This window comes from Electrophorus electricus, chromosome 12 (genome assembly GCF_013358815.1).
Source record: "Electrophorus electricus isolate fEleEle1 chromosome 12, fEleEle1.pri, whole genome shotgun sequence".
Classification (NCBI taxonomy): Eukaryota; Metazoa; Chordata; class Actinopteri; order Gymnotiformes; family Gymnotidae; genus Electrophorus; species Electrophorus electricus.
Window position 1 is genome coordinate 12,581,494 of NC_049546.1, and position 60,948 is coordinate 12,642,441.

The following is a 60,948-nucleotide window of genomic DNA, read 5'->3' on the forward strand; positions in this document are numbered from 1 at the left end:
AACTGACGCTAGTCACACAGCTAAGGAAATGCAACACAGCACAAATACATAACCTGTTTTCACTGTTTAAACACTGTCTGCTTGATGTTCCAGCTTTGAGGAATCAGGCCCAGTTCTTTCCCCCCAGTGTTGCATAGGTTCCAGAGTCTGGGATGGGTTGGGATGTTTCCGGGCCCTTTGTCCCCCTAACTAAGAGGGAAGATTAATAGCTAGTTTAAACTGTCTAATTAAGGGGAATGAAAACTTATAAATATTTGTCTATATTTGCCTTGTAAAGACAACTTAGTATTTGTAAACATACAAAATGTATATATTTTTTGCTTTTACAAAAAATGCATCAGCAAAGCAGTGATATTTTTTGGCAATCTAAATCCAAAAGTTAATCTTAGTGTGAATTAACTGGCACGTGAATAAATATTTGTAGTTCCAATCAAAAATAAGGAACAAATGAATTGGAAAAAAAGAATCAACTCTCTCTCTCTCTCTCTCTCTCTATATATATATATATATATAATTTTTTTTTTATTTTTTTTTTACATGTGCCTTCCCTTATCCATTTCTTGCTGCCAGTGTTTTTCTAGTGTCTTCCCATTATAGTATTCCCTCAAGGGCCCCAGTCCCTATCCGACCACTGTTTTCTGAGCCTGGGGTGACACTGTTAATACTGCACAATTGATAATTCCATCCTCAGTTTGTCCTGACCCAAGGCCCAATGCACAGCTAAACAGAGTAAGCAACTGGTTGCAGTCAAGATCCTTCTCTCTAGGATGGAAGAATTTGGTAATCTTTAAAAAAAAAAAAAAAAAAGGATCTCTTTAGATAAAGGAAGTCGATCATGATTCACAGTTTCTTCTTTTTCTTCAGCTTTTTAAAATTGTTTTATACTGAGATGGGTTACTCTGTGTGCAGTGTTTCACAACACAAAATAACAGAAAAGGGGTTAAATCTGAGTGTGACATCAAAATTCTGCCCGTCTCATCTGCTCCTGTTTGGGACCTCCTAGCTTCGGTTCTACCCAGGCCATGCCCTGATTTGGGGGACTATAATCTTGTATTGTCATCCCTGTGTTCTGTCTGTGAAGTCTTGCTTAGGTTTTGCAAACAAGGGAATTGTGCTGGCCGTTTTTGTTTCCTAGCATCCAAGTGTTCTGTTGTTACTTGGTTTTTAATACTTTTAGAATTTTACTTAGTCCTTTAAAATTTGTTTGAAACAAAGTTACACAACGTTACACTATTTTTACATCCTATACCCTCAGATTCCCATTCATTACAAAATATTAAAATTTTCTTGTATAGTCATAAATCAAATCTAAACATTTTGGGTCAGTTGAGGACAGGCTCTCTAATGGCTGAATATACATTTGTTAATGGCTATAATTGGTTTAATTTTTTCAGAAGCTACAGCTTCTTAATGATGGAATTGATGTTTTTCCATTTGAGATTCCTCAAGATTATTGATCCAAGAAATCTGAAATATAATTCACCCCAGGAAGCTCTGGTGGAACTGTTCTTCATAAATTCACCACAATTGCTATTAGAGCATTAGCTCAAGATTGTTGAAACTGCATCAGGACACCAAAAGTTCCACTTCATGTATATATGCATTGCTGATAAGTTCAAACACCATAGAAGAGCATGCAACCATTAGAAGATCCAGGTCTCCAGGCTCCGAAAGTCTGAGGTGGACACACCTAGCCTCACATGCTGTTTCCTGTCTGTCAGGAAATCAGGGATCCTCCAACAGATGGAGTCTAGCACAGAGAGCTGGCACAACTTAGTTTGTAACAGCTGTAGAATTTTTGTATTAAATACAAAGATGAAATTAACAGATTGCTGAGGCAGAAAACACGTCCCCCTGTCGACAAGCTGTCCATTATCTTTCCACAGTCCATCCACAATCTACCAACAATCTGTAGATTATAATGTAGGCCCACGTTCATAGCATTGTGTACATACCTGTTATCTGGGTACACAAACTGCCTGGTTTAGCTTTTTGGAGGTAGTAGCACTTTGAGAGATAGAAGCACTTTGAGACATCTTCAGAGATTGGCTTCAAGAGTCTGTTTTCAGACATGGACTTAAGAGACTGGAGTCAAGAGCAAAGTGCTTCTAGCCGATTTGTACAGTGTTTTCCACAATGTCAGCCTTCTTTGCTTCTTCTTTAAAACTCCATGGAAACCTGAGGCATGTGTCCTAGTCAGTCAAGATAGCAATAAGCAAATAGCCTTGCCTATTTATGTGCTGCCTATCCATGATCACAGTTGACAGGCTAGGAGGCTATGAGGACCTATCCGTAAATACGACCACACCATATATAAAAGTTTGGTTGACCCAGGCATTCACAGACACAATTTTAATCTATGTTTCTATTTTAGAGATTGCTCTCAGGATATGAAGACAATTTAGCCAAAGTGCTATATAAAAAAAGTGCTTACATCAGCTTTAGGTAGCTACATAATGCATCGTTGAGCTCATGCTCTAAAAAGAAGGGTCAAGTAGGACACACAGGTGGTGGTCGACTGTTGCTTTTTCGGTTCGCTGTTTCCTCTACTGTTCTGGTCTGCATGACTAGGCTATAGTGCGTATTTTTAACCAGCGCCAGCCACTGCCCATCCCTTGTGTTCCCTATTGCTGAGGGTGGCTTCTCTTCCTTCCTGTCATTCAGACGGACTCTCTGGTCTGCCTAAAGAGGCCTGACATTATGGAAACAATTCACAATCCTGCAAAATACAAAGAGATTGCACCTGACCCCTGGATCACACTGGGTGAGGCCTCATATTACCTGATGCTCTTATGCAACTGTGCTATTTTGCTAACAGGTTCTTAGGTCTAACGGTTCTATCTGCACGCTCCACTCTACTGAACATATGCCTGAGTGTGTATATATAGACCCCTCTAAAAATGCTTTGACATGACACAGCTCCATTGCGTCTAGTCATAACAGTGGAGCCATATTTAGCGAAAAGGATATGAGTAACACGAGGACCCCCAACCCCCCACATGAATTCTGTTTTCCTTCTCCCTTTATGTGCACTAGCTCTCTATCTACCCCCACTCTTTATAGCAGGAATTGAGCACAGCTGTTTTGGGGACAACTGTGTTTTTGCAGTTCTAGTTTACTTTATGGAAATTCATATACTATTGTGATCTAAGGCTCACTGCTCCTAAAACCAAAAACACTTTCCCTGAATCCCCCAATTAAAACCTTGTGTAATGGCAATCATATATAATCATGTTACATATGTTTGTGTTTTTTTATTTAGAAACTACAGAAAAATCAGGAAATCAGTATATATAGCAGGTTAAGCATGTTATTGGAATGTTAGAAGACAGCACAGGAGTTCAGGATATATAGCTGGTAAAGCAATCCGAACCCAAAACTACTTAAACTTCCATTGTCATGCACTGTGGATGCATAAAGGGAAAGTAGCTGTTCCAATCAACCCTCCTCCTTCCCTCCCCCCCAAGCCTTCGCTTTAATTGATTTGTTCCGGGAACTGCTGAACAATTCCTGCTCTGTGGTGGCCAAGCTATGGCCAGGCCATGTTGAGAATACCGTTGTTCTCATAAGATTTACTTTACACATTCAATAAATGGAGACTCGTGAAAAATAACATTCTAATGGTAATGGCACTGCAAACCAAGCAAGATATTCTACGTTTGGTTTGTGTCTGTTCACGCCCATCTAAAATTCATCTGTGTGAAATGGAGCCCCCCCCGTCTTGTGTGTTTGTCCCAAAATCCTCATATTTTCCTTCGATCTTTATTTGTCTATTCCTTTCCCAGTTCATCTGAAGCAACTTCCTCACTCTTCCTGTTTTTCTGTCATCTCTGATCTCTCCATTTCCTCTTGACATCCATTCTTTGCAGGATCCCTGAAGAACCCCATCTAAATGGGGTTTAATGGGGAGGTGTGGGCTTTGTGAGAAGGGCGGGGGTTTGAATCTGGCTGACATGTGCTAGGTCATCCGGGCCACAATGAAGCACAGCATTTTTTCATCCTTTTAATTCCTTACTTTGCTGTTCATCATGGCAGAGGCAACTGGGCTCAAGATCTGATATGGGGCTGATTTATTTCTGTATTCTAAACAGGCAAGATAGACTTAAGATTATGTGGGCAGTCGGTTTGATACAATGTTCCCTCTGTTGTCCAGCAGAGGGCAGAGCAAGCGTGGAGTTTAAAGAATTCATAGACACTCTTCAAGTTACTCAATACCTAGTAAGCTAAGGCTTCAGGCAGGAAGTTCGTTTTTTGATGGTTTTTTTTTTTTTATTAGCTTTTGACAGTAGGGAGACATTTGCTTTAGGTGTGTACTCACAGGCAAATGAGAAATCCTACGTCAATATTTAATGACTATTGGTCCATAACATTGCATGGTAAAAAGTAGCAAAAGCTAAAATCAACATTAAAGGCATGTATAACTTGAATATTCTGGCACTGCTAACATGGGACATTATTAGGTGTGGCGGCATTTTTTCGTTTAATTCTCAACACTGAGTACATGAGCAAGTTGACAGAATAACCTGTACACCTTATAATAATGTTAATACTGGACTACGAAGTTAAAAAGTCTCCAGGTTTAGATACAAGTATCACCCTAACATCTTAATGTACCATGACATTCTAGTTTTTTACTTCCTATTTTACTGTTACATAACACTTAAACTTTAAAATCTCAAGGATACCTAGCTTACTAACAAAGCACTAAAAACATTTCGGTCCAGTGAAGCAGCACAGCTCTTAATTACTGCCATAACGGTGCTTTCCCATTTCACAAAAATCTTTCTACAGTTCTTTTCAAGTATCACTTCTCACCCACCCCCCACCTTTTTTTTTTACTTTAGCTTGTGCCATTCTCTCTGAATAAATGTTCAGTTTAAAGTTATTTCTTTTCTTATTTCTGATTTTCATATAAAATTGCCATCGTGCAGTTTCTAACATTCACTGCAATCAGGAACATTAGCTATTATGGCGATTTAAATAGCTTTAAGAATTTAAATTCACATGCACATGATAAGGTTAGGTTCAATTTGGTGATTTGTTGCTTAACATTTCTTTCACATTTATAACTAAATTGACTTAATACTATTAACAATATATTATTTTTGTTGCTTACCTTATAAACTTGTTAGCAGTTAACCGTTAACGCTAGCTAGTGGCTAATCTCCATTAGATTGGCCTGTTGCTATAATTTATCTTTTTGCATATTTTTGTGCATTTTCCATTTAATAAACATATATCGATAAGAAAACTTATAATGCATCATTTCCTGATTTTAAACAATTTACTTTGCCAATGCCAGTTCGGCTGCCAACCTCGGTGTCACGACAGACTAGTTTCTGCTAGCCGTGCTCTTTTCCCACACATAACACGAAGCAGCTGCAGCTCGTGGCTTGAACTACTCCTCGCCCTCGCAAGAAGTTGTGAAACTTTTCCCAGGCGCACTTTTAGCCACACCGTATGTTTAAGGCTTAAATGGTATGCATTTGAGGACACATGCACGTTTAAATTTTTATTTCTTTAACTCATCTTTTGATGTAAACCAGTATCTTTAGCTCTGCTGTCATTTACCATCAGGGTCACTGCCTTAGCCACACTTTTAGCAATATCTCACTAAATTATATAACTGCACATTGATGATGCAGCTGAACGTGTAACGTTTTGTATTAGCCCCTTTCTACCTTCTGTTTAATTAAATATTAATACAATCCCTTAAGATTATATGAGCAGATTTTCAGTTTTATTAACTCAAGCATCTTTCACCGGTCAACGCTGAATACTGTTTTTTTTTCTTTTTGACGAAAGTCCACAGATCTTGATGTATTTCTAGTGATAACCAAGGCAGATGCATGATCCGCCAAACCATTGATTGCGTTACCACTGAAAAGAGAAAGCTCCACCGAACCACCATGATGAACATGATGAATTCCTGATATGCTGAAGCCAACTTTGTGTGTAAATCGCACATATGGTTAGAGTGAAAATACTGATTACAAACACTTTAAATAATCCAAAGGGAGAGGGGTGGTTGTTCCCGTGGTTCTTTGCAGTTGGGTAATTAGCATCTCCTTGCATCCTTCATCAAATCAAGCCCTGAATATAGTTCTGGCTCCACCATCACCCAACAAAAGCAGTTTAGAACCAGCACATCTGAAACTAATAAGAGAATGTTGATAATGCATTCATTTTAATGCAATTTCTGAATTAGCCAATTAATTAAATAGTTTGGTTCCCATCTCTGCAAGTCTTTCTCAGAAGTTTGGAGTAAAGGAGCATGGTTTATATTACACTATTGAGCAACATCATTAGATATTCACAAGTCTAGATAAATAAACTTAAAAATGCTCCAAGAAAAGGGTTTTTTTTTTTTTTTTTTGCGGCAGAGTTGAGAGCTATAATTACAGTCTTTCTCAAGTTTACTTTATAAACGGATATAGAACCTATGCAGGTAAAATATAGCAGCATATAATTAACACAGCATGCAATTAAATATTTGGATTGATAAACTGTAAAGCCATAAACAGAGGGAAGAAATCCAATAACTATCAGCAACTGCTCGAATACAAAGGCAAATAAAAGACCCTTGCAGCCTCGTCTTGTGACCCACATTAAGGCAAGTTGTATGGTTATTTCATCATTAGTTTAGACCTCTGCTCTGGGGTTGTGATAATTAATCTCGTTAAAATACTTTAATTTTGTATTAGGATTCATTCTTTGAAGGACCATGAGTAAATAGAACCATTTGACATGGCCAAAGGTTATTTCATTCTAAAGCTATAGTGACTGCTATTAATTGGATATGTTTGGCAAGGTGTATATAACATTCAAACCTCTGTAAATATTATCAAAGGAAGACGAGATCTGAATAAAGCCTGTTTAGTCCATATATACTAGTTGTGAAGTCTTGAGGCAATGATTCTTACAGAGTGTAACACTACAGAAATCAGTCACACTTCCAGTAAAGTTTATTTGTAATGGGGAATTCCAAAAGTTAGGTCACAATGCAGGCACAGATCAGCAACATGATGAGCCACAAATGGTACATAAGGGAAAGACAAAAATGTAGTTGTGTTACCAGTCCAAGTGCAGAAATTAAAACATAATCCAAGCAGCGAACAATATGCAACATGGTAGTTGGGGGTCTCCCCATGGCAAGAGTCCACTTCGGTCATGTGTCACTGCTGGATCCTCTTGTTGCTCTGAGGGCTGGTAACCTAGGGTGCACTCAAAGGTATTTTAGACCCTTAGCTGAGCTAGTTAGGGGTTTGGGGTTATTCTGGCCTAGAGAAGGAAATGGGACAAATCAGACTCATTACAGAAAACGTGCAGGAATTTTCTCAGTCCATGGTTAGCCTGTTCATATTGTGGATCCTAGCAAACAACAGATGCCCCTGGGACATTCCCTAATGTCTGTAATTGGGTATTTTTAGAACATTTGCTGTAGAACATTCCTAGGCCGTTGTTGACATTAGCAACAGGTCCATTTGTAGTCCTGTTGAGAAATTCCAAAACATATGTTCATGATGTACTTGGTAATGTCCCAGTAAGGTCCCCAACATAACATAAATTGTTCACCTTTAGAACATTTGAGAATATCCAGCTATGTTCCCACAGCAGACATTTATCTCATAGCCTTCAGAATCATTCAACTGGTACTTTAAAATGACGTTAAAGTTTAAAAGTAAAATATGGCTGAGTGGGTATTTGTGCATAGACATTATTTAACATTGTTTAACCTTTAATTCTAAATAGCTGTAACAGTATTTAGGCTTGAATGGGCAAAATAATTTTTAACACTGATTTCAAAATCCCACTTCTGAAGTAAGCTACCTTCGTATTGAACAGTTATGGGTTTCCCTTTATTGGCATACCTCGATGGATCCATGTAAAAAGAAAACCAGCATACAGGTTTATATTCAAACTCGGATGTCATATATCAAAATACATGAAAGCATACATTAGGTATAATGAAAAGCAGCATATTATTAACCTTGGTGTCAAGGCTTTCTACAGAGGTAGATATGATTTGAGGTGGATCTCCTCCCATATGAGGATCAGTGATTTCCTTGGGTGGTCGTAATTGACAGCGTAATTGACCACAGAATCTCCAGACTCTTCCACATCTGTCAGATGTGCTTGTTATGAACCTGAACTGAACGGGGTGACAATGGTGAACCTGACAATTCAGCTGTTCTTTGGCAAATGCAAATCAAGATGCATGGTGCTGGGCTGTGAGCACAGGTCCCACTAAAGGACATCGGGCCCCCATGCCATGCTCATGGAGTCTATTTCTGACAGTTTGGTCAGAAACATGCACACCAGTAGCCTGCTGGAGGTCATTTTGTAAGGTTCTGACAGTGCTCCTCCTGTTCTCCCTCACACAAAGGAGCAGATACCAGTGCTACTGGTGGGTTGATGCCTTTCTATGGCCATGTCCAGCTTTCCTCGTGTAATGGCCCATGTCTTAGTATCTCATCCATGTTCTTGAGACTATGCTAGGAGACACATCAAACCTTGCAATGACACATATGGATGTGACTTCCTGGAGGAGCTGGACCCCCCTTGGTGTTGCTTTTCCAGTGCACCTGTTGTCACTTTCATTTGCACCAAAGCAGTGAAAATGATTCACAATCACTTGTGCTTCCTAACTGGATAGATTAAACCTGGAGGCTATACTGGGATGATTGAGTGTTCCCTTAATTTTCTGAACGGTTTAATAAAAAGCAAACAAGATTTTAAAGGTCTGATTTTATATGTATATAGGAATTCCAAAGTGATCATATTTCTACTTCTAAAGTACAGTTAAAAAAAACATGGAATGTACAGTCCAACAATGATTTGTGAAACTTCACAAATTTTACTTTAAATGCAATATATTTGAAAACTGCTGGGGTGGTTTTAGTACATACATTGCTAAAAAAAAAAAAAAAATTCTTTATTGGCATAACTGGGCCACGCAAGACATACGTTGCCTTTTTTCCTGCCATCTCCTTAGAGACCTGTGGTGTATGCAGCTGATGTCATGTAATAGAGCTCCTGTTCTGATGGTTGACTGACATTTTCCAGTGAGCTAGTTAAGCATTCTTCAGTGCTGCGTATTGATCTCAACATTTTCCCAGTACACCGCAAAGTGAGAACTAGTCTCCACCACTGGCAAGCTTTTACATTAGTGTAAAAGCTATTGGTATAATCCAGAAATTGCTATGCTGTAATTCATTTTTCTCATGAAGTAGCAAGCCAATTATTGGTGGTCTCTATTCACCATGCACCTGATGGCACAATGCATCCATGCCCTGACAGGCACGGTCTCCATTGATTTTGTTTTCCTTCCCCCTCTATCTCTCCCTTGGCTCACTTGGGTGGGTGGCATTACTTGGGGTTACACGCGGCAGCGGTTCTGCATGTAGCTTTGTTTGTTGTTTGAATGTTCTTAGCTTTTGCCATGCCTCCCTCAGGTGGTGTTTGTTCTATGTCATTGGCCTCCCTACCTGTAAATTATGTCATTATGTTTACCCTTGTTTAAGCCCTGTTTAGTTTCATGACCACTGACAATCACTTTTATGTTCGGTTTTGTTTCCATTTATTTTCATTAAACTTCAGTTGGAGACTTGAGATTGCTTCCTTCCTTTTGTTCTGCATCACTTCACCTGTAACAGTGCAGATAAATTGATATACATATCTCTTCAAATAAAGATCACAAAAACAACAACAATAATATTTGCTGCATATTTTAAATGTTTCTGAGCCATTTCATTATATACATTTACGTTTACGGCATTTAGCAGATGCTTTTGAGTGACAGTACAGTAGGTTAGAGTTTAATATACCAATCTAGAATACTGTAGAAATACAGGGATCACTGCTGATGCCTAGAAGTACAAAATACATAAGATCTATCTTAAAAAATAAGTGTAATAAACAATAAGTTCTAGAATTTGTTTTACAATATTAGTGTAATAAACCTATAGACCCGAAGCACAGTATTTCAAGCCGAGCCGTACTTGAGGTTCGAAATACTCAAGGTACAGATCGGGCTTTGACTACTAACCTCATGTATGAAGGGGCTGGTCCATTTTTGGCTTTGTAGGCAAGCATCAAGGTTTTAAATCTGATGCTTGCAGCTACTGGAAGCCAGTGAAGGGAGTACAGCAGCAAAGTAATGTGTGAACTTCGGATGATTGAAGACCAGTCATGTTGCTGCATTCTGGACAAGTTGTAGAGGTTTGATGACTCTTAGAGGAAGACCAGCAAGTAGCGAGTTGTAATAGTCTAGCTTTGAGATCACAAGAGACTGCACAAGCACCTGGGTAGCTTCCTGCGAGAGAAAGGGCCGAATCCTTTGTATGTTACAAAGGAGAAATCTGCAAGACCGGGTTAGATTTGAAACATGAGTTGAGAACGACAACAAAGTTATACCCAAGCCACGGGCAGCTACGGATGGTGATTCCAGGGAGTTATTGAGGTCATGGGAAGGGTTGGGAGTACCTGGGATGTACAGAAGCTCAGTTTTACTGGGGTTGAGCTTCAAATGGTGGGCTGTCATCCATGACACCATGTCAGTAAAGCATGCTGAGATATGTCGGGGACCTGCGTGTCAGAGGGTGGGAAAAAAATAAATAAATGAGTGTTATCGGCATAGCAGCGGTAGGAGAAACCATGAGAAGATATTGTATCACAAAGAGAACGAGTATACAAAGAGAAGAGAAGGGGGCCTAATACTGAGCCCTTGTGGAACACCAGTAGAGACTCTACATGGCTTGGATGTGGATCCTCTCCATTTCACCTGATAGGACCGTCCCTCCAGATAGGATTGAAACCATTTCCATGCAGAGCCAGTTACACCAAGCCTAGAGAGAACACAGAGAAGAATGTTGTGGTTCACTGTGTCAAACACTGCCAAAAGGTCTATAAGTATCAAAGCAGATGATAGTTTGGCAGCTTTAGCAACATAACATTTTTCCATCACTGCTATGAGGGCTGTTTCTATAGAATATGCTAGTTTGTAGAAAGACTGATTGGGATCATGCAGCTGGTTCTGGGTGAGGAAAAGAGACAATTGATTGTAAACTGCTCATTCGAGGGCTTTTGAGAGGAAAGAGAGAAGTGATACTGGTCTGTAGTTGGTAACGTTGGAGCCGTCGAGTGTGGCTTCTTGAGAATTGGTACCACCCTGGCGGGTTTGAATGCAGTTGGCACGTATCCAGAAGATAATGAGTTGTTTATGACGACAGAGATAAAAGGAAGCAGATATCTTGAGATTGTCTGGAACAGAGACAATGTAGTCGGATTGCTGGAAGTCAGGATTTGAAGAATTTTGTCTGAGGAGATAGGAGAAAAAGAAGTCAGAGACTTGGATGTTGGGGAATGCACATGGGTTGGAAGAGTGGGAACAGAGTAAAAGGACTAGTGGATTGCTGCAACCTTCTCCTAAAAGAAGGTGATAAAATCCTCTGGAGTAAGAGATGAGGAAGGAGTGGGAGGGAAGGAGAGAAGAGCTTGCGTGGATCAAATGCTGATTATTCGAATTTTCCTCTGTAGTAGGATGACTTTGCAGATGTTACTTGCAGTGAGAACTTGGAAAGGAGAGACTGGTATGAGCTGAGGTCTGAATCTAGGTGAGATTTCCTCCACCGCCCCTCTGCAGTCCTTAGTTCTCTCCTGTGGCAGCGGAGTGTTTCTGTTAGCCAGCAGGCAGGTGGGGAGGATTTTGCAGGTCTAGAGGAGAGAAGGTACAGAAGATTCATTGATGAGGAGAGTGTAGAAATGAAGGAATTTGTAACTGTATCCAAAGAGAGAGAAGACAGAGTCAGGGTGAGGAAGGGTGCCCAAAACAGTAGAAGTAAGGGAAGAGGGAGTTATGGAGTGCAGATTGCGATGGAAGAAGGAGGAACACGTTGGGAGGACTGGATGGAAAGAGAAAGAAGGCAGAGTGAGAAGGATAGAAAGTGATGGTCTGAGAGGTGGAGGGGGCTGACTGCAATGTCCGATGTTGTGGTGGTACGGTTGAAGATCAGGTCTAGAACATTGACTGCTTTGTGAGTAGTAGGAGAGTGGTAGAGGGTGAGGTCAAATGTTGTCAACAGTAGAAGGATGCAGGAGGAATGCAGCTTGTCTGATGGACGATTGAAGTCTCCAAGGAGAATGAGTGGATTACCTTCAATGGGGAATTGACTCAGGAGGCTGTCAAGATCATCAATGAAGTTATCTAGGGAACCTGGAGGGCAGTAGATATGATATGAGGTTTGGTGGGGAAAGACACTGTAATGGCATGAAACACCACTCTTGAGACAATAGTAAACCTGTGCCACCACCTCTGCTGAGATTCCTTTGAGAATGTGTGAATGAAAAGGCAGAGGACAGGGCAGCCGGAGTCGCCGAGTTCTCAGGGGTGATCCAGGTTTCTGTTAGAGCCAGTGTAGGGAAGTGTAGGAAATGCAAGGAATGGAGGAATGCTAGTGCTAAGATGAAGTCAGCCTTCTGGACAGCAGTTTGGCAATTCCAGAGCCCTCCTGCCACCAGGATCTGTGATATATAGCTTCATAAAATCCTGTACTCAGTTCTGGGAAATGCCTATGCGAGTACTACATTGTGAAAACTGCTCTTGTGAGGAGGTAGAATAATTTGAACACCATATGAAATGTGTTACCAGGGAGACAAATATGCTAATTAAGGTTTACTCCAACATTATAATAGGTTTTTGGACAACAATGCCACCACACTTAGGCCAGTTAGATCACTGATCCGTACTCTTGACATAAACATACACTCAAGAACAGGAAAAAGCTTAACCCACTACAAAGACTGTTTAGACGTGACCTGAAGGACCTTCTCTGTAGCTGCAGAACTGTTTTGAAAGGCTTAACTGGAAAATGTTTGAGGATCTGAACTTGGAAAATGTCACCAGTGACCAACATATCAGGATATACCCCAGCCAGAAGCCCTGGATAACAAAGGAATATGTAACTCTATTCAAGGTCTGTACCACCTCCTTCAGGTCCAATGCCTTATACAGCACTACTATAGTCAATGCATCAGGTTTGTTAACAAGGCCTAAAGAGGAAGACTGAGGATCACCAACAACCGCCCATGGTGGGTATGGAAGGGCATCCAACACATCCAACCCAAAGTTCAGGGGTTACAAGGCCACCAAACACATTGTTGTAGACAAAGATGTCTCACTGATAGAATAACTTCTTTGGAATTGTTTCTTTGCTTGCTATGAGGTGGAAGCTGCAGAAGCAAATATGACATCCCAACCAGCCTCCAACAGCCACATCCTCACAGTGCAGGTGCATGATGCAAGGCAGATGTGCCCGCCCTTATTGTGTGAGAGGAAAGGTGCTGGAAGAATGTGAAGACCAGACCTTCAACCTGTCCCTGTTTAGATCTATAATTCCAACATATCTGAATTCTGCCACAGTCATTCTACTGCCATAAAAAAGACATCAGCAATCTCAATGACTACCATCCAGTGACACTTACAGTGGATATTATGAAATGTTTAGAGAGGCTAATCCTGCAGTACATTAAAGCCAGTCTCCCATCCACCTTTACCTACAGAGTGAATAGGTCTACATAAGATGTTATCTACACTGCTCTTCACATAGCAATAACCCACCTTGAGCACTAAGGAGCTATCTGAAAATGTTTTTATAGACTTCAGCTCTACCTTCAATATGGTCATCCCAGACAGACTGGCTTAGGACTTTTCCAACTCAACTGTTACTGAATCAAAGACTTTCTGACTAACTCCCCTCAGACTGGTAGACTAAGCCTCCACCTCTCCTCCACCCTTAAAATCAGCACTGGTGCCCCACAGCACTGCTTTCATGTGTTGAGTCCACTTTTTATGCCCTATACACTCATGACTCTCATCCATCTCACCAACACCAACATTAAGTTAATGGATTACACCACTGTGGTTGGACTCATTTCAGGAGGAAACAAGACAGCTTAGAGGGATGAAGTCCAAAGACTGACACCAAGGTGTTCTAAGAACAATCTCATCCTGACCTCCTCAAAAACAAAATAACTCAGATTTCCAGAAGAACAGGACAGAGCCAATCCACTATAATCGACTACATTCAATAGTGAATGTGTGTAAAAGGTTCCTGCTTTCAGTTTCCTGGGTATGTACATCGCTGAAGACATTGCAGTGACTCCACTTGCTGAAGATACTCAGGAATACTCACTGCTCAATCAACAGTGTGCTGATGTATCTCTGTGTAGTATGCCAGCTGTTTAGTAGCATACTGGAGAGCCTTTCAGAGGGTCATCAATACTGTTCAGATCATGGGCTGCTCACTTCCACCTGTGGAAGACTTATTCAGCTCCCACTGCCTCAGCTGATTCAAGACTTATTCAGATGCCTTGCTGATCCTAATATATGTCTAAAAATCATGGACTAAGACTATAAGTACTATAAACAAGATATAGTTCAGACAAGAGTCTACTCGTTTTCAGCAGATTTGTGCTTGTGTTACAGTGTCAGCTGATGAATCATAAATAGAATTTTAATATAATTTATGTGATCTAGAAGCAAACTGTCACAATGCCATCCCACTGCTGAAAGCTACTGGCGGTGAACACGTGGACTTTGTTTGTTTCTCTTCTGTGTTAGCACGTCAATGATCCATTTGTCCAGGCTTCCCTCAGGTGGTGGGTGTTGCCTACTGCCAAACCACCAGGGGGATATTATGCCTGGACAAACTGTCACAATGCCATCCCACTGCCGAAAGCTACTGGCGGTGAACACGTGGACTTTGTTTGTTTCTCTTTTGTGTTAGCACGTCAATTATCCATTTGTCCAGGCTTCCCTCAGGTGGTGGGTGTTGCCTACTGCCAAACCACCAGGGGGATATTATGCTACAGTATTATGTTGTCATATTTAAGCCTGTTTTGTGTTCATGAGAATTGTCAGTCATTGTATTTTATGTTGGTTCCATTTGTTGTAGTTAGTGCACTTTCATGTTTGGTTTTGTTTTCGTTCATTTCACATTAAATGCTTTAGTTGGAAACTCACATTCCTTTCCTTCCTTTTTTTCTGAATGTTCTTGCAAAAAATGATTATTAGATAAAACCAGGTTAACTGCCAACACCTCAGATGTCATTTATTCAGAGGCTCACAATGAACTGAGATGACAGAATCTAACTGAACTGATAGAACTCTGAGCACACAGAAACACACACAAGTCTTATAATCTTTAGTCACATTCCCAGCTCAGTTATTTGAATATTTTATCTTTTGTGACAGAATCAGTAAACTTAGTAAAAACTAAGGGGAGATAAAGGGGGAAAGTGATCTTGTGGTGGTTGAAAAGCAATATTTACAGTATTTACATACATTTTCATATTATCTGAACCATTTTTTGACATTTGACCAAGACCAACAAATTTAAAAAATCTAAAGCTACTTACAATTGCAATTCATACTGCAGGGTCTAGCATGTCGTATTTACTTCCATGGTTCCATTGCGGCTCTTCTAGTCACCCTTGCCTGGATATAACTCAGGCTTCAGTTTGGATTTAATGCATGTATTCTTGTTCAGATGGGGTAGTAAGGAGTGAATGGGGAATTAAATGAGAAAAAACATGCTCCCCTCTCTGTTTATGGTCTATGGCTATGACTGTCACCACTGCTTGTGGTCTGACACTGCCAGGGGAGTCCAGGAATATTGCTGCTTCCAGCTCACGCCTGCTCTTGCTCCCTCAGGCCACATACATTTCCATGCACCACTGAGTGTAACTGAAGAGGACAGTGTTCTTTGTTTTAGTGTTTCTGTGCCTCTGTGTGTTTTGAGTGCATGCATATGTGTGTATGTGTGTTGTAGCACACTTCCAATTCCTTTTGTTTGAGTTGGAAACCTGAAATGGCAGATGTCACCATTGTGGATGGGGACAACATTTTTCACTCCCTTCTTATCAGATAGGGATCAGTTAGCAGTTTTTAAGTCTCAAACAAGGAGCATGATAATCGGGTATTAATCTACACTTTTTCTTTTTTCTTTTTCTTTTTTACTTTTGACCATTTGCACAGTGCAAGCAAATCAAATTTAATTTGCTTAGAATTTATCACAATGCAAAATGAAAAATGTTTTTCCTGGGCATATGTTTTAGCTTGCATGTTTTTGCTCTTGTTCTATACACCTGCAGCATAGAACCTTCACTGTATTTGCTGTGAAAAGGTTAATAAAACTGTAGTCTTTGAATTACAAAATGGCAGATGGTATCAAGCAACTAGTCTCTGGTAGGCTTCCTCTGTTGATGGCATCCACTGCAGTCTCCCTCTGGTCTGCCCTTTAAGAAGACTTGTCAGGGGTGAGACGATGTTCCTAATAAATCTTCTATTAAAATTTGCAAATCCTAGGAATCTTTACAATTCTTTGATGGAAACTGGCATGGGCCAGTCCACTACAGCCGTAACTTTCTCAGGGTCCATGGAGATCATGCCAGGGGATATAGCGCTATCTACGAATGTCAGGGATGCATGATGGAACTCAGACTTCTCAGCCTTGACGTATAAATGGTATTGCCAAAGCTTGGCCAAAACAGCTGTGACATGTAGGATGTGCTCTGATGGAGAGTGGGAGTAGATCAAAATATCAGCAATATATACTATAAGGAACCTGTCTATCATATCTCAAAATATCTCATCCATAAATGCTTGGAATACTGAGGGACTGTTAGCCAGGCCATAGGGCATAACTAGATACTTGTAATGCCCCTGAGCCATCACAAATGCAGTTTTCCACTCATCTCCCTCTCTAATGTGTATCAAGTTGTACACACTTCTTAAGTTCAACTTTGTGAAAATGGATGCCCCTGCAATCTCTCGTGGGTGACGAAGATCAACAGTAAAGGGTAAGTATATATACCTCTTTCAGAGACCTATAGTCTATGCAAGGCTGCAACCCACCCCTTTTCTTCTCCACGAAAAAGAATCCTGCTGTGGGGGTGGAGTAGAGGGATATATAAACCCCTGCTTAAGAGCCTCCTGCACATAGTCTTCCATAGCCTTGTCCTCTGGATGAAAGAGGGGGTATGGTTTAGCACACCTAGGGAGTGGAGCACCGGGAAGGAGGTCTATAGCGCAGTCCCACCATCTGTGAGGAGGTAAGGTAGAGGCACGTGCTTTACTAAATACATCCCTGTAGACTCTATAGGGAAGGGGTATGGTCTTTAGCTTTGGTACGGAGGGACTCTACTGAGGTGGAGCCCAGAGGAAGACAGTGACATAAGCAGTCACTGTAACAAGAGCCCCACAACATCAGATCAGCTCGAGACCGGGATATGTGTGGGTCATGTTTAGCCAACCAGGGGTAGCCTAGGATGATATTGTCATGTGAAAAGGGCATGGGATAGGGGCATGGTTTCAGAATAAAAAAACCTGATCTGGAATACCACAGGAACTGTCTGAAGGGGAATTAAACCCTTCCCAGTGGGTTGGCCATTTAGGGAATGTACACACAATGGTGGGTCCAAGGCTATGGTGGGTATATGCAACTATCAACTATTCGTGAGTCTATGAAGTTTCTGGCAGCACCAGAGTCAATGAGGGCAGTAAAGGCTTCTGAACTCCCTCCACGTGATACTAGCAAAGGTAAGGTAATCTGGTTATGTCTAGAAAATATTGTTGAGGAAATCCTTACTGGTGTCAGAGTTATGGCTTCCCTCATTTTGGGTCATCTTGGACACTGCATGCAAAAATGGCCCTCGTCGCCACAGTAAAGGCAGAGACCAAGGGTGATATGTCGTCTTCATTCGATAGGCTAGAGTAGTCCACCTGTATGTGCGTTGCCTCCTCTGCATGTGTGTTGTGCGTCGGTAAGTCTCTTTCATGTACTAATCAAATGTCATGGCCAGGACAGTGGGTGCGTTGCAGATTATTGATGGTAATGGCCAACTGAATGAAACTCAAAAGGTTTGTAAATTCTCCTTTGCAGGCAAGATCGGCTTGTAAATCCCTCCGTAAACCCTTCCTAAACACAGTTCGCAAAGCTGTCTCGCTCCAACCACTGCCTGTGGCAATGGCACAGAATTCTCTAGCATAATCCGCTGTGGAATGCCTCCCTTGGCGTAGTTCTATCAGCTGAGTACCACCGAGAAGCAGGGTGGTCAAAAACAGCTTTAAACAAAGAATAAAAGCCCCCTCCAATTGTAGGGAGGGATCTTGACTCTCCCACAAAGCTGTACCCCAGGCACATGCCTCCCAAGTAATCAGAGACAGAACAAAATGAATGTGTTGGGTTTTAGTAGTGAACTGTGCAGCATGATAAGTAAAGTACATGGAGCACTGCATAAGGAAATTCTGACACAGATCAGGTGAGCCGTCATATCGTTCAGGGAAGGCGACAGGCACTACTCCTGGGTTGAACACAGCTACTCCTGAAAAACCTGCCTTGGCAGAAACAAACGATTGAACTCCTGTAAGCCTCTGAAGGATTCTCCCCAAGTCTGTGATAATGCCTTCTTGCTTGGTGTACTTGGCCTGTAACTCCGCTGGAGCCATGAGAAATAGTGAAGTATTCGGTAATGAATAATTGGGACACAGGTAAGTATGGATACAAATGCAAGAGTTTATTTTGACAACAGGTAGGAAGGAGTGGATAGGTGAATTGGAAATATACTTGGGAGGAATCTGGCGAAGAGGAGGGTCAAGGTCAGAGTCCTAGGTCCAAACCAGTAGGCAGAATCCGAGGTCGTCTAAAGGGCTAAGAAGAAGGCGTAGTCTGGGGAAAAAACAGAGGTCAATATCCTGGAGAGACAACAGAAACAAGTATGCTCGGTATGCATGGGAATACAATACTTCGCAAATATTCTATGGGAACGTGGAGGGAACGTGGAGTCTGAGGGAAAAACAGAGGTCGATATCCAGGAGAGACAACAGAAACAAGGTATGCTTGGTATGCATGGGAATACAATACTTCACGAGTATTCTATGGGAACGTGTAGGCTATAAAAGAAACTGAAATGAGAGACAGGTGAAATTAGTGTTCAGTCGAAGGTGATCTAGGACTGACACTGTTACACTGATCTGACATCAGTCCTACCATCTCTTTTTGAAAGATTAAAATGTACATGTGTACATGTGAGTGAAAGAAGATCTTATCCCCTGGAGCTGTCTATGCAGGTTGAAGACATGAATCATGTCAATGTAAAATCGACCATGAGACACCAGAAGCTGACCTATTTCAGGTCAAACATTCTGTTATGAACAACACACTAATCTCACTTTGACCAAAGGTCTGATTGAATTAGTACATGTAAATAATGTCAGTATTGTAAAAACAAAAATTATTTTCATATATGTTTTTCATTCAGTTACATCTTTTAATACCAGTCAATACAAATGACTAATTGATCTCTGTTTAGGTAACAGGCAGCCCAAGGTTATGCCCCATGTAGTGACACATGCCCCATGTAGTGAAAATTGAACATCATCATACGTACACACGCAAACACATACACATGTTGAACAGACACGAAAATAGCCTGCTGTATTAAGATGTAAGCTGACATAAGCAGCTAGTTTTGGTCCAAATCCAGGCTACCTTAAAAGTCATTAGGCACCTCAGTAACCCATGAATCAAACTCCACAGAGTACTGTTGTTAACTTTTTTGTACTCAGAGCAGTTTTTTTCCTCACCTGATGTGACAAGTCAGCATGGGTAACTTTCAAATTGCAGCAGCAGTGGCTTCTAAATTGATTCATTAGCAATTTTTCATTGGCTTTTGTAACAGCATGGCTTTGAAGAAGAGCTTGGGTCACTTGCTAATTTCACTAACTCTACCATCACAGTCTTGATTGCGGGTGGCTCTGGAACTTTGTACATGTCTGTAAGGGCTGTCAAATATTATCCCTGCAATGACTATAAACTGTAGATCACGCTATAGTGGAGCATGCTGATGGGATGGACAAGAACATCTTTAATCTCCCTGCCAAAACAAACACTGTGCCAAGTCCTGATGCAGATCTTCCAACACTACAGATCATCATCCTGTCACCAGTTATGGAAACAACCTTTGTCAAGGGAATATAAGCCCATATCTTCTTATAACGCCAGCCAGTGTTTCTTTAGATCATGTAACCTCTGGAAGGTCACCACTGTTACTTCATTGAAACTGTCTCACAGGTATCTTTATACAATGTGTGACCTGATAATTTATTTACATTTACATTTACGACATTTAACTGACACTTTTATCCAGCTGACACTTTTATTTATACATGAACTGCATTATGTAACTGCCAAATACATGTCTGATCTTGGGTTATGAAACATCAAACAAATCCTCACTATAAAGCACATTATAATTGTTACTTTTATTCCCCAGCTGCCATGTACAGACTATTTTTGTTTATGGCCCCTGCCCAGTATATTGAATACACCTGAGGGGAATGATGTGCAGTGAGTGTCTCTGCTCTGATAAGCACCAGGAGCTCCTCCTTTGTGACACCTTACATATCATATATACAGCTCTTTGCTCTCACTCCTGGCTTTGTGTGGACCCCAGCCAATTCAACATAATACCGCTTCAGATTTTCATATGGTTTCTACTAACAGTTGTATTGAACTAAAATCATCTTGGTGCCCACTCCCCCTACCCCACATAGCTACTGCAGAAAACCAAGAAAGGATGCTGTTAATGAAAGTGAGACAGCAAAGACACTGCTAATATGTGGAAGGCCAACTAGCTATCTAACTAAAGCTAGGTATCTTGGGTTAAGCTCCCATGCTAAAACATAGTTTATATTTGTTCCAGAGATGAAAGGTGCTGTTAAGAACTGGAAGTGGGATGCAAATAAGCAATGGCAAACTTTGTCTTGACACTGGGCCACAGTACTCTTTTATTATGGCACCATGTATGACACATTAACAGCAATCCCCCCAAAAATACACTGAGTTAATTAATTAATGTGGAGTTTGGAGAATGATGGTTGAGTATACAAATTACTGTGTCAACTGTGTAAGAATAATATTTAAATGAATGAATTTAGCTATAGATGCAGTAACTCTGGTTTTTATATGAGTGATAAAGCTTAAGAAAGTTTGTCTTGATGAAAGTGTAAATTCTTCTTTGCTTACACCAAGACAAGCCTTTGAAATAAAATGTAGATCACATCCCCTGCTGAACATTCAAGAGAAGTAAAAACATCAATCACCAAAGTTCTCTCACATAGTGAGGCCTATTTTGTAAAAAAAGAAAAAAAAGAAAAATGTTATCAGCATGTAGTGTTTCATTTTATTTTTGTTTTTTTTCTGTTCTGCACCAATTTCCCTGAAAGCAAGACTGTAGCTTGTGTGCACATGTGTAGGAATGACCTTCACACTGTCAGAGCAAAGTATGAAGATGAAGAACAAAAAAGAAAAGAAAAAAACCTTACAGCATATCTTCAACCATATCTCTCACATTCTGTAACATGAGGCTTCATCTTTCTCAATGCTCTTGATATTTTCGAATGTGACCCAGTTGATCTTATCTAAGCTAGATCTCAACAAAAACATTTCAACTAAATACAGCACATGCATCACCACATGACACTTAAGCTATTCTGCTGCTCTGACACTAGTGAGGTCTAAATAGAAAACTGAAATAGTAGAAATAGCAGTTATTTATAAGTAACATCAGTACTTCTTTATACTTCAGTAAATCTTTTGTATGGCTACAAAGTAATATTTCTTCCACCTTTAATGTACTTATTTTGGGCCAGGTTCCAATAGCATGACCTTGCTGCTGTGACATAAAGTCCCTAACAGTATGAGAAGGTGGAATCTATCTCAGAACTCCATAACCAATTTATAACTGTTTGTCTTCTAAGGCTGGCCCTGCCTTAAAATCAGATCTACTGGCTTCCTCATTTCATTGTTGTTCCACACACAGGTGATGCAACTTACTTTTCAACAAAATAATCACCCTTTCTGTTTTGGAGTTAACTTTAAGATGTGGAATTAACTTTGAGTCTTCAAAATCAAACTTGATTATCGCATACATTTTTTTTCTGATCGTTACATAAATTCTGTGTTTTAAAATCCTGAACTCTCATGCCAAAGCACTCACTAATGGATTTTTTCCTAGAATGGTTAGCTTGTACTGAAAGTCATAGGGAAGTGAATGGGTGTGACACTAATGACTGTTCCAAGTTGTAATAGGACCCATTATGAAAGCGTACTTACAAACAAGTCATATGTCACAATGTTTAGAGAAGATCATGAAGGTCATAATCAGATCATAGTTAATTTCCCAAGTTTTTCCAACGATATCGCTATAAATGTACGGATGTTTTGGACACTTGAATATGCTGGTGGTTTCTCTGCCTTTTTGTCATCATATTATCTCTCCTTCTAGAAATGTTCAAGTAGATGATGGAAACCCATTGCAGTACAGTTTCTATAAGCATGTCATGAATCTCAGAAAGGCCTTTTCTTTCCATGTAAGCCTATAGTGATGGGGAAACAGTGGTGTAATGAACGCTGAGAAAAGTGTCTAACATAGAGCATATTAAAAAATCATAAGAAATCATAAATTAAAAATCATAAACACTACTACACATGGTCTACAGGTTAATTTTTGCTTTGCCATGAACCATGTTCCAAAGAATAATTTCAGTAAGTCAAGGAACTTAAACAATCATATCATATAACAAGCAATTATATAATTTCACACCCCCACAACCAGGGAAAAATGCTGGTACTGATTTGATTAGTACATATCACTTTGCAGAGAGTTCGTCCAAAGTGCACACAGGTTAATGCAGCATTTCCTCTCAATCATTTATACAGTCAGAGCACTTTGTCTGGCTCAGTACTATTGGGACTTGCACTTGCTATCAGATCTCCAAATGCTGCTTGCATATTTATCTCATTGAACTTGAGCTTTGTCTGTTCACAATCATTTGCTCACAAAACTCAGAGCACCCAATGCAATTAGCTAAATACCCTGCATATTACAGGAAACATGAAATAATTAACTAAGCAGCTTTTTTATTTCTTTTTCTTTGAGTGGACTGCCACCCACATTAAAAATGCTTACTTTAAGTCAAAACCAGCAGTATTAGCAAAGCATAACATCTACTCTAACAAATAAAGCCAATACATAAAAATAAATATTAAAATATTGGCAGTAAATGAAAGCCACAAGTAAATGAAGTAAATAAGTAAAGTAAAAGTAATGCGTTTTTATATTGATATTAAAGCATAAACATTTATTGTTGAAGACAGTTTCTTAATTTCTAGTAATCTTGATATTACTTGATATATATGTACCAATATAAACAAAGCAATAATCACAGCTTGCTGTGAGAGTGGGGGCATAACCGAGCATCTTCTGCGCAGCAGCCCATCTGAACCAGCAGTTACTTAAGATTGGTTAGACCTGTAGCTTGTTGATGGTAGCCAAGATTTGTTGCTGAAATGCACAGAGAAAAGGAGCTAGGAAACCAGAGAGAAACAGTCATTAGCATTTCTTCATTTTATTTATTTATTTTGTTGTTCTTTTTGTTTAAAGAAACAAAAGGAGGTCCATGCCATGAAAATTGCCTCCCTTGTTCTCCCTCACTCCCTGACCCAGGGTGTTTGATACTTACCAACTGCTTGTCATTTCATTAAAAGGTTCTGCTGGGAAGTTCTTCTGAGTGGCCAACAAACCACTTCCAACTGAAAACTTTACTAACACTACAAAACACACAAACACAACTTAGCATGTTTCTTACAGCAGAGGTTCAGTATGTCATATCTCGCTCTGTGTGCCATGGGTGCAGTATTTCATGAAGCTTTGTGTAATTTATTTCTGTAATTTATCCTTTTGACTACTGTTGGTCATTTACAGTTATAGGCCTACTTAAGATGCAGAATGTAAATGTAGGAGGCATGTAATGTGCCATCATATTTAAAATGATAGCCACAGGTAATGAATATTTAAAGTGATGATGGCTACAGGTTAGCAAATTATGGTTGACAATTAAATGGCAGTAATTTTAGTGTGGGTTGATCACAGTGGTAAAAATAATATACAGAATAAAACAAACCTTCATTCACAGATCCATGTAAATACTCCACTCATACGGTGAACACCTGAGACTGTATATTTATTCAGCATGGATGACCAGTACCACAGAGGTTCTGAGAAATCACAATATATATACTGTTTTATAGCAGAAGCTGTTTCCATTTCTGCTGTGCATACCATGTGGAGGTAAGGGATACTGATCATATAGAATCTGACTGAAACACAAGACCAAATAATGATAGCAGAGAATGTATGTCAACTAGACATGCACCACAGATGGAAAAAAAATACTGCTTTAACTAAAGTTCCTTGGCTCCTAAAATATCAAAATTCCAGTGGGCCTGTCCATATCTGGAGAAAAGTATAACTCTGAAATGCATTTTGCAACCCTTGACAATTCACAATAACTATGGAGTGCTAAGCCTGCATTTTCTAAGGTGTAGAGCAAAAATGTGCACTGTCTTGCGGTCCCTGAGGAATAGGTTGGAAAACACTGTGGTAATCTTTACTTCTAAGCTTCAGTTTTTACGTGGGCAGTCAGTACTGTCATATCAGTTCTTCCTTAGAAGTCAGTTTATGAGCTAATCCCTACCTAATAATAGTTTTTTTTTTAATTTAATTTACTTATGCTATTGTAGCAGGCATTAAGGAAATAATTTGACAGATTAAAATAACATTGTGTAATTTAGATTGAATTGCAACATTGTTAAAGGAAGCATGTTTGCCAGAGATTAGTCCAATCATTGTCTCTATTGTAAACCTTACCTTTTAATCTTGCAGTGTTCTATCTGGACCTCTTATTCTCAAAAAGGTAAAAATGATCATGAAGTACTGAATAGCTATAAGCCTGGATTAATCCTTCTAAGGTTTTTGAATAAGCAGTTGTAATACAACTGCAAGAGCAACTTAACTTGCATTTCACACAGGTTTCTAAGATGACTATAGTACAGCAACTGCATTTCGAATGGTTACTTTAAAGGGATCTCTGGTAAGAAACATTAGAAAGAGAAATGTTTTCTAAAAACTGTAGTGCTAAGATTTTGAAAGTGAAAAGCAAAGTCACATCCCACCTGTGCATTCAGCATTATGCCGGCTCTCTTAATAGTTACCGAAATGATTTTAAAATTCTTATGTGGTCTTTTAAATGACTCCATGCTTCAGGATAGAGGACCTAATATGCTTTATAGCCCCTATTCATAATGTTCTGTACAGCAGCACATCTCCGACTCACAGCCCATAGGTAAACTAAGCGTGATGTCGAACCAGGCTTTCTGTTGCACTAGGTCTTTGGAATCATATATATTCGGAAATATTTGATACAGAAACCATGATGGTTGTGTACTCGAGTTTTATAAAAATAAGGAGGAAGGGGATTTTGGATCCAGACAGGCAGGTTTCATTCTCAGATAGTGGTATAGAGTTACATTTCAATTGGAGGATTGTAAGCAGATGTAATAAACAGAATCTAAAGCAAGTGAGGAAAAAATAAATGATCTTTTGCTGTGGCTAAACTCAACAAAGGCCACATTCCATAAAGAAACCACAAGTTGAAACTTGACTTGAAGACTCTGGAGAAGACTGGAATGACCATATCAATGGTGACTGGCCTCAGGCTGAACTGACCTGCATTAGTGAAGAGAAAATGTAAAATTTGCTGCATGAATAGACAGGTGTATGTACTCATTATTTAATATAACACATTTGTCAATATATTGTGGTGTCGCCACGGACTGGAGAGAGCAGGGAGGAGCATGGCGTCTCCTCGCAGACTGTAATTTAGTTAATTAGATGTATGTTGGTCTCTTTGTAAAGTGTGTGTGTGTTGCTTTTCCCTCATTCACCCAATCTTTCCATGTTCAATTTAAAATTGAAGATGGCGTATTCTGGATTGTCTTCTACGCCGACACTACAATACTTCCATCCTATATTTAAGTATTGTGTGACAACTACTCTAGTATGGATCATGACAGCGAGCTGCCCCTGACCGTTTGAATGACATTATACTCTAAAAATATAAAGTATGAAATCAGTTTACTATATTTAAATTAAGTTGGCGCCTTTATCTTAGTGACGGTCTTTAGCCACTTTAGTCACTGTTTGTTAAACAGCTTGTATTCACACAGGTAAACTGTGAATGAGCTATGGATTAACCTATGCTTGATGTGGTGTATTTCATCGGTCGTCAGGAAGTCTTGCAAAAATGGACACTCACCAACCGCAAGCAAATGTAGCTGGTGGAGCACGCGCCTATCAGAGTTAACTAGCTTCTTTAATCTGACGCGATCACACACAAACCTCATTCATGTTAGAGAAAGGAAGGAAGTCTTCTTGCTACTTCGCACTTTCTCACCCGCTGTTTCGGCTACGCTCAGACTATTGGATAAATATCGAGACAACGGTGTATAATTTTGGTAAGTATTTCTGAAACATTAGCGTACACTTATTGCCAAATACAAAAGTCTATCACATACAGTGTTTCTTAGTAATGTGACATTTACCTTTTAACTTTTGCTGAATTATATTGCTGTAGACACAATGGCATTGAGTCTGCAAAACTCACTACCACATCTTAAATTCCTCTGAAATTGCTATGCAAAAACAAGTCCTTACTTGGCTGTGTAAAGTTGGTAGGGCATTTCCTTGGACATACTATTTTAACTGTCATGAATTGTACACTGTTTAGAAAATGGAAACGAGCCTTATCAGCCTAATAAGCATGACAAAACCAGAATAAAATCAATCATCTGTCTTCCTCTACGCAATTGCTTAAACAGTGTTTTGATGGTAGCCTATTATATAAATTGATATTAGTAATCTATTTTACATAAAATCAGTACTGTAAGGCATTTTGTGTGTCCTGTGGGTGGGTTTAAAAATTATTTCCTAAGCAGTCATTTTGTTTATCATTTGTGCTGGATACACGGAGATGAATGATAAGAACATGATAAGGTTTCTAACTTTTAAACTGAAGAATCTGAAGAATAACTGAGCCTAGCATACAGGTACAATAAGACTGTTCTTTTCATTTTAAAATGTGTCCATGTTGTATTTTCTTTCTTAAAGAAACCCAGAGATGGCCCAGGCAAATAACTCGATACATAACTGCTCCTCAATTGATGACTTTCGCAACCAAGTCTATTCCACCACCTACTCCATCATCACAGTTTTTGGGCTGGTGGGCAACGGCTTCGCCCTGTATGTGCTAATCCGGACCTATCGGCAGTCCTCGGCCTTCCATGTTTATATGCTCAATTTGGCTATCTCGGACTTGCTGTGTGTCAGTACGTTGCCCCTGCGAGTGCTCTACTATGTCAAGAAGGGTCAGTGGGACCTGGGTGACTTCCTGTGCCGGATTAGTTCCTATACTTTCTACGTCAACCTCTATTGCAGCATCTTCTTCATGATGGCCATGAGCTTCACGCGCTTCCTGGCTATCGTCTTCCCTGTGCAAAACCTGAGCATGGCCACCGAGAGGAGAGCACGTGCCGTCAGTGCCTTCATCTGGGTGTTCATCTGCGCCAGCAGCTCACCCTTCCTGCTCTACGGCCAGCACAAGGACATGAACACACAGAAGATGAAATGCTTCGAGCCACCGGAGGAGGTGGGAAGGGTGCATAAGCTGGTGATGCTCAACTACATCTCGTTGGTGGTGGGCTTTGGGCTGCCCTTCCTGGTCATCCTGGTATGCTATGCCGGCATTGTGCGGGTGCTGCTACGCAATACGAACGGCCTGAATAAGCAGCGCAACACCCGCAAACGTGCCATCCGCATGATCATCGTGGTCATGCTGGCCTTCCTGATCAGCTTCATGCCCTACCATGTGCAGCGCACCATGCACCTGCACTTCAAACAGCACCAGGGTGCCTCATGCGAAGACATCAACTACATGCAGAAGTCGGTGGTGGTCACATTGTGCCTGGCTGCTGCCAACTCCTGCTTTGATCCCATGCTGTACTTCTTCTCCGGCGAGAACTTCCGTAGCCGTCTCTCCACCTTCCGGAAGACGTCAGTGAGCATAGAGAACGCTCAGTGTTCCTCACGCCCACGTCGCTTGAGGCTGAGCATCCAGGAGCAGGAGGAACATGAACTGCAGAACTGTTGCCCTTAGGGTATGAAGGTAAAATGGTAGTTGGTCATAATGGAAGCTTAGGACAAATTTGAAGGACAGTGTGTCTGCAGTGCAAAAAGAGAAGGAAGATATAGATAAACAGACGTGAAAGTCTGATATAAACATCCAGAAAGGGAAGGAAGCAAAAGGATCATGCAGAATTTATACAACATGTTATATATGGGTTAGCAGTGCTTTTTACGCCAGTTGTCTGTTTTCAGCAGCCTATTTTTTTTATATTTTCACCACTGCTAGGTGAATTATAATTTCAAGTTTCAAATAAGTGATAATGTACATAGTGTATATTTTTGATGGTGTATGTTTGAAGTGTTGTGTGAAACAATTTGAAAAATAATACAAATTATTAAATAATAATAATTTTGTGATGTGAAAATAAACCAGTTATGTTAATTCTGCAGGTTTTTTTCCAGGCGTGTGTGTCGGTTCCGGCTAGTCCAGGGCTTAATCGGTCCTTCAATTCTGGTGGTATTGTTGCGTCATCTAGTGACCAATCATTGTAATTGCATAAAATGGTAATGATTATTCTGAGCGTTGATATAGTTTCTAACCAAACTATATTATTGAGTATTGTTGACCCAGTCCTAAAGCTGATATCATGCAATGTTTATAGGACACTTTTGAAGTCATTAGATACACTTATTTCGTAGGCCCAAAAATAACTTAAAGTAATAGCTAAATTCTTCCTTAGGTTAAAAATTGGCCCTCAAATTGGCTGGTATGTTATAGAAAATGCATTGTAGTGCACTATACTGTTTATTCGCTGAACAGCATTATAAATAAAACAACCACACTTTCTATCCAAATTTACTTTCTTCGACGACGGGAAGATTGGCCAATCCTAAGGAATTTAGCGGACACTGCGCATGTTCCTGGATAGCTTGATGGCGATGTAGCGCTGTGAGATCGGAATTCACTTCAGATGTAGGCTATTTCAGGCAAGGAGGTTGCAGAATGAACCAAAAAGAGAAATTGACGGAATAAAGAGTCTATCAGAGGTGGATTAAAATTGGTTCTAGTTCTCATACTGCTTATAATCACATGCGAGGTCCGTTGTGCCCATCGTCTCCGCGCCGGCAGTATTGCGGTAGGCTATGAATATTTCCTAATAGTCATCTAAACAGCGACGTGTTTTGGATCCGTTTAATTTCTACAATCCCTCCGTATAGTGACTGATTTAGCCGACGCCATAAATATGGCCTTTTCCTTATAATTTTCTTAACTTTTGTTTCTACCCACCACACATATAGATAGATAGATAGATAGATAGATAGATAGATAGATAGATAGATAGATAGATAGATAGATAGATAGATAGATAGATAGATAGATCTGTGCAAGTAAGATCGAAAGTCTTAATAATTCCCTGACGCGTGAAGGTTCTTCGTGAAACCGGTTGCGGTTTGGTTAACTTACAACACATAGAAAGGGTACCTGTATTTATACGAGTTTATAAGGTGCGGCGCAAAACAGTACGCGTTAGTTTTAATGCGTTGCGAGCAGCTGAATTGCACCAGGATGTTGTAGTCCATAAGAGCAGAATGAAATGGGAGTACGTGGCACTACTGTATTATATGAGACCGTCGAAATCTTTGCTATTTGCAGTCTGAAAACGTTCTTTAATTGGCTTTGTCACGTAAGCACTCATAATGTAGACTCTAGTGTCGTTCGAGTAGTTAACATCTGCGGTACAAAAACTTAAAAGCTTGCTTGAAGTACTTTGTCTTGCCGGTGGGCCACATGATCTGATCTACGTGGTCTTTTGCATGCTAGCGCATTAGCTTTTTTGGTGCCTGTTTTTCAAAATATCATAATACAGAAATACTATTCTAGGATATTTAAATAGGCTACTCAGGTCTATTTAATAGTTAAGAAATCGTTCCTCAGACATAAATGAAGGTTATATTGGTCAAACACTGCCACCCAACCTGCTGTGCAACACAGCCATAGTCAGTCATATTGTTAGGGATTAGTACATTATGACAATGTTTTGTCATATCTCCAAGGTAAGGTTTTGCTATGTTGTTAGGGATTAGTAGCCCCACATGTGACAACTAGGCCATTCACAGATTTAATAAAAGGATGGAGGTTTATGTGTGCTGGAGAAGGCCCAAAGTATGTGCCAAAAACGAACTAACAGCACTTGAGGGATGCTAAGAACTATTTCTGTTCTGTCTTAGACTTGTCTTGTTAGATAATACTTTGGTTCTGGGCGTGATGAAGGTTTTATCACCGATGAGAGACAAGGGAGGAAAGGGAGTGGTCACATCGAGATTCCCAATTTCAGCATCTTTTGTCTGGGAAGGGTTCAGTTTCCTCTGTGCCCCACACCCCATCACCTTTTCAAAAGCTGGCCTGATGCAGGACACCCCAAGGGGCTTTTCCCACTCAGTATCTCATTGAGATATGCTGGCTTCATTTTTTCCGAGGCTTTTTTGTACCGCAGATGTATCGCAACACAGAGTTTCTCAGGCAAGGTAACCCAGGGCAGTAGGTGCTGTGCATGTGACGCCTCCTGTTGGTAGAACATGGCCCCAGAAACCACCAGTGAATGCTGTGGACTGGGAGGGATCGTGGGGCCCGGGCCTGTCAGGGCCTCAGCTCAGAAAGCAGGGACAGGTGACCAGGGCTGGAGGAGCCAGGTGGGTGGGGTGGGGGGTTATGTGGGACAGGCGAGCAGGGCTTAGGGGTTGGGGAGTGAGTTTGGGGGGGGGGGGGGTTGCTCCATGCAGGAACAGCTGCTGAACATAGGGGAGTGGAAGGAGTCAGCAGCCACACATGTCAAAGAGTCATTGTGCGGCACAGGGGCCCTTAGCCAAGGGGTGCCTGGCACTGACAGGGCTCTTCACCCTCAGTCCCAGAGCAGGATCTGTCCACTTATCATCGCTTATTAGAGAGAGAGGAGAGAGAGAGAGAGAGAGAGAGAGAGAGTCACATGATTGAATAAGTGTAAAAATATAAAGCACCAGTTGATGAATGATCGGTATGTTAATGAGCCTTATAACAAATCACACACCTTTTTTTATGTGCTTTGATCATCCTGACCGGTGACTGTGTTTTTTCTTTGATGAATGATTGACCAAACGTAAATCATTTTGGTCAAAATAATTCGTCACATTAAGGTTTCACCAAGGTATTTTACTGTATCACAAAATACACTGCAATCGCACTATGTAGCAGTTTAGTAATAATACAATATTATCTTCACATCCTGCAAGGCTTTTGAAATTCTAGTTTTTATAATAAAGAATAATTAAAATTGGCTTCATGGTCACCTCAATGTTAATTAGGCTATATTCAATAAAGGAAAAGGCCATTTTTTAAAAATGAAAATGCAAAACAGTTAATGTGGCATATGATATGGAAAATGGTATCGATATGTAATTGACATGTTTTCCTTATTAAATGGTAAATAAAATATAGGTCAATAACATTATTAACTCATAGTAGAGAGAGAGAAAACCATCTTCAGTCAGTGATGCTATTTTGTGAGTTTTTCCTCTCTCTTTCAGAAATTACTCTCTCTCTCTCTCTGTCTTTCTCTCATCTGACATAATGGAGGCCAGTTCTCATAGCATGATACCATGTAGGGGAAATATTTGTGGTCTGAAGACCTCTCCCTGCAGCTCCCTATGAAGGGGCAGGTTGTTCCATGCCGTCTTTCTGGCATAGCGCTGCACTTTGTGTTGCATGCCTTCCTCATGTTTCCTGTTTACAGCCAGGGCTGCATTTGTGCGGAGGAGTACAGGGTTGTTGACCCCAGATGGGAAAAGCAAGTGCAGAGAGAGCACCATGCCATGCATGATCCATCTACTCATTTTAGGCCAGAGGCCTGAGTGCCTTTGGCTTGACCAGTTGATGCACAGAGATTGTGCAGAGGTAAAAGAAAATGTCCAGATATGACGGGAAGAAGTCATCTTTGTTTTCCAAGTTTTCTCAGTCTCAGTTTCATGGTTGGATTTGGTTCAGTTCCTTTTTAAGATATGCAACATTGTGCTGGAAGGACCTCACTGGTAGTAAATTGCTCATTTTGAAATCATTGTCAGAGGAACCACAAATATGTTAGGCATTCAGTAAAATAAATCTTCCCTTGTAAAACAATTTTCATACCAATATGCTTTCTAACAGGAATTTTAAATAGTACTTCTAGGTATCAGCATTCATCCCTGTATTCTAGTTCATTGGTATGTTTGATTCTAACCTACTGTACTGTAATAGGATATATTCTATGAGTAAATGACAAAGCACTTTTGTAAGTCGCTCTGGATAAGAGCGTCTGCTACATGCCGTAAATGTAAACTTACCAATCTTTAGTTCAGTGGATGGCTCTGCTCCTTCAACACAACCAAGTTGCAACATTAATGTTTTTTTTTAAGGCATCTTATTTATTTTCAACATTGTTCCATAGGAGTTGCTGTCAATGAAAGCTCTCTTCAGCTATGATGACAGATCAGCACCTCCCACTTCTGGAGGCCACACCCATGTTGGCTGAGGTGCCCTTCCTCCCTCACATGCTCAGTGGGGACTGCATGCAGCAGGTGAGCGTTCCACATTAGAATGAAAGCACCATGTCTTAACAACTGAATTCCCAACGAGGGAGCTGTATTTTATTTTTAAACAATGACTTGCTTGAAATACAGACTCAAAGAAACAGTTGCTTACTGTTAGGTCAATCACTATCGCTGATCCAAGCTTAAGGAATTTTAGCCTTAGAATTGCAAAACTTGGAAGTTTTACAAAAAAAGAAAAACGTTGTCCCAAAATGCTTAGGTATTTTTGCAGCTAAAACAAGGTAAACAAGACACTGACAGGTAAGAAAGTCCCATGAAAGGCCTCGCAACCACTAACATCAAAGCAGCCCTGAAACACTAGACATTGGGATTTGCCAGAGTGATGGCAGGTGCTAAAATGGCTGTATCAGTGGGTGTTATTGGTATGGGGAAGCGTAGTTACTATGCAATGCATAAATCTGCAGATTTGTTCAGTGTGTGTGAGTTCATGCAGTGAGTTTGCATTTTTAGTCATGCTAGAGGAGCCGGATGGATGGTTGGCTGTGTGGTGTAATGCATTTGTCACACATTTCCTGTTACACCTTTGGCGTCATTGCTCACCAAGTTTGCTGCTCCAACTTGAAATTGCACTTTTATCCCATTTTACTATATCTAATTTTCCAGAATTTTTCTATCAGTGGTTCTTAAGTAGTAAACAGCAACAATTTAGAGCTTTAAATGAGGCTATTTGCTGTTAGGTTTTCTTTAAAACCACTGGGAGTCCATTTGTGGTAGCACTCTTTCATAGTGAAGTACCTTACCTTATCATGGCCACTTTTTTATTGAATGCAGACAAGGAGATATGGATATTACAAACAAGTCAAGTTTATTTACATTCAGAGATATAAGTGAGATATGAGAGAATAGTGACATTACTTTTAGAACTATGAAGTTTAGCCACTCGTGTCTATTAAATAGCTAATATGGATGCCAGAGGTATGCATGGTATTGTTTGTGAGTTTTTTAACTTGCACTGAAATGTAGTAAAGGTTGTAGCGTGGTGCTAATATAAGGTATTCTGTTATTCTGAGGTGGGCTGTTCACTCAACTGATAATGAATTTTCCATAGGTAATATTAATTGCTAACTGCTCATTTGAAAGTACAGCCTAGACTTAGGAATGGTAAGGATGCAGTGGTAAGGAAAAAATTTACATGATAATAAGTATCAGGCAGCCCTGATTGAGGAGCATATATTTGTTGTTTATAGGCTCTTGGTTGTTAGCAAAAAACGTTTGCAAATCTGAGGGCACTTATTTGGAAAGTGTCCATTCAAAAAAGTATATTGTGTTGCATTGGCTAACACCTGGATGCTCTATTGTTTTACTCTATTCTACACTTGGCTTCTAACAGTAATACTCTTCCATCCCACTGGACATTAGGCAACTTAACACTAGGAAGGACAATATGGCAATTAATTTACTAGTGCTTGACCTCTGTCTTTTAAGATAAACATTAACATGTGTCTGCTAATTATTAAAACAACATTAGTTCTGTCATTCACTGGCAGGACTCACTAAAAGCCTAAAGGTTGGAATGTTAGGATAGTGTGTAGACTCTTGGGTGAGTGATTTTTTTTACATTACCTGAGGGCCATCTGTGTGTGTGCGGGGAAGAGGGTTCGGGCCCCGTGAGGAGGATGAACGCTGGGGCAGAACTCTTTGAACAAGGCTCTGGGTTTTGGAGTTAGCCAAGCCCCAAGGAGAGGAGAGACACGTCTGCATTCCTGATGGCCACACTCTGCCAGCAACATTTCCAGTAAGAGGAGGCAAAGAGAACGGGGGAGGGGCAGGAGGCATACACATCCGGAACTCAATCCTGATAGTTTTCGTGTGTGTGTGTGTGTGTGTGTGTGTGTGTGTGTGTGTGTGTGTGTGTGTGTGTGTGTGTGAGACATGCATGCTTGTCCCTGATTGTGTTTTTCACATTAACATTTGAATGTAAAGCATTAAGGAGATGTCCGGTTATTTTGCCATGTATAACATAGCTGCGTAATTGCATTTTGTTTCTATAGAACTTTGGGAAGGGGTATTATCAGTTTACAGAAAGAAATATATGCCTATGTAAAATAAGATAAAGGTTACAATTTTTAAAAGGAAGTTCTTTGTTGACATTTTGTTGATTCTTTGTTCAGCCCAGCACAAATTCAGTATCATAACACATTGGGATATGTTGTAATGTTAAAGTTTCTACACTATGTATGTTTGCCCAGTTGGTTCTCTCAGTGTAGAAGACTGCTCTCTTACATAGCAACAAAAAGTGAGTCTGCTTTGTTCTTGTATTCATTCACGTCTCCCCCTTAGGAAGAAAGCCACATTCCAAACCTTTTTTCCTGTCGTTTGGCTGGTGGATCAAAGCCTGGTGGGCACTTCCAGGCCACACAAAGAGCAGGAATGAGAGCTTGAGTTAGGCGCACTGCTTTTGAGCAACTTTATCTCCTTGAGAGCCAATGTCAGATTACCCTTGAACAACCTAGGTCACTGCGCCCCATTGCCTTCTGTCACTTGTGAAGGGGGCGGGGGGTTGGTGCGGTCCTGTCACCCCTTTAGATGTAAGACACTGGATTTAACCCTAACACCATGCTAGATACCTTTCTACTGCTGAACCCTTTGGTTAAGTGCATGACTCTTTCTAAATTGTTTTAGAGCAACAACATTGTCATTCCTGTGTGATAATCTGACTCAATACAGACAGTGACCGGACATCCTAGCTCTCATGCATTTTACCAGAGGTTGTTCCTGGGACCAGTCAGTTTTTGGAATTGTGCCAATGTTTGGACATTAGAGGAGGATTTATTTGGAACAACACAGAACTGCAGTGTTGTAGATGAAAAAACAGTGCTGTGGTCGGTGCATACCTACCGACTCATCCTGTTTAAATGTCTGCTGTGCCATGAATTACTGGGTTCTACACCCATGTGGCTGACCTGTCGCAATCGACTTGTCCCCTGTCACTCCCTCCAGTTGATGTTGAAGGAGTGAAAATATTTACTCAGCACTCTCAAGACTGCTTCCTCAGCCTAATCATATTGTGACATTGCTTCTTTTTTTTTTTGTTAGGCCACACATGAGCATGAGGCTTGTAGTTTATGTTTTTGCGTTTTGATTGGACAGCACTCTTCCCAATTCCTGTGTATGATGCATCCTATTGGTTTGAACTCTGAAATTGCAGGTTCCTTGCTTGACTTGTTCTTTAGTTTCTGAGGGAGCTCACACATTTGGGCTTTGTTTTCAGTGTGATTTCTGGTGCACTGGACACGTTCGAATCAAGTTATGTTAATAAAGCCTGCTCTGGCAAACCATGGCATACTCTTGTCAATATTGCTAAGATGGCATGGAACCAATTATTTATTTTTAAGGAGGCAGTGAATTATACAAATCTAGATAGACACAAATAATTATTTCTGCTTCTGCATCTATACCTGCTGATGCTACTTCTGCATGTATACCTGCTCATGCTAATGCCAGTGTTGACTGGTTTAGATGTTAGTTAACTACAGACTAAGATATGTTAAACCAGATTTCTGGAGATTTCAAAAGAGCTAATGTCACTGTCATAAAATCCAAAAACATCCCAATAAAGATGTTGGCCAGCGTTTGTGCACTGTAGTCCTTTCAGAGTCTAGGTATGTAGTTCATTTCTGGTGTCCCACTCTCAGACTTTCTCAAGGCTCATATGGAGTGTTGGAGCAGTATACAGAAGCAGGCTTTTTACAGAAGAATTACAAAAACTAAAACTAAATTCTTTTTTGCTTAAAAATGTAAAGAACGCTTACCATTTATTAAACCTTTTGTAATGTTTGAAATCTCAGGTTTTGCATAGTATTCTCCATTCTGCTTTTAGCATTCATATGAATGGTAATGGAACAAATTAGACAGGTTGGGCAGTTTTGGTCTAAAATAAGTTTAGTTCAGTTAGTGTTAAGGTTAATTAATATTTTAATTAAAGCATAGTCACATTGGCACAATATTTTGGGCTAGTGCTACACTGTTGATATAATACTGGTTCCATGTTTTTAAGAAATAGGATGATACTGCAACAATTATTTGGGTGCCCCAACTCTTCCTCCTACCCCTTTATCTTTTCCCTTCTTTGTTCCCTCCTCCTTCCCTCTCTTCTCATTTCCTAGCCCCGCCTCCGGCTCCAGCTCCCAGGGTTGGCAATGGATTTGGGGGCTGGTCGGGACATTCCGTGCATACCTCGGCCCCTCTTTCACTGTCTGTATCCTGCATTCCTCACATACTGGCCCCCTCCCCTTCCTTGCCCTCTCTCTCGATCTTTTTTTTCCAGCAAACTTATGTTGTCTGTTGCACTGTTGTTTTGTGTTGCACCATAGTCCTGGAGGAACACTGTCTCGTTTTTGTTGTGTACTTGTATATAGCTGAAATGACAATAAAACCTCTTTGAACTTTGAACTTATCTCTTGCTCTCGCCCCTATTCTCTGCCTGATTTCTTTCCCCTGATGTGCTGTAGACGGGCAGTAAGTTTGACTGAGAGAAGCTAACATAAGCAAAATATCAAGTGCTTTCTAAGTTTTCATTTCAGTATCAAAAGCTTTGTTTTGTATTCATGCAATGGAGAGGAACACCACACCCTTCAAAGGAACAGAGTGTTCAAACAGGGACAGCTCTCGCCTCTGTGGCTCACTGCTCTTTCCCCGCATGTCTGGATGGACAGACACGAGTTTGCCAACTTGGGAACCTGGGATACGGATAGCTGGATTTGTGATTGTGCGACATTCAGATAGACATTTCATGAAGCTGTGCGTCACTGTATACCACTAATTTAAGTCATAACCAAAATTCTGTGTTTTAACACCTGCTTGGAGTTCATTTTCTGTATATACACACCTGACTTTGAATCACCAAACGCTTGCTTTCATGCAAAACTGACCCCCTTTTTATATCCTAGATAGGGTGTTAAGGCTTTAAGGAGACAAGCCAAATAAATGTGCTGAAGTACAAAGCCATTGTTCTGTTTATCATGCTCTGTTGAAGAAATTGCTAATTTTTCTTCATTGAAGGTATGCATATAAGGTAGGCTCATCTCTGTGCAAAACAAGTGTAATACATGCAATACAGGTAGTGACAGAATACTTAAAAAATGCAGTCTCATCAAACAATGTGGAGAGAATATAACTCTCTCCAGCAACGTAAGCCGTTATGATGCTCTTGGTGTATGTTGGCTATGGTTGAGGCCAAAAACATATGGTTTGGAGTAGCACACATTTCTGGCTGGGTGCGAAGCAAAGCATGGCGTGTGATCTTCGTTTTTATTTTTCTTTATATTGCTAATCACACATGGTTGATTTGCTTGATTTGACCAGTCTGTTTGCTGGATTTGTAATATTTTTTTTTTACAACCTGTCCAGATGATCTTTGTGCAGGTGAATCCAGGAGAGACATTCACTATACGCACAGAGGATGGCCACTTTCAGTGCATTACAGGTAAAGGCATGTGGATTTGCACACAAACACACACACACACACACACACACATACAGCCACATAAACAGTGATGCATAACGTTACATGCTGGATTTTTCCAGGCCCAGCGCAGGTGCCCATGGTCTCTCCTAATGGCACCATGCCTCCCATTTTTGTGCCTCCAGGTTACATTTCTCAGGTATTGTCCATCCTTCCCTTTCCTATCTCTTTCTATAATAAACAGCTGTTTGTTTTTCTTGGGTTGCTAATGGCTTAAGGCCCCCTCCATTTCAGCCACGGCAAGAACTTTGTTGTATCCTCGCATGCCGCTACAGGTGGTGGAGGAGAACGGCATGCGGAAAGTGCTAATTCTACCCCACAGTATGGAGTTCCACCCTTCTTTGAGTCCTTTCCCACAGTATGCGCCACTATACAGCCCACCACACCCGTCCGTGCTGCACCACCCACACATCTACCCCGCCGAGCTCAGCCCACGCTACATCCACCAGCTGCCTGCTGTCCCCATCTACACTGATCAGGGTGAGAGCCCAGCCATCGGGAAAGAGGTGTCTGTTACTGTGCTGTAGCTGGTGATGCTAAGTGTGTGTGTGTGTATGTGTGTGTGTGTGTGTGTGTGTGTGTGTGTGTGTGGCTGGCACATCACACACCTAGATGTAATGTGCCACAATATGTCAGTACCTGTTTGTGAGGACCATTTGGTGAAAGTGCAGGAGGAGATGCAACAGATGCTGAAGGGTGGGCATGGGAGCGGGGCCAGGGCAGCCCCACTCATCCACAGTGGACCTGGGCCATTCAGTAAAGGGGGCCAGGTTGCCATAAACAACGGCCTCGGAAAGAGCCATGCAGGCTCTGCCCCCTCACCCACACCTCCACAACACTCTGGCCGGACCAGAGCCACACCTCCAACCGACTGTAACATTAAAGGTGAGTTATTTCGCACACATAGACATACATGCACACATGCATGCAGTTGTAGACTGTGATTGGCCACTGGCACAGTTCTTTGTTGTTTTGTCTGTGCCCCATCATATGTGGCTACAATGTAAAAGTGACTCCTTGTTATTGCTACAGACCCAGAAGAGGAAATGAGGCGAGTGCAGGAGCTGCTGTCCACCGTATGCAAACCGGCAGTGAGTGTTCATGCTGCCCTACCTGTGCAGCTGACCTGTCCGATTTCAAGCGTTTAACTCAATTTGTTTCCTTTTCTCTCTCTCACTTCTTCCCTCCTTCTCTTGCTACCATCTAGGTGAGTGAAGTCACGTCCCACTCAGTGGTCCTGTCCTGGTGCTCACCGCTCACCAAGGAGACAGAAGAGGATGCGGGCTCGTCCACATGCGCACACACTGGCTTGCTGCTCAGTTACGAGCTGGCCTTGTCTCAGAGTGGCACAGAGGGAGACTTCACACTTGTGTACCAGTGAGCGCTGGCCTTGCCTTTTCCACATACACATTTTACACACATGCACACACACACACACAATCACAAAACATTGTGGTATGTATTCAAGCTGTTTAACTTCACATACTTGATTTTACTCATCATTGAAGACCTCAAATTACCTCACACTAAGGCTTCAGTGGTTATGTTCATTATGTAAGTCAAGTTTAGTCTGTTGGAAACCAATAGATTTAGTTTGTAACCATGGAAACCCATTAGTCTTAGTCTGTATCATTACTTAATTGTTCCAGAGGGAAGGACACTACTTATACAGTGGAAGACCTCAGATCTGACACAACCTATTACGCTAGGTAAGCTGCACTCACCTTTGTACTCACCTGTGCAGTTCACGATAGGTGTGGGCATGCCACTGTGACCCCCCCCCCCCCACTTTTTTTTGTGTGCATGCGGAAGGGTGTGTGTGGCTTGCAGCCTGGTGAAGGGAGTCTCTTCTGAAACGGTAACTTTCACCACACTGTACGGAGTACCGGACATCCCCGCCACCCCACGCCTCATCCATCGCACCAAGAGCTCCATAAGCCTTCAGTGGCGGGTATTGGTGTCATACTCTCTCTGCTTTGATGTTCCTTTGCATACCCTGTTGAGTACTCAGTAACCTAGACCCGAATTGTTTTGTTTGGTTATCTTATCACATAATACACACCAGCTCATGATTTCTTCACCTTTGTACACACCAGTCGCCCAACGACAATGGCTCCAAAGTCACTGGGTTTTGCCTGGAATACCATGAGGTGAGGGGGCAGCTCCCATTCTCTCCAACCTAATGACCTTTGTTGCATTGGAATAGTCCTGGGCTCATCTGTACTGTGCACTGTGTCCGCAGGGAGAACAGAGGGCATTTAAGGAGGTTTACAGTGGCCTTGCCAAGCAGTACAAAGTCATGAGACTCATGCCTTCAACAAAATACGCCTTCCGACTTGCTGCTAAAAACAATGTAGGAATGAGGTGGGTGGCCTTTGTGCAGCTCAGTCAGATGTCCGCAGTGACCTCTCCTACTTTCAGTAGTCTTGTCTATTGGATTATCCTTGGATATGTTTCAGAATGTAGTATGTGATGCTTAAAGACGCACATTCCAAATTAGATGCGGTGCTCAAGTAAATGGAGATAATCTTGCGGTGTGTGTGTTCATGTGTATCCATGCGTGTGTACTTCTGTGTGTATTGCCTCCAGTGCCTTTAGTGCTGTTCTGAACTGCTGTACGGCTTCCTGCACTGCCTCTCCGCCTGCCCCGCCATCTGCCGCTCGGCTCAAGGAGGCAGGAGCAATGTGGCTGAGTCTGGAGTGGAGCGCCCCTTGTGGACCAGCCAGCCAAGACACACTCTCATACATTGTGGAGATGGAGGAGATTGGATCGGTGAGTAAGCAAAAAGTATATGAGTGCTGGCTGAGATCACTGCTTGGTCCAGTGAAGTCATTTTTGAGACATACAAGTTGGGAATGTATCTATGGTGTGTATCTGTCAGATTTTTTAAAATTTGAATTTTTATTTTATTTTATGTGTTTTACTTATTTTCAAATGCACTCATACTGACTGGACTACCAACTTGTGTATTTCAAAAGAATGCTATAAATAGATGAATAAAGCAAGATTTACATTTGTTATAAAATGCAAACTGACATCATTTTTCAAATACCCACACAATAAAATGCCAAAATATTCATCTTCATAAATGAAACAGAAGAAAATTAAGTTGTGGGTCAAAGACTGAAACCACTATTCGAACAGATCAGATGACGTGTGTGCAGTATTTGACCCTGGCTCTAGAATCCCTAAACCTGATGCCCACGTGTGGCTTTCCCTGGGCGGTATCCACAGCCGCTGCTTGGAAGATGCAGATTTTCGAGGCTCCACATGTTTTCCCTACACTCTCCCAACATCTCTGCGAACCACTGACCACAACCCTGCTCCTCGACAGTAGCTACTTAAAGGAACAAAATAACCCTGTTGTGAAAACGTGTTTGTGCAGAGACCAGCATCACAGTGACCTCACCGTGTTCAAAACACTTCGGAGCCAGTTAGATGACATTATTGGGATGTGTTTTTGTTTTGTTTTTTCCCCTGTCCAGAGTTGTGGCTTTCAGCTGAAGCACAGAGGAGAGGAGCTGTCTTGCACTGTGAGGGAGCTGAGGAGGTTCACTGCCTATCGATTCAGGGTGAGTTGTCATTAGCCGCTGACAGAGCCTAGCCTAACTCTTCGGCTGAGCGCAAATTACAAAGCACAGGAAAATAAAGAGGCATCCCTTTAGCTCAGCTCAGATTTTACATGCTTATGTGCTTTATACGTTCTATTGGCACACCTGCAAGCATAGGTTTGTGCCTCACACAGTGGCGCGAGCCTGCTTGCCGAGGATGGACCTTGGGTCTCATGTGTGCCTTCACATACAAACTTCACAGGTGGTGGCAGCCAACTCAGAAGGCCACAGCCAACCCAGCGTTGCGGTGGAGTACAGGACCCAGGCAGAGAAGCCTGGCAGGCCAGACCCACCAGTCCTGCATGTCCCTGCTGAGCCACACAGGCTACACACTGTCTGGGGTAAGATGCTGTGCCCTAGGGCCCCACTCTGCTTCATGCAACACTGCATGATGTGGACACATACTATATTCAGCCCAGGCCTTTGCTCCTGAAAGCCTTCATTGAGATTTGTGTTAGGTTTGCAGTGTTTTTTACAGATCATTTTTAAGAGTCTTCAAAAGAAGAAAATCTCATGTCAAATCGGGCTACCAAAAATGACATCTTTTTATCCATAGTGGCCAATTGCCTCTCATGGCTTCTTTGCATGAATTTCAGAGGCCCCAGAGGATGATGGGGGCTCCCCAGTTACTACCTATGTACTGGAACTTAGTCATAGTGGTAAGACATGTTTTCTGCTTATGCATCAAATCAAACCTACTCTAAGTAATCACAGACTAGAATCAAGATGCCAGTTTTGACATTAAAGTGCAGTATTGTTGATGTTCCTGTGTGCGTGCATGCGTGTGCAGGAGACAAGTGGGACATTGTATATCGTGGGCCTCTAAGACAATATGTATGTGAGGGCTTGCAGGAAGGAACATGGTACAGACTGCGAGTGTACTGCCAGAGTCAGGGAGGGAAGAGTCAGGTAAGGCCAGAAGGCAAGTGCACTGTGTATTTATGGAATCCTGCCAGTTATGATGTCACGGGAGTGCTCATTTTATCCTCAGGTAAGGTGTATCTCCGCTTTGTCTTCCACAGGTATCAGAGAGCCTGTCTGTCATGACAGCACCTCTGCCTCCTGGACCATGCCAAGCATTACACACCACAGGGAGAGCCACGTCCTCAGAGATTCCACTCTCTTGGGGTGAGTGCCAATAATTGTAACTTGCACTTTAAACTTGTAAGCTTGTATGATGTTTTACAGACTATGGTCTACTGGTGTTCTATGCTCATTGCCTTAGTACTATACAACATTTGCAAATACATGGGCATCTATCCAATTATCCATGATGGGTTCACAATTTCCCTTTACTATCACAGCATGCAGACCACTAGTACAACTTAAAACAGAGTTAAGGCTGGACTGCCTCTATGTCCTTTCCAGATCCTCCAGTGTGGGATGGTGGGGCAGCAGTGTCCCAGTACTGTGTGGAGATAGCCCATTCAGCAGAGGGGTCTCAGGAGCAGGTGTTCCAGGGCACAGACGCCCATTGCACCGTGGGCCAGCTGCTGCCTGGCAGAACCTACCTCTTCTGGGTGAAGGCCTCCAACTCAGCAGGGGTAAGCTCAGACTAACCTTGTTAACATTATTCATGGTACTAGTCAGCAGATCTGGGAGTGTTTGTTAATATGACGGGTTTTTCAGGGTTCCAGTATTCATCCACATGTTAGGCTTTTTGGGGGGATGCTGGGTGGGAATGTAAGGGGCAAAGGCCATCATATGTAGCCCTTCTGTCAGTATAGGTTAGAACGACCTTGTGTTTTCCTCTGCAGTGGGGTCCTGCATCAGAAATGTGTCAGGCCTGCACCACACCTGGAGTTCCAGAGCAGTGCAATGCCCCGCAGCTAGTGCTGACCACATCCACCAGTGTCCTGGCTACCTGGGAGGTGAGCAGGCAACCAGGCTTAATTGAACTTCTGCAGCAGCCCCAGGGAACCAGAGGAACTAACCATTTCTCTAATGTTTCTCTAGTCATCCTAAATGCATTTTTTCCTCCCTTTTTGCAGACCCCTGTGTGCAACGGGGCAGAGGTGTGCATGTTCAGGATGGCATGGGGGGTAGAGGAAAGCGCCCTAGAGTTACTGTACTCTGGCCCCTTCTCCCAGCATGAAGTGCGAGACTTGCAGCCGGCCACGTACTACTACTGCAAAGTGCAGGTAGGAGCAACAAGCCAAATGGCACCCTCTGCCCACCCACACCAGCTAGGGCATAGGAAGCATGGATGAGTGTATTAATGCATAATACAGTGACTAACAGCAGCCAATGTCCCATAACACTGTTCTCTCTGGACATGCAGGCAGTCAATGTTATTGGGGCAGGCCTCTTCAGTAGGGTTGCCATTGTAACCACCCCGGCCTCAGTACCAGCTGCTGTGGAGCACATTGAGGAGGTGGAGGAGGAGCCTCTCGGTGGTGTCATGGCTGCGACATCTCTGGCTCTGCAGTGGAAAGAGCCTCAGTGCCACGGGGCAGATATTACTGGCTATAATATAGACATTGGGGAAGAGCTCCCTCTGTGTGTAGGCAGGACCAATTACCATATACTGGAAAATCTACAGCCAGATACCACATACAGGTAAGACCAGAAAGTAAACAAGCACATTTCCAAAGTTCACACATTTTACTCCACTGCTGCGCTCCCTTCATTGGCTCCCTGTAGCTGCATGCATCAGATTTAAAACCTTGATGCTTGCCTACAAAGCCAAAAATGGACCAGCCCCTTCATACATGAGGTCATTGGTCAAAGCCCGATCCGTACCTCGAGTACTTCGAACCTCAAGTACGGCTCAGCTTGAAATAGCGTGTTTCAGGCCTCATGGAAGACAAGCATCGAGTCCATTTTCTGTCCTGGCTCAAAGATGGTGGAATGAACTCCCACTTGCTGTCCGGACAGCAGAGTCCCTTGCAGTCTTTAAACGCAGACTGAAGACCCATCTATTTGCAGAATATTTAAAGGACAACTGACACTGCTCCCATATTGACTGACTAAATTAGTACTTATTGTAGGGTATTGTTTGTTGTTTATGTTTAACAAAGTCTAGCACTCATTGTTTATAGCACTTATCATTGTTTAAGATAGACCTTATGTATTTTGTACTTCTAGGTATCACCATTCATCCCTGTATTCTACAGTATTCTAGTACATTGGTATGTTTGATTCTAACCTACTGTACTGTACTAGGATATATGAGTAAATGACAAAGCACTTTTGTAAGTTGCTCTGGATAAGAGTGTCACCCTGGCTTGTGTGTGTGTGTTTGTGTGTGTGTAACACAACACCACTCATACTTCCCACTAGCAGCTTATGTTTGTATTGTTTTTACTTTTGCATTATGTCCCAGTCTGATTTATTTGATGATGTAGCTCATAGTCTTTTTGTGCACTCGCATTTTCCCCTGGGCATCAGTAAAGTACATTTGTTTGGCCATTTCCCTGTGCCTCAGGATACGAGTACAGGCGGTGAATGACGTGGGGGCCGGCCCCTTCAGCTCCACGCTTAGGCTCCAGACAGCGCCCGCACCCCCGGAGCCGCCGCTGCTGGAGTGTGTGGTGGCAGGACCACAGAGCCTGAAGTTGAAGTGGGGAGAGAGCCCTGGCGGGTCCCAGAGCAGCCGCAGCACGCACTACTGTCTGCAAGTGCAGGCTGCCTCAGACAGGTACCCACCTAGTCACCAGCCTGCTCGCTACCAGTGGGCCTGTAGCTCGTCTGGTAGAGCAGGTAGTGTAAAGTGCTAGAAAGGAAATGGGTTTGACTCCCAGAGATCGCATATGCTGTTATGTTGAGGTATATGTTAGTCGTGCTTGATAAGAGTGTCTACTACATGTTGCTAAAGTTTGCTACTGTCAAGTAGACTCATGACAACAGGGCTGCCAGACAAAATAAACATGATTCCAATGAATCCATAGCTCATGAGGATGTCAAAGGAAATGCTTCCATGCATTTTGAAGTTAATTATTTGAGGACCTATATAGGCTGTGTAGTCCAAATACTGCAATCTCTCAGTATGTCCTAATGCTTAAATTATGAGCTATGAATATGGTTGGTAGAAACAGCAACCATTGTAGATTAACGTTTTTCAGTCTAATTGCATTCCACCACATGGTGTCGCTCTCGCTACATATCAAAAGTCTTTAAAGCCCTTCAGATATATTTGAAAAATTAAATACATCCATTGGTAAACCTTGTTTTAAGAAGTGCTATAAATAATTATTAGCATTATTATAATAAATAAATTGAATAAATAAATGTAATTGTACCTCACAACATTATGGTGGTTGCAGAGTGAACATATTTTTGTGTCCCAGGCCGGTGTGCATCTATAGCGGCCCCTGCCGCACATTTAAAGTGCAGAGACTGTGTGAAGCCACAGCATACTGCTTCAGCATCCAGGCTCACAGCGAGTCTGGCCCAGGTCCTCTTTCGCCGCCCTACACCTTCAGCACCACCCGCTCACCTCCATTGCAGCTCAGAGGTAAGCCGCCGGAAGCTGTTTCACTACCCGGCCACATTTGCCATGCCCCACAAACCGCTGATGGTGCTCTTCTCTTTCGCTGTTCACAGCCCCAAAGTTGGAGTCCGTCGAGGGGAATAAGCACATGGTCACGTGGGAGGCGCTTCAGCCAATGAGAGGAGACCCAATCGTGTACGCACTACAGCTTCTCAGGGGGCGGGAGATGGAACAGGTAGGGAGGGTAGGCGTAGAAACCCATCATTTACCTTTACATTTGTGACATTCAGCAGATGCTCTTATACAGAAAGCCTTAGAAAAGTGCTTCACTTGTGTAATCAAAGTAGCCTTAGCTAGCATAAGGTAGCACAAGTCCAAAATACCTTTGACTGAGATTTCTAAAACCAAATGTCAGTGTTGAAAGAATAAGAGCTAGAGTGGAATTTTACAAAATACAGTACAATTCAAGAGCAATTACTAAACAAGACAAATATAACTGTAAATAACTGATAATTTTAGTGCCTGATTAGGTTTAACCATCACTAGAGGGTCTTTCCAAAAAATTTAAAGAACAAAATTTTGGAATGTAAGTCCAATGTTCTCTACTGGCATCCACAGGGATTTGAATCGTGGACAAATATGTAATCTACACAGCAGACAAAACACCCTACATGAAAATTAAGTCCTTTTGTGATTTATTAATTATAGAACCAGATGAATAAGTCTGCATATTCACAATCTATACTCAAGCCATTAAGGTATCCATAAGAATTTGATTTGAGGAAAAATATGTAATGTAACGTACTGTACATAGTAGGCAACCCATCCTGAAAAGTAACAAAATCATTTCACAATTTATAAATAATTAACTTTTTGCTAAACAAACTCAAACCCATCACTACTGATTCATTACCGTTCACTAGTGATGTACTTTTCACTTCACTGCCATCCTGGTAACAAGCATCACCATTGTTGTCTCACCTCCTCTCTTTTCTAGCTTTACAAGGGCCCAGCGACGTCATACGCGTGGGTGGGGCAGGCTGGGGGTGGTGCATGCCATTTGCGTGTCTGTGCCATCCGCCAGGCCCAGGACGGCACCGAACTTTGGGGTCCTTGGAGCCTCGTTGTGCCTGTGCCCATTACTGAGGTGCCCAATGAAGCCCCACCCCCTGGTGGCTGCCCTCGCCCACACACTGAGAGGGGCTGGCCACTCGCTGACGAGTCCTTCGCCACCGCACTGCTTCTCTGCTTCGTCGTGCTGGCTGTATTCTTCGCAGTGCTTCTCCAGTACCTGGTCATCGAGAGGCAGTGAGGGGGAGGGTGGAAGGGGGAGGCAGGAGAGAGGGAGGGGGCGGGGCCTATCAGGGCATAACTGGCCTCGTCACGCACGGTCACAATAACTAGCCCACATAAACTCTGGTTTGCCAAGACCATACTGAGAACAATGACCTTAATCTGTCATTAGAATTTCTGCATGGAAGAAACAGATCATTTATATTTGATGTCAGTAGGTACTTAGTTGTGACACAGATCTGTTTTCTGTCATGACCAGGGTAAGAAAATGGGACTTTATTGTCTACTGTATTTGCGTATAGATGATTAAATGGTTAATCTGGTGGACAGATTCTATATTTTTATGAAATCAGATAATCTATCTTGATACAGCCCCTAGACAAGGCAAATTCAATGTTTTGATTACCTTGGCTAAAATTTGTCATACAGTAGCCTTCACTGAATGCACAAGGACTTCCTTACTCATTTGGCAGTTGTGAGAAAAATCTTAACACCCCCATTAATGGTTGCATTTTGAGTTTATTGTTATTTTACAGTAAGTCTTGGTGTTTGAGTGCTTTTTACTGCCTAACAAAAAGATGAGTCTCTTGCCCGTGTCAATGGCAATATTCTTACTTTTATCAGTGAAAGCGAAAAGGGAGATGGTGCCAAAGTTTTCGTAGATACTGTATAGAAAAGAGTGCCCTGGTAAATGACTGGAGTTCAGTGTACTCTGCAGATAAGAAATATTCTCACATTCTTTAGAATGCTTTATATCATAACCACAACATAAATAATATTTCATATACATCAGACATTGGGAGAGCTAGATTGTTTTGCTGTCACCAGTGTGTCCTTATATGTTAGTATACATACATTCTAGTTATGTTCATGTACAAACAAATATGTCAGTATTGGTTGGACAGCCTATATGGATATGCATTTGTTATAAATGTCTCTCTTTTTAGCTCAAACTGAGCATGAATAGTCCCTTTCTGGTCTCAGTGAAGCTTTGGATTAAGAGTTTTATTTTATGATTTTCTCTCATGCTTCATTTTCTCAGTTAGTTGGTAGGGACTTCTCACTGTTGCCTCAACCCTGCTGTCCAGCTTTAGAAATCTGGGAGGGTGGACACCAGCACACTCCGCCTCCAGCGCCAAGGAAGCCGGCCATTTGCCCTCGACTGGCAAGATGGGCATTTTGAGCAGGGAAAGTGAGCTAAGACAAACATGCTTGTTGCGTAGTTTAGCAAGGCTGGATGGGGCAGGATGTGGCCTTCCTCACCTTTTTCGGAGAATGTGACTGTTAGCGTTCTTGACGAGCCCTGACCAGGGACTGCAAAGGGCATAACTGGGATTTGAGCCTTTAAAAATATTCATATATGTAATTTAACAACGTCCTGACAGAGTAATCAGTTTTATTTAGGTCTAACCTTAACACCTTAATCCAGTACTTTAAATTCACTTCAGTTTAAAACACTACATATGTGCCATATAATATGACCATGAAAGTAATACTGTAGTTTTAAGAAGTTAAGTCTTTGATGTTCTGATGCTAGAAGATACTCTTTTAGCCCATGAGATTACATTGGCCTGCAATGATAAATTTATGGAAATTATGATCATTGGACCAGAATGAGTAATTGTAATTGTCAGACTGCCTTATTTGACAAATGTTTTATATGATTTCATATACTCCCCTTTTAACTCTACATTGTCCCCATAGATATAGTGCTTAAAAAAAAATTAACATTTTAAATAGAAAATAGTGCTGGATGAAAAAGACCCAGAATGAAGTGCCTCTATCTGACCAGGGGTCATATGTAACAAATAGGTCACTGTGCGGCTATAGAATCTTTGTATGCCTTTCAACTCTTATTGACTATAATTAAATACTCTCTTCAAGATCAGCTCTCAGTCAGCCAAGCTTGGTGAATTATGTGGTCAGGCCAACATTCAACATCTCCTGCAGGGGGTGCTGGTGTTTCATTAACCTGTTCCAGTAGCTGTGAAATGTCCTTATATAGCTGCTGATGTCCTTTATAGGCCATAAAGAAAGCTTCTACTCTGTAAGTCCTTCTTTCTGGACTCTGAACTGTGTACTCTTTGTCCTTTGTATCTGTTTCATGGTGCAAAGGCCATTCCAGAGTGGCTTTGTATTATTTTAGGTTGAATGCTGCAACTTCAGGCTTAACCATTCGTTTGGTTTTTTTTCATTGTTTTTTTCATCCTTTTCTCACTGAGCTTTGTAACTATGGTATATTGCTTCACTGTGTCAGCCTCTGTCTTCAGGGTTTCATATGACCAATATTGCATTGGGGCATTCATATTTACATGTATTGGATTATATTTCAAATAACTCTAGTTGTATCTCCTTCAGTATAACTGACATATGAATGCCTTATATTTTGTAGCTAATAGAATTCTACTTCATTCAGAATGTCTTCTAGAAGTGCTGGTCTACAACACACATTATTTCTTGTAATTCTTAACTTCTTTATCATGCCAAGAAAAAACAAAACAAAACATTAAACTTGTTACAGACTGGCACATAAGAGGCAATATATACCCATACTATACAAAAGCAGTTTTTATTGATGGAGCATGTCATACAAAGTCCATAATTTAATATGGGATCATTCCTGTCTTTGATGGCAGTTTGGAGTAATTTATTTAACCCCATCATAAGACCAATAGTTTAATATAGCCAGACCCCTGCTTGGGGTCTCAGAATGGGGGATCCTGTTTTAAAAAGTGGCTAATGACCAATATTTGATTAGCCTAGTATTTTTTTTATTATTTTTTTTTTTTAACATTATTTTTTAACATTATTGCTGAATTTGTGGTGACAGTAATGGGCTACATTTCCCTTAAAGCCTCCCAGATTTGGTAGAATTGTACTTCAGAGAAGCTTTGCAAATGGGCATTTTGCCATTTTGTAATATATTAAAATACAAAGAGGACCACTTGGATCTTGATGCAAGTGAAAATGATCACTTCTGCAAGAGATTTAATTATGGTTTACTTACACAGTATATTTAAACCTTTTTTAAAGTTTAAATAAAAAAGATCAATTGATCACTAATTATGCAAATTAATAGTTTAGTTCATGCAAATTATGTGATCATTGCAAAGCATATATGTCACTAATACTACTGTGTCTAAACCAGTCAGACAGATATTGATGAGAGCAGAGCATAAAACCTGAGAATGCATAACCACTAGTTAACTGCAAATTCATTTAACCAACAAAAGAAATGGTAAACATTTTCTAACTGTGTTCACAGTCAGGAATGACACATTGCTCTGATAAATGATGGATTTCACATGAAATGTTCCTTCAAAGCGGCCTAGTTAGTTTTTGTCCAACAGAGGGCGCGGTAGTTCTGAGGAGCCAAGGAGCCTCCTGCATTTGTCACTTGCGTGTCCATTTGACATCAGATTAAAGATTGAAACAGGACTGCTTGCTGATACTAAAGTTTCCTACATACCCAATATTTGGTTACCTATTCTTGCTGAATTAAAGTTTCTTGCTGTAGCTGAAGGGCTCTGTAGACATTTGATTCCCTCTGCACAAGCTTTAAAAGTGTAAACTACTGTATTACTGCTCTCATGGTTTTTCAGTTTCTTGGAAATGTAACCAAAGCTGATACAAAGACTGTTAACAGGCACCGTTGTTACTGTGTATATAGACCTATTGTTTTCCTTTAATTTTGCTACGTTTACTTTTGCTTTAAGTTAAGAATAATGAATGTCATTAAGCATAAAAAGACATAAAGAGGATTATCTTCCGTCTATGTGGCTAGCTGCTAAAATAAGTCCGTGGTTTGTTTGAACGTTTATTTTTACTGTTGTTTTTAGGTCCATAAACTAACTCCCTAACCAGTGTCTCAGTGTTTTAGATTATCTTGGGGGGGAAAAATAGAGAAAAAGATTGGCAACATGGACAAATGCATTCAATATCTTATATTGTATGCCTACCTGTACATGTAATCATCTTGTTAATTTACTTTGAGCTCCAATTCATCTTTTATCATGCCAGTATTTTTAGACCACACTTTTTGATACTGAACATTTTATTTTGAGATACAAAACTTACATTCCAAAAAAAATTATCTGCATCAACATTTTTATTTTTAGAACTTGCATTAAAACTACCATGTACTGTATGTCATAACTGACTTGTAACAATCATAGATAATATATTTAAGTCATTGTATGTATTAACTTTGTGTCTTTTGAGGGGTTTGATTTTTCCTTATTAAAAACATTATATTCGGTGAACCGACACATGTCTACGAAGTATTTATGCGCATATTTTAGTTAGCTAGATAGCTAGCTAATAAGTTAGCTAACGCTAGTTAGTTGTCAAAATTGAATCCGGTATAGTCATCACAATAACGCTACATTGAACTGGATTTAGTTATTAAAATTACACACTGTATACAGTAAAGTTTATTATTTGATTCAGTTGTTGCTTGTGCTGCAAGGTGAATCTATGCAGAGCTGTCGCTCGGTGAAATCTGCGTTTCTTAAACGCACCCTTACTTGAATTTCCCCGGTGTTTACAACTGGTCACATGCTCGCTCTTCGACGAACAGCCTTTTTAAAGGGAATTCTTGGAATAGTGGTTTGTCCGGCTGAACAAATTATGGGATGCAGTTCATATTTTCTTTGAGATCTCATTGAATGGATTTAGTTGGAAACTAAGGAATTAACTACCAAGGTATTCGACGATTTTCTTCATTCTCCAGCTGGTTTGTTAACCTAAGATAGCTAACGCTAGCTAGTTGCTCACGAACGGCTTGTTACTATAATAAGCTTGCTGTGTATTCGGTCGCTAGCTATAGCTACAGCAGTAGAAACGCTAACTAGCTAGCCAGCTATACTAACTAAACATTACCTGCTAAATTAAGGCATAGCATTGACCATGAATAGTTTGTGGAGTGTTAGTAGGCATGTATTTTAAGCTAGCTAGCTCATTATTATTATTATTATTATTATTATTATTATTATTATTATTATTATTATTATTGCTCGGTTAGCTAACTAGACGAACACCTACGCGTACCGTGCCAGCCAGCTAACTAATGTTATTATTCTACCTAATATTAGCTGGTTAGTAATGAGACCAGTAGCTAACTATCTTGTTGTTAGCCTATCGGGACATCAATCTTAAACAATGAAAAAAAAAGGTTCCATGTTTCACCAATATTTTTATAATGCTACACTTCCGTTAGGTAAACTGTCTGGTTAGCTAGCTAACATAGGTCGCTTCATTTAGTTTGAAAAGAAAAAAAACAACTGTGTTTTAGATAATTTACTTCAAAATTTCATTTCGGTTTCCCCCTTTTAAATACACTTCTAAAATAATGTGTAGTCAGTTGGGTTTGTATAATTGTGATATATATTGTCGCAATGTTTCATTGTAGGGCCAGGTCTACAAGGTTTGAGCCTGACAGCTTTAACACGACAACTTGTGATTACTTAGCTAGCTAGCTAGTCACCTGACTGCTGTTTCTCAAGTTGCAGGTCTACGCTATTTACTATTCTGGCTCATTATTTTTGAAACCTTTCAAAAAACGTTAGATGACGCATTTAAGTTGTGCCTGTTCCTGTTTTATAGCTAGTATTACAGTTCAGAGAAGACAATCGTAAAATGAGTGGCATGGCTGTTCTAATCCAGTGTATTTTTTTTTTTTTTTTTAAACTTTCCTTTCTTCCGATTAAGATTTGAGAACTCAAGGTCTTCGCCCTTTACTGGAGTGTGCCCTGCTGGAATTGTGTAAACCAAACTCTGTCTCAGACAGGGGAAATGTCAAGTACAGCCATGAAGAAAAAGGTGAATTTTATAAATGTGCTCTCATGTTCTTTAATAGTGACTGTTTCCGTAACCATTTTTACTGTGAATAGCTGCATTACATTTCCGTCGCAGACCACTTGAATCAAGGCATGTTTTAGGTAAGTTAATGGTATGTATTATTTAAGATAAGGCCACGGCAAACACAAGAACAAGGAAAATATTAACCAACAGTTCTGAAATGTGTTCATGCCGCTACCAAACAAACAAATAACATGCCTTTCCGTGTAAAAAAATAAATTAAATAAATTAAAAAAAAAACTAAACATAGATATTTACCATTGTTTGATCTTAAGGTTGTATTTCAGAAACATTCAGTACTTGTAATTCACAGAATTCCATGCTTATTTATGTTTGTGTGTCTTCTTTCTGAAAATTAGATACGTTAGCTTCAGGGGTTTCTAGTTCTGCTTGTACCCTGTTACGATGCTGTTGGAGCTCATCTGAGTGGTGCATTTGTGAAACTGCATTCATCATATTTTTGATGCTTTGTAGGTGCTGCTGATGGGAAAGAGTGGGTCGGGGAAGACCAGCATGAGGTCAATCATTTTTGCCAATTATATTGCCAGAGACACTCGCCGACTGGGAGCCACAAGTAAGATGTTTCAGCACCTACCAAATGAATGATTTCATAGTCTGCCTTCTTGGCTTTTCATTGTTCCACCTGAGTCCTTATTGAACGTTCAATTTAAGAATAACTTGTGGAAAAATGGGGGGGGGGGGGGATCAGTCTTGTGACATTGCGGTTATTAATCTCAACAACCTGTTTGTGCCCTTCTTAAAAGGAACCAAGAAGTCCATGCTCAAAGAAATAGGCCCCAAATGCACAATGTGATTTTTAAAAAAGTACCAAAAGCACCATAACCCATTTAATCCTCATCACTTTTTCATTTAATAGTGTTTTTAATTTGGTCTGGATCAAATAATGGGTTAGAAATGCTATTTGTAGCTCAATGAACTGTTTTAACTGTTTATCGGGGGGGTTGTTTGTTTGTTTTGTCTCCACTTCTGCATAAATTCAGAAATTGTGTTATTTTGGTGGCATATTGATGTTATACCAAAAACATAAGTAGTATTGTACATCATGGTGTTACAGTAGGTGTAAGTCTGTCATATTTGCATGTTGTTGGCATACCATTGGTTTCTTTTGTCATGTCTCATGCCTTGTAGAGTGAGAACAGAAACAGGTGTTTGCGATCCAGCTTGGTTTCACTTGGTTATTTTTTGCATGTGGTTTCAGTTTTGTGGCAGGTTCAGATCCAACACTAAGGCCCTTAGTTTTTCATTTGGCTAAATGTCAAATCAACTGTCAACCAAAGCAGAAATAGCTTAACAACTATGTGTTCCTTTCAGTTGACGTGGAGCATTCCCATGTGCGTTTCCTTGGCAATCTGGTACTGAACCTGTGGGACTGTGGAGGGTAAGCATAGCCTCCAAATCACTGTACTACATTTGGACTACTTCCAAGGTTTTATACTACTACTTTACAAAGTCTGTGGAGTGTTAAGGCCTCGCTGATTCTGCAGTTGATATGTTGATAATCACGTGCTGTGGACATATTAAAAAAAGGCCCAGTGCTGAAGCACCTCTCTAAATTAGTCGACCCCCCAGTATGTAGCTGTAAAATTTCATGTAAGGTATTGTTTTTATTTATTTGCCTCTTTAGACAGGACACCTTCATGGAGAACTATTTCACCAGTCAGAGAGATAATATCTTTCGCAACGTGGAGGTGCTGATCTATGTGTTTGATGTGGAGAGCCGAGAATTGGAGAAAGACATGCATTACTACCAGTCCTGTTTGGAAGCTATCCTTCAGAATTCACCTGATGCCAAGGTGTTCTGTCTAGTTCACAAAATGGACCTAGTTCAGGAAGATCAAAGAGATCTGGTAAGAATATTGGTCAGACTGTCAAATTGTGCATGCATCCTTGATGATTGCTCAGACATGCTCATCCGTTGCTGTAGATCTTTAAAGAGCGTGAGGAGGACCTGAAAAGACTGTCTCGCCCTCTTGCGTGCACCTGTTTCAGAACTTCTATTTGGGATGAGACACTTTATAAGGTATGTATGTACTCCTTTTGGTATTTACAATGAATTAGTTGTGTGAATTAGGCTTCTTCAAGTAAATGTGCTTATTTAGTAGTAGAATACAGAGGATCAAAACTTCCATTACAAGCACAAAAGCAGTTTGACACATATAATGGCCTGGGTGTCAGCAATGGTCTCTGAGTTCTAATAAGTAAGTATTGTTTTATGGCCCAGTTTCTTGAAAATGGTTTAAGCATTTAAATAACCTTTGAAAAATATTCTTACTTTAGTCTCGTTTTGCGGAAACTGGCATTAACATCACTTATTACTAAACTTGACTAAGCATCACGTATTACTTAGTAGTGCTTAAAAATCTTTAATACTATATAAAGAGTAAAAAATGTTGCATTTTATTTAGCCATCTGTTTCATCACCCCAGTGCAAAGACATGCAGAGTTTGATGCATCAGTGAGCTTGCACTCATTTTAAGAAAGCATATTAACAGTATTGCAGTATTATTGCTTGTACCTTGTAAAGTTGTAACTGGCTATGATGGTGAGTGCTGCTATAAGTGAGATGGCAGCCTTTCATAACTGATTGAGATTTGCCTGTATGAAAGTTATGAAATTATCCATTTACCCATGCTTTGTACATGTGCAGTCAGAGTGAATAGCCAATTAGAAATTATGGTTACTATTTTGTTGCCTCAGCATAAGATCCACTGTGTGGATAATATGACCTAATCTGAGTTTTTTTTCCAAGAACTCCCTGGTATCATTGTCTGGAGCTGCTCATAGTGCTGACATAACAGTGGACAACTTTGGAGTTATTGTTCTTTGCTCATGCTTCAAACCTGACACGATCATTTCTCCTTTGTAACATACAAAAGATTGTAACATACAAAGCTCTTTCTCTCACATGAAGCTACCTAGATTCTTGTATAATCTCTTTTAATCTCAGATTTTAACTACTGCAGGTCACTACTTGCTAGTGTTCCTCTGCAGGTCATCAGACCTCTACAACTGATCCAGAACACAGAAGAATGACTAACCTTCAAAGTGTGAAATTCACACGTCACTCCACTGCTGTGTTCCCTTCACTGGCTTATTTTGCCTTTCTTTTAGGTAGCAGCATTTATTCTTGTATATTAGCAGTATTCTGGGTCAACAGTATCTTTGACTCTGACCTACTGTACTAGGTATGAGTATATGACAAAGCAGTTTTGAATTTCACTCTGGATTAGAGTGTCTGCCAAATTCAGAAAATATAAATGTAAAAATGTTGTTTCTGTGCATGTACTCTAGGCATGGTCCAGCATTGTCTATCAGCTGATCCCCAATGTGCAGCAGCTGGAGTCCAACTTGCGCAACTTCGCCCAGATCATTGAGGCAGATGAGGTCCTGCTTTTTGAACGAGCTACCTTCTTAGTAAGCATGAAGAAAACCAGGCTCCTCTCATGTTACCTTTGGTTTACTGTTTCTCTTTATTACTGCTTTCTAGAATTTTTCCAACATGCTTATGTGACTCAGGCCTTGGATGCAGGAAACCAGGGCTTGATCAGCTCCATAACTTTCACTTCCATGTTCATGTCAGTTAAAAAAAAATGGTGGTTTCATTTGGCAGTAGGTGAAACATAGCAGAGGCAGCACTTTAGGGATTCAGTCGTAGGTTGGCTGAGGGTGATGTGTGTAAATCTGGTGGTTGAGACGGTGTTTGTTTAGCCTTGAGGTGTTTGTGTAGTTCTCAGGTGGTGGTATTTCTTAACCCACCCAAGGCCCAGGTCTTTGCCATACCCTTATCCATAGCCTAAACACAGGCTTTGTGCATATGAGGTAGTGAAGGAACCCAGCCAATGCATAGGCTCTGTATAGTGAAAGATCCTAGACAGAGCAGGCTTTTGTTCTCTTCCAGCTTCTCACATCCCCTGGGCAGATAATAAAGACTACTGCAGCCCCTGATGACTTTATTCGGGTTTATTTATCTTCTCTTCTTTCTTTTACAGTTGTAACCAATTGTTTTCCTTCTTTCCAGACGCTTGAGTTACACCTATAGGTTGTCGCCTTTATGCTTTTGTAATTAATAAGGCTCATGTTAGATTTTTTTTATTTTTTATTTATTTTTATTTTTTTTATTTTTTTTTACTTGACTGAAAGTGGTAACCTCTGCTACTGTATTTTTACCTCCCCATAAATATTATGAGAGGTTTTGAGTCATTTTCCACATTATATGCTTATTCAGGTAATCTCACACTATCAGTGCAAGGAGCAGCGAGATGCCCATCGCTTTGAGAAGATAAGCAACATTATTAAACAGTTCAAATTGAGCTGCAGGTAACCTACCCCCCACCCCCACCCCCCAGGATATACTGTTTTTGCTTTTTTGACTTGCTGTACTAATTTCGGTCCCAAACTCAATTGTCCCTTGCACCTCATCCCACAGTAAACTGGCTGCCTCTTTCCAGAGCATGGAAGTGCGCAACTCCAACTTTGCTGCCTTCATTGATGTGTTCACATCCAATACCTATGTCATGGTGATCATGTCTGACCCTTCTATACGTAAGGCCTATTCTGAACGCTTCTCAGGGGTGCTGGGAGGGCTTGTATGTGTGTATGGTTGTGATATTTTTATTTGGGAAATTGTGTATTTGTATGTGACCAGAGTTTGTTTGTTATAGTTTTTGTAATGATCTTGCATTCTTTCTGGATGGTATGATTCTTAGCAGAGTCCCTCATTCTTTCTCTTCCTCTCTCATTTCCCTTTTTCTCCTATTCTTAGCATCTGCGGCCACCCTCATCAATATTCGCAATGCTAGGAAGCATTTTGAGAAGCTGGAGAGAGTGGATGGTCCCAAGCACAGCTTACATATGCGAATGCGCTAGACATCTAACCCTGCGTACATGAGAGCCTCCTTAGGTGAGATCATCAGCGCAATCTTAGAGGCAAATAACACAGCCATTATTTAAGGTGACTCACTATTTAACAAATAGGATAAACTTGTTGCAGCAAAAGAAGAAATGCCATAGTCTTCAAGTTATCAGAATGTGATTTTCAATACATAGTGCGACATCTGACTATTAATGATTGATTATTTCTAAGTCCATGCCAAGGTCAGAGACATCACTATCTGAGCATCTATTGCTCAAAGTAAAACAATTTTGGTAATGGTTTATACAGTAGTAGTAGTAGTAGTAGTATTTTAATCCATACCATGCAATCTATCTGGCATATGACATGACGTCTTAGGCCATTTGCATGCCTATGATTAAAAACATAGTATTTCTGATGGCTTGTTTTTTTTTTTCTTGTTTATCCAGCAGGGGGCGTGTGCGCCAAGGAAATGGCACCCTGAGGAACTCATCTTTGATGACCTCACTGCATCCAGGGTGTTTTTCTAGAGACTTTTTCAGCCCATGATAAGATGAGAGGCTTTGTCCTGCCTTTTGTTCCTGGAACTCTTGAAATAAGGCAGGTTGGAGTTCAAGGACAACTGGGCATAAATACAAAATGGGGGTTAAGTGGGATTTGACTCGTAAAGATATATATATATATATATATATATATATATATATATATATATATATATAAATAAATACACACACATGCAGATCATTGCACAAGAATGCATAGTTAAATATACCACTATGACATGATTGGTGCCATACAATGACCTGAGTTATCCAAACCTCCACACACATTAAATAGTGGACATATCCATCATGATTATTTCCTGTTTTACCATGGGCTTGTATGGTTTCGCATTGTTTTAGTGTGTTGCCGCTTTGCCACAATAGAGTCTCATGCAGAATGTTGAAAATAAGACAACAGTGACACGAGTCTAAGGAGAAAGTCAAGACTATACTGTCAAAGTAGTCAAGAGCCTTCTCAAATTAAGCACATTGTCAAAGTTACTTTTATACACAAGCTGTTTGTATTTCCCTATTTATTATTTTGGTGATGGTAAAAGTAATAAAATCAAAGATATGGATGTACTCAAATTAAACTTAAATGCTCTCGATTACCTGGATTCCCTTGTAAATATGTAAGTATTGAATTTATAAGGGCAAGTGCATCTCAAGCCTGACTCAAGTCCCTGTCAAGGGACTACTGTGAAATCTAATTTCAACCTGCAAGTTGTTACTTAAGTTTTGGGCATTGGCTCAGCAAAAACAGTATGTCTGATGACCACAAGAAATGTTTTGTTTTTATTGGACATCCTATGATTTAAGAATTTGGGCTATCAAACATAAGTCCTGCCTGAGCTAAAATTAGCTGTAAAGCTACAATCTGCAGGTCTTGAAAACATGCATTCCTGAACAAAACAAAAAGGGCATCGGACTAACCCCTGGCTCAGTGAATCTCTTGGACCTCTCAGTGAATCTGTAATCAAATTCATAGCAAGGTATCAAAACTGAAAGCAGCATTATCACTTCATCCAAAATAGCTCAGACACTCAGTTTAGTGACTAGCAGTATGTAACAGATCTGCTGATGAGACGAAGCGAGTGAAGAAGAGTTTTATTGCAAAAATGCAGGTAAATGAGCGGCAAACAATATGCGAGGTAGGCAAAGGTCAAAGTAAAAAAACAGTCAGAATGTACAGTCATAGCCAAACGTTTTAAGACTGACAAGGTTTGGTTTTCACAAAGTTTACTGCCTTTTTTTTTTTCAGATCCTTTTGTCAGATGTTTATTTGGTATAGTGAAGTACAATTATAAGCACTAAGTTTAAAAAAAAAACAAAACAAACTTTTATTGACAAATGCATCCAGTGTAAGCAAAGACTTAATATTTACAGTGTTGACCCTTCTTTGTTTAAGACTTCTGCAATTTGCCTTGGCATGCAGGATATCAGCTTCTGGGCAAAATCTTGACTGATGGCAACCCATTCTTTCCTAATCAGTTCTTGGAGTTGATCACAGTTTCTGTTTTTGTTTGTCCAACCTCTTTTTGAGAACAGGTTCTCAGTAAGATTGAGATCTGGGGAGTTTCCTGGCCATGGACCCAAAATTTCAATGTTTTGTTCACCGAGCCACTTGGTTATCCCTTTTGCCTTGTGACATGGTGCTCAGTCATGCTGGATAAAAGTATTGTTCATCACTCCTGGATCCTTGGGAGAAGTTGCTCTTGGAGGATGTTTTGATACCATTCCTTATTCATGGCAGTGTTGTTGGGCAACATTTTTGAGCAAATGCATACATGAATGGTCACAGGATGCCTCACTGTTGACATGACACAGGACTCATGGTAGCATTCACCTTTTTCTTCTCCAATCATTTGTCCAGATGTCCCAAACAGGGGCTTCATCATAGAAAATGACTTTACCCTCTGCATTTCAATCCCTATACTTCCTGCAGAATGTCATTCTGCCCTTGGATGTTTTTCTTGGAGAGAAGTGACTTCTTTGCTGTCTTTCTTGACACCAAGCCATCCTCTAAAAGCCTTTGCTTCACTGTGCATGCAGATGCACTCACACCTGCCTTCTGCCATTCCTGAGCAAGCTCTGCATTGATGGTGACCCGATTCCATAGATGCATCCTCTTTAGGAGATGATCCTGAAGCTTGACTGACTTTCATGGACA

The 60,948-nt window shown here is 40.8% G+C and overlaps 3 protein-coding genes across 6 annotated transcripts; all 3 read left to right on the forward strand.

The window, feature by feature from the left end:
- Positions 1-26,190: 26,190 nt before the first annotated feature.
- On the forward strand, positions 26,191-28,525 carry cysltr1 (cysteinyl leukotriene receptor 1). Its single transcript, XM_027004941.2, has 2 exons — positions 26,191-26,417; positions 27,070-28,525. Exon 2 carries the CDS (start codon positions 27,080-27,082, stop codon positions 28,112-28,114), a length of 1,035 nt encoding a protein of 344 aa, XP_026860742.1. The 5' UTR covers positions 26,191-26,417; positions 27,070-27,079; the 3' UTR covers positions 28,115-28,525.
- Positions 28,526-29,000: 475 nt separating this feature from the next.
- On the forward strand, positions 29,001-51,770 carry LOC113574173 (fibronectin type-III domain-containing protein 3a-like). Of its 3 annotated transcripts, none has more exons than XM_027004891.2 (26): positions 29,001-29,219; positions 32,541-32,670; positions 38,053-38,128; positions 38,230-38,306; positions 38,443-38,647; positions 38,780-39,052; positions 39,200-39,258; positions 39,375-39,544; positions 39,817-39,876; positions 39,980-40,118; positions 40,264-40,317; positions 40,410-40,531; positions 40,757-40,940; positions 41,654-41,740; positions 41,982-42,120; positions 42,376-42,438; positions 42,570-42,688; positions 42,802-42,907; positions 43,148-43,323; positions 43,537-43,650; positions 43,771-43,920; positions 44,061-44,338; positions 45,207-45,419; positions 46,069-46,235; positions 46,325-46,446; positions 47,209-51,770. In XM_027004891.2, the coding sequence occupies exons 2-26, from the start codon at positions 32,572-32,574 to the stop codon at positions 47,521-47,523; spliced, it is 3,567 nt and encodes a 1,188-aa protein (XP_026860692.2). In that variant the 5' UTR covers positions 29,001-29,219; positions 32,541-32,571; the 3' UTR covers positions 47,524-51,770. The 3 variants fall into 3 exon arrangements, with proteins under 3 accessions (XP_026860692.2, XP_035387875.1, XP_035387876.1); XM_035531982.1 differs by having other exon boundaries at positions 39,998-40,118; XM_035531983.1 differs by lacking the exons at positions 29,001-29,219; positions 32,541-32,670; positions 38,053-38,128 and having other exon boundaries at positions 38,402-38,647.
- A 260-nt stretch (positions 51,771-52,030) lies between these two features.
- Positions 52,031-59,389, forward strand: rraga (Ras-related GTP binding A). Of its 2 annotated transcripts, none has more exons than XM_027004888.2 (11): positions 52,031-52,208; positions 53,214-53,324; positions 53,838-53,937; positions 54,696-54,762; positions 55,009-55,231; positions 55,309-55,404; positions 56,676-56,798; positions 57,610-57,701; positions 57,811-57,926; positions 58,147-58,284; positions 58,689-59,389. In XM_027004888.2, exons 2-10 carry the CDS (start codon positions 53,298-53,300, stop codon positions 58,248-58,250), a joined length of 948 nt encoding a protein of 315 aa, XP_026860689.1. In that variant the 5' UTR covers positions 52,031-52,208; positions 53,214-53,297; the 3' UTR covers positions 58,251-58,284; positions 58,689-59,389. The 2 variants fall into 2 exon arrangements, with proteins under 2 accessions (XP_026860689.1, XP_026860688.1); XM_027004887.2 differs by having other exon boundaries at positions 52,032-52,208; positions 58,686-59,389.
- The last annotated feature ends 1,559 nt before the right edge of the window (positions 59,390-60,948 follow it).

Excerpts from the sequence above, each read along its gene's own strand:
- cysltr1 (XM_027004941.2), top strand. The coding sequence starts at position 27,080 with ATGGCCCAGGCAAATAACTCGATACATAACTGCTCCTCAATTGATGAC.
- LOC113574173 (XM_027004891.2), top strand. The coding sequence starts at position 32,572 with ATGATGACAGATCAGCACCTCCCACTTCTGGAGGCCACACCCATGTTG. Across the intron at positions 39,053-39,199 it reads AACCGACTGTAACATTAAAG|ACCCAGAAGAGGAAATGAGG; the intron begins GTGAGTTATTTC and ends TTATTGCTACAG. Across the intron at positions 46,447-47,208 it reads GGGGGCGGGAGATGGAACAG|CTTTACAAGGGCCCAGCGAC; the intron begins GTAGGGAGGGTA and ends TCTCTTTTCTAG.
- rraga (XM_027004888.2), top strand. The coding sequence starts at position 53,298 with ATGTCAAGTACAGCCATGAAGAAAAAG. Across the intron at positions 56,799-57,609 it reads TTGAACGAGCTACCTTCTTA|GTAATCTCACACTATCAGTG; the intron begins GTAAGCATGAAG and ends ATGCTTATTCAG. Across the intron at positions 57,927-58,146 it reads CATGTCTGACCCTTCTATAC|CATCTGCGGCCACCCTCATC; the intron begins GTAAGGCCTATT and ends TCCTATTCTTAG.